Below are 72,089 nucleotides of genomic sequence, written 5' to 3'. Positions count from 1 at the left end.
GCATTGTGTAACCCTCAGGTTTTCAGTTTAACAATCCAAGTATCTTATGGTATTGATTTGCCTAATTAACCAACTCAAATACTTTTTTTTTTCCTGAAAATACGATGCAATCCCTAGATCCTGCAGCACATGAGGGAAAAAATATATACTTTTTCTTATCAGTCCCTCTTTTTTAAAAATGAGGAAGATTGAAGAAAAGGAAGAAGCCTATAATCTCAGAAATATGCTGGTTTAAAATACACAGAAAAATTTTAAAATGTCAGGACCTCCAGAAAAGAAGCCATGGCTCTCCTACTATTTAAATGACTCTCAGTGCTACACCTCTACATAACAATAACTTCCCTTAATACCATGTAGAGGTCAAAGTCTTTCAATATTCTCTCCTTTTCCTTTGGTTAGCATAAGATCCCTTTGCATTTTAATATAATAGTAATTGAAGCCATTTTTTTACCAGGTGCAACGCAGCCATGTATCTGTAAAGGGAACTTCTAAAGTGTTATTGTAATGTGGTCTCTAAACAGACCTCCTATAAGATAAAAATCAAATTTTTGATAATTAAAATAACAACATTCTCTAAATTAGGACTCCCCAAACAAAGCTAAGTATCAAAACATCCTGAGAATATCCTTCACAAATTGGGACTTTGCTGAATGCCTTATTTTTCCAGGTGTAAAGTTATTGTGGTTCAACAAGGCACTCCATGCTTAGTGACTTCAAAGAGAGGAATATGCTATATTGGATAATGGCAGGAAGAGACCGATGATTTACGTGCATGAAATTCATTCCAGGTTGGGCTACATATTCTCTTTATGTGCCTGTGCCTGCAATATCCTATATTGAGCTTTATCACTCATCTAACCACACTGCTTGGTAATGCTTGTTGTTTGTTCATCTTCTGAGTAGACTATGAATTCCTTGTTAATCACATAATGGGCATCTTTGTATCCTAATGCCCAGTAAACTGTCCAGAACTCAATGAATGTTTTCTCAATTACTTAACTATGGAACTTAACCACTACCACCATCACCACCTCTACTAAAGCAAAAGAAGTGGCACGCTCTTTCTCTTTCCTTGTGTCTTCCAGGACATATCCTGATTGTTAATTCAAATCTGATTTAAGGTCATGGAGCTTAGCAGGATTTTGATAGAATGAATATTTATTGAGATTTCCAAATAGCCCTTGCTTTTTATGTGTTATCACCTTTAATCCTTCCACAATGTAATTAATCAATGTAAGGCTCATTTGATAGATGATGAAACAAGTTCAAGACAAGTAGGAATAGGTAACACTAGCAGAGTTCAGATTTGAACCAAATCTGTTGAACTCTAAAGGCTGGGATTTCCCCAGTATTCTGTGCTGCATCTTTTAGGAAAAAAAAAAAAATCTCTCATTTTACAGACAGAAGAATTGAGGATTGAAAATACTTATGAATTGTCTAACTCTAGATGACTGAACAATGTTGTTCATTACTAAAATTCTAATTTCTGGATTGAAAATCCAATGGAATTTCTACTGAAAATAACTTAAGAATAATGTTTCCCATGGTCTCCACATGCTGTGTCTCACATCCTATCACAGGCCTTATAATAAGGCCCAAAGACTAGAATTTTCAGCGTGATAATCTGTTGTTTTTTTTGTGTGTGTGGCAGAGGAGATATTGATGGTAATAGTGATGATGCTGGCGATGGGAGGGTAGATGGTGGAAAATATTCATTCTCCCTGGTTCCTTTTAATGCAGCCCCATCTTTCCCAGGATTTAATATTTGCTCTGAAGGCAAAAGAATGATACAGTGGACGACGTTGGGGACTTGGGAGAAAGGGTGGGAGGGGATGAGGGATAAAAGACTACCAATTGGGAATAGTGTATACTGCTCAGGTGATTGGTGCACCAAAATTTCAGAAATCACCATTAAAGAACTTACTCATGTAACCAAACACCACCTGTTCCCCCAAATCCTATGGAAATAAAAACATACAAATTAAAAAAAATTGCATTGGCTCTGATTCTCATCTTAGTTAACAGAGTTCCAAATGGAACTTTGATATCTGTGGTCATTTCCAAGATGTACTGCTTGAGTTGTTTGTCTGTTTGTGAATGTATATGTGTGTTCTATGAGGGTATGTAAAAATAAGGGAAATCCTGAAAATAAGAAAGAGTTGTTGCAGAAAAGGGAGAGGGATTATATAAGGGAAAAAAAGCATAAGCATGGGAGTCACTATTTTAAGTTATATTGTTCTACAACAAAATTCTTTCTGGTAAGTCAAGGTATGAATTTAAATTCAGCTAACTCCTGTCATGTAAAGTTTCATGGTTTGCAATGTTTCATTAAACAGAAATCACCAGATGGAAAGAACTTTGGCTAAATCTATTATTTGAAATGCTAATGATTTTGATTTTCACTATTCAAAGGGACATCTTTAATCAACAGAGAAAATTAGTTCTGTTTCTGTAGATAGGAGGGAGAAGGCTTATTTTTAGTTCCTTTTATCATACAAAGATAAACTGAATTTATTCTTTTAAAATGAAGAGGTCTGCTCTTTCTCTCGAGCCTCAGTTTTCTAACAGTGAAATAAAGGGGTGAAGTTAGTCATTTCACCTCTGTGGTTAATTTTTGCCTTAAAAATTTCACAGGGTATAAGTACAATATTTAAAAAATGTGAGGAGTATAGCAATAGAAGTTAAGATTGTAGCTTTGGCATCAAACAAACCTGGATTCAAGTTCCAGTTCCACTCTCTCCTAGCTGATGGAATTTGACAAGTTATGTAATCTCTGTAAGGCTCAGGTTAGTGGTGTCATAATCCCAGCAGCGTTTAGGCAATTGCTCGAAGTAGGAAACCAATTCTTAACATGTCTTTCTTAAACCCACCTCTCTTCAACACCCAATCCAATCAAAACCCCTAGCAATTCTATATTTCAAATACATCTTGAATCTACCCTATGTTTGTTTTCTAAGGGTGCCATAACAAACTGCCTGAGTGAGTGGCTTAAGAAACAGAAATATATCCTCACAGCTTTGGAGGCTAGAAGTCTGAAGTCAAGGTATTAGTAGGCTTGGTTTCATTCTGCTGTCTTTCTTTGGCTCGCAGATAGCCACATTTTCCCTTTGTCTTCATGTGGTCTTCCTGCTGTGCCTCTGTGTCCTAATCTCCTCTTAAAACTAGACCAGTTATATTGAATTAAGACCCACTCCTATGACTTCATATGACTTCAGCACCTCTTGAGAGACCTTATCCCAATTATAACCACATTCTAAGAAACTGGGGGTTAGAACTTCAATGTACGAATTTTGGCCATGCTTTTGACCTCACTCTTTAACTGACTGACTTCTTTCTTCATATCTTGGTTAAAATTTTGTAAAAATGAATACTGGGCCAGGTGTTGTGGTTCATGCCTGTAATCCCAATCTTTTGGGAGACCAAGGTTGGTGGATTGCTTGAGCCCAGGAGTTTGAGACCAGCGTAGGCAACATAGTGAACCCATCTCTATTAAAAAAAAAAAAAAAAAAAAAAAATTGCCAGGTGTGGTGGTGCACACCTGCAGACCCAGCTACCCATAATGATGAGGCAGGAAGATAAAGCAGAAGGATTGCTTGAACCCAGGAGGTCAAGGCTACAATGAGCTTTGACTGTGCCACTGCATTCCAGCCTGGGCAACAGAGCAAGACCCACATTTTCAGACTCAGATCCTGATGCTGGTTGTTCACCTGGGTCATGACTGGAAATTGCCCTCCCCCTTGGACCTAGTGCTTAGCTGGTCCTTCCATAAGTTCCCCTCCTAGGCTCCTGCATTCCTTCCACTCCCAGTCAAGTTTCCAACTCAGACAAAACAGTGACATCTCTAGTCTGGTTGTGGTTCCAACATGAGTACTACTATGCTATTTTTAACGATATAGCCATTGTAAAACTGACTCACCAGTTTTCGTTACTTCCAAAAGGGAAAAAATCAATCAAACAAATAATGAAACAAATCTCATGATCAAATGATTTCAGTTTTGCCTCAGTTCTAAATTAACCCTTCAAGGCATCAAAGACTTTTAAATTTAATAATTATTATCTGTAATAAAAATATTTGGAGATCTAAATAGCAATTCTTTTATTCGTAAAACCTTATAATGCATAATAAAAAAAGTCTCAATATTTATTCTAAATAGTTTGAGATGCAAAAAGTGCCTTTTTATTTGTATAAATTTAGGAGGTACAAGTACAAGACTAAAAGTCTTGGCTTTTAGTGTGTATATCACCCCAATAATAATGTACATTATACTCATTAAGTAATTTCTCATTACCTCCATCCCCCACTTTATTGAAGAATTGGGGCTTTAAAAAAATGAGGACATTCACTTTTAGTGTCAATAAAATTTATACAATGCACTTCACTATGAAAGCAGTTAATAATCTCATCCCCAAAAAACTAAAGAAAATTATGCACTATTACCTCATTCACCTTCTTGTTTTTCCTACTTTTATTCATTATCTTTCTGCTTTTATTGATAAGTGAGTGGCTTCCAAATTTCCCTTGCTGTTCTCCTATCTTTCCAGAGCTCCGACTTATAGCTTATAGTTTATTTATAACTTCTCTCACATTACTGTCTTTCTTTTCATTCTAACAGTAGTCTTCCTACTTCAAGTCTTTTTAACCTTATTCATGGTTAAAGCAATCTGCATCCAATCTTGTTCTATCCCAAATTTTTCAGGTTGACCTGTGCCGCGGTCATATATAGCACCTCTTTTTTAGCTCTTAAATTATTTGGCAAAATAAAATCATAGTAGAAGAAATAAATAAATAATGCAAAAACACAGGGCAGAACCACATTCACTTGACTGCTCTAATGGGCATTAGTTCCTCAGTGGCTTTAGAGTTTACTTAGAGCGTTTTCCTTAAGAATGAGGCCAAATTATACAACTGATTTTTCTCTTTAGGTTAGGTAGTTTTCAATATGTAAGCAGTGCTTTGCACATAATAGTTGTGTTGAAGGAAAAGATATTAATCTGTTAGCATCCATAGGCTTTTGCTGCTATGTACTCCATAAGGAGGTTCTGTGTTGGCTACTAGGTTTTAATGAAAATTTTAAATAAGAGAGAAACGAAGAGCCTTCAGAGGCTATTGGCATTCATCTGGCAAGAGGTGAATGTTACCATTTCTTTAGTACTCACTAAAGAAAGAGACAAAAATGGGTTGAAGAAGATAAAGAACATTTGTGAACTGAGATTGAGACAATTTTCAGAAACTTGAAGTACAGAAAGAATCTTTAGCTTTTGATAAAATGCCTATGAGACATTGGGGATGGAATGCAAGGAGGGGTGAAAAAGAGAAATTCAAGAAGTTTAGTTGCATGCTGTGAATATAACCACTGTGACCTTTTAAGAGGAAGCAATACAGATGTGAAATTGCTTTCAATTATTTTTTGATACTGGATTGATAGTTCTTTGAATGTGATGCGAGGACAAGCTTGGGCATCAAATAGTCCTGGCATCATTTAGGTTTCACAATGATGATAATGTTCGAAAGCAGTTTGATTGCTATAGCAATAGTTAACACTCAGAAGCATGATTCCCAGCCTTTTCATGACTTTTCATGACTTTTATGAAATTTAAATGCACTGTATTTTCAGTTTTCCTAAAACATCACCATATACAATCTCAGATATATAATTATAATAATATATACATGAATTGCTTTTTGTAGGTAACAAAAACAGTGTGCATTCATAATTTTATTTATCCTTAAAATAATTAGGTAAAATACTTAGGGTAGATGTCATCTCCACTTTACAAATTAGAAAACATAAACTCATAAAAGTGAATTATGCTCGAGTTTATGAAAATATATAGGTAGAAATTGCCAAAGTGAAAACTAAAATTATATCTGAAAATTTTTATTTCAGAGTTCCTTAATAAATGATAGACTCCAAAATTCTTGTGCAAATAGATAGAAATACAGTTTTTCTTTTTTTTTTGGGGGGGGGGTTTATATGTGTGTTTAGCTTATGCTTTTTCTTAAAGTTTTCTTAAAGTTTCTTAAAGTTTTCTAATTTGATAGAGGACTCAGTAGGCTGTAAGCACTAACAAGCCACAAGACTTGAAAGGTAATTCCTATTGACAATCTCCTGTTGCTCACTATTCTTCTGAAAGGAAACTGCTTTTTAAAAAAACTTTTGCTTAGCTGAATCGCAGCCTTGTCACTTGTAAATTGTGTGGTCTTGGGCAAGTCATGTATGGTATTGATAACAGTATTATCTTGCTGGATATTTGTAAGGATATAATGTAACAGCATAGGGTGTTAGCTATCAATATATAATCTTCGCCTTCTTTCTTTTCTTTCTCCAGTCATCGCATCCCAACCTGTCGATACCTATCCATCTACCCTAGTCTTTTTTTTTTTTTTTTTTTTAGAGATGGAGTCATGCTCTGTTGCCCAAGCTGGAGTGCAGTGGTGCGATCTTGGCTCACTGCAACCTCTGCCTCCCGGATTCAAGGGATTCTTCTGCCTCAGCATCACCAGTAGCTGGGACTACAGGTGTGCACCACCATGCCCAGCTAATTTTTACATTTTTAGTACAGATGGGGTCTCATCATATTGGCCAGGCTGGTCTCGAACTCCTGACCTCGTGATCTGCCCACCTTGGCCTCCCAAAGTGCTGGGAATATAGGCATGAGCCACTGCACCTGTTTCATTTCAAACTCCAAAGGGCAAGCTACATTAAAATATCAACTTTTCCTTTCTTTTTAATTTCTTATGGGTAAACCAGTTAAATGTGACTCATTTTAAATAATAGTCCAAATTTCATATATACAGAACATTTGTGAAAAATATCAATTCAATATTACCAAAAATACCAACTTAATATGATAAGACAAAAAAAAAAAACTCAGTGGTGTAATCTAACTAGCTAATAGTGGTCTAAAATTCATAGTAATATGAAAAATGGCAGGTTTAGTTATGCTATTTTAAAGTTACCTTTACTTCAGTGTGTTTATATGATCTGAAAAATAAAAAGGGAAATATACAATTGTATTCTCACGTTGTACAAACTTTTTTAAAAAGTTTCATTGTTTTCTTCAACATTGTAAGTCATGATAAATTTCCCTGCAATTTCATTTTCTGAAAGAATATAGAGAAGAACACATTTTATATGTGGCAAAATACACAGTTAAATTCAATCATTTGATCAGAGATAATAACAAGGTTGTTAAGCATAAAGTAGCAGATATTATAATAAGTTATCAGGAGAACTTAATTTAAAAGTTTAAAGCAGCAAACAGTTTTTAGGTTATTCTGATTCCATGAAGCTTTAAAATGTTTACTGATCACTCATGATGTGCAAAACTGATTAAGTGAGGCAGGTGGTGAAAAAACCAGTTAAACAAAATTTCTCCCATTGAAGGTTAGAATCAGAAAACAGAGGATAGGATAAAATATATAGTACATTGTACATATGGCAGAAGATAATGCAATCCATAAAAAGGAGGCATGCAATAACTGTAAAGCAGCTCTTAAAAAGGGAGAGACCATATTCTGAAACAGGGTGGGAAACAGCGGCCCAGGACAGTCTGATGGAGACTGGGACATTTGAATTGGGACTGGAAGGAAGTACAATTTCAACAGAGTGGTAGAAACTCTTCAAAGAAGAGTAGCCTAAGACTAGAAGTAGACAAAGTCATGTTTAGACTAATAATGAAGTGTACTTTTGTTTAGTTTGAGGCAAGATTGGGTGAGAATATTTCTTGGAAGTAAAGTATGGAGGCCTCTAAAGCCATATTAAAAATTTTAACTTCATTTCATAACCAATAAGGAGCTGCATGATTGAGGCTCTGCTTATGAAAACGAATCTGTCAATTGCAATTAGAAGTACTTGAAAGGGAGAAAAGAAGTACTTGAAAGGGAGAAAAAATTAACAACTGCTCAAATATTCTGGTCTGAGATAAACATGTGTACACTGGAGTGTTAAGGAGGTAACAAAGGTGAGAACTATTGAAGAGGAAAAATTTACAGAAATTTCAATAATTCTGAAGTATAATATGCATGCCCCTAAGAGCCCATATCTTAAGTTTACTCTGAAGTATACATAAACTCACTTAATTTTCAAAAACTAACACCCCGATCAAGGAAACGAATATTACTAGTAGCCCCAAAAGACTCCTGCTTCTATTACTGCTTCCACCTATTATACTGACTTTTAGTAGCATAGACTATTTTCAATTGCTTTGATACTTTATATAAATAAAATTATCCATTGTATTCATTTTGTCTATCTTTCTTCACTCATCATCATCCTTGTGAATATTTGTGCGCATTTTTGTGTGCTGGCAGTCTCACTGCTGTACAGTATTATACTATGTAGGCAAACAATAATTAATTAACCCATTCAACTGTTTGTGGGCATTAGGGTAGTTTCCAGTTTGCAGTAATAACATATAATGCTGCTATGAGCTTTTGTGTTCATACATTTTGGTGAATATATCTAAAATTTCTATTGGATATATACCTCAGGATGGAATCAATGGGTCATGTACATATGCAGCTTTAGTAGGTAATGACAGTTGTCTAAAGTAATTAATCTCATCAGACATAAATGAGAGTTTCAGTTGCTTTGTATCCTTACAAATATTTTGCATTTTCTATTTTTAACATTTTAGTCTGTCTGGCAGGTGTATCGTAGCTTGTCTTGATGGGTTTCATTTGCATGTCTTAAATAATTTGTAAAATTACCATCTTTTGTGTTTTCTTTTTTTTCCATTTGTATATCCTCTTTTGAGAAGTGGTAAGAGCTTCTCAAATATTCCAGATATAATTCCTTTGTCAGCTACATATGTGGCAAATAACTTCTTTCACTCTACAAATTGCCATTTCACTCTTTTAATTTTGTCTTTTGATGAAGACAAGTTTTTAATTGTAATGTGGTTTAATGTATCAATTTTATTTTCTCCAATTCATGCAAAGGACATGCTTAGATGCCATAAAGTAAGTACAAATACCTTAACCATGAATCTTTTGTTCAGCTGACTAGAAACTTCTTAACTTTTTAAAGGAGAACGCTAACTTCTTCTTTTACATGACACACATTTACAGGATTTTACAAGTAAAGGAGAACATATAAAGGATTACTCTAAATTGCCTATTGTGGGTGAACTGGAGTTACCACTGACAAAATCAGATTAGTCAGTGAAATTCCTTAGGGGCAATTATGGCTTTGATTTTAGACACACTGAGTTTGAGGTATTTATGAAACATCTAAGCAGAAATCTCCAGTAGGCCTCAGAATTTAGTAGGAGGGTGATGGTCGGAACTGGGGAATTGTTTGGAATTACTGAGGGGAAGACTACAGACACAAGAATGTGACGGAGAACAGAATCTTAATATATGCCTTTAGCTAGTGATTGGATATTACAAATCCATATTTCAAATTGTCTGTTAGAAATTTTAACTAGAAATGTCGTTGCCTCATACTAGAGGCATTTAAAACCAAACTTATTATCCTTTATCCCCTGCTGCTTCCACTGTACTTCACATGTTCACTCCCATTGCACTTCACATTTCTGGTATCAGCCTTGATTATTCCAGCCACTCAGATGCCAAACTTGGGAGCCAACAGTGACTCCTTGTTCATTTTCATCCCTTTAGTTTGTCATAAAGGTCTGTGAGTTCTTCCACTCATTTCTTAATTTTATTCTCGTTGTCATTCCCTTGATTATTTTAATGATCTCTGATATGGGTATTTCAAATTCTGTACTCTTCTCTACTTGAATCCTTTTGTTGCAAAACATTTTTTGTGTGTGTTTGTTTGTTTTAGCTTCTGTTTACTGAGCCAGGCATTGCGCAAAGTGGTTACATAAATATGTCCTTTAATTTTCATAAAATCCTATTAGGAAATTGGGACTTAGGAGTTTAACTTTCTGATGGTCACACAGAGTCAGGATTCCAACTCAGATATATGAGAGTCTGAAGTCATCTAACTACTGTGCTCTCTTCTTTCACACAGTCACCACATCTGTAGTCCTAAAACCCTTTCACATGTTGCCTCTTCTACACCCCTTTTTCCCATGCAATAAAGTAGGAAAGGCCTCTGGCTTGTATGCAAAGCTCCCCATAATATGATTTCCATCCATTTCTTCAAACTGTTATCAGTCATCTGGCAAAACTGGTATGATCACTCTCTACTTAATATAATACACACTCTAGAGTCTCCATGCCTTATCTCATACCATATCCTTGGTTGTTACTCCACCTCATCCCTTGCAGCTGAAAATAAATGTAGTATACCTCTATAATGTAAACTGTAGTTACCTGAAACATTTATGTGTTTGTGTCTGTGTGCATGCTTTTCGAAAGTCTGTTGTCCAAATTTTATTTTCTCCGTAAAGAATGAAATTATTTTCATGGCACATCCCATTAGTATTCTCTGCACACACAATACTATAAATTCTCAAAGTCCCTTTAATACGTTTTTATTCTGTAGTGATGATTGTTAAGGCATGCTAATTCTTCAGTGGTTTCATTTTCACAATTTTGTATCATTAATGAAGACTGTTAAGGCCTTTGTGCCAGCTTAACTGCCTTTCTAGGTTAGATATATGTATCATTTTTGGATATAAAAATTTTCCAACTGACTTCAAGTCACTTGACAGTAATTTTATTCACCAGAAATCTTCAATTCTAATTTTGTTTGAAAGAATGTTAAATAAACTAATGCCTTATATCTGGTGTCTCTCTTTAGTCACTTTCCAGCTCATTGAATAGATTTGTCAAAATATATCTGGCTGTACGTTTTCTTGGTAAAACCTTAGTTTATTGTTCATGATTTAACAACCTAAATATCAATGGACCTGGTCTCCTAACAGTTGTTCCTTTATTTAAATTACATTACAAAATTTGTCACATGTTTTTAGAAAACTACACTTTCATTACCTTATTTTTCTTTTCTACTTAATCATTAAACTTCCTAAAACCTATAAGTTTTTTAAAAACCTTAAAAATCTGGTATTATTTCTTTAGAATTGTGTTTATTTTTTCCACTGTCGTAAAATCATAAAGTGGAAGCTCCTTTAGCAATCATCTGTTCCAATCTTTCAGCTCATAAATGAGAAAATGAAGACCTAGGGTAGTGCTATACTTAAAGTCATATAACTTGTTAGTGCAAGTACTGAGGATTTCTAAATTTCTGTCTAGTGCTTCTCCATTAAACACACTACTCTATTGTTTTTGTATGTATATTTAATAGGTTTTCTTAGAAATACGTAGTTTAAAACAGTCAACAACTACTTTAATACTGAGCTTTGATCCTCAGAAGCAACTGATTTAACTCCTGAAACTCTTTCTTTTGCTGTTTATATCTCTAGTTCCAAACAAATATATTACTTTTTCATATTTTTCAATTCAACTGCATTGTCTGTAGAATTTTTCCTCACACTACATGGTCATTCCTCAAGTCCCTATTCTCCCAATATTTTTACATCACAAATTTTGGTAATAATATTTCCTGTCTATATATAATGACTGTTTTTTGAAAGCTGGAATTCATAATTGCCTGATTTTAATTTGCTTAATTTAGTACATATCTATTACTAATTCTTCCCCTAAACTACTTTTGGTAGTCAAACAAATCAGGCAATTTCCCCCATGTACCTGTGTGATTCTGGGGTACAAATTTTTTTTTTTTTGAGACGGAGTTTCGCTCTGTCGCCCAGGCTGGAGTGCAGTGGCCGGATCTCAGCTCACTGCAAGCTCCGCCTCCCGGGTCTACGCCATTCTCCTGCCTCAGCCTCCCGAGTAGCTGGGACTACAGGCGCCCGCCACCTCGCCCGGCTAGTTTTTTGTATTTTTTTTAGTAGAGACGGGGTTTCAACGTTAGCCAGGTTGGTCTCAATCTCCTGACCTTGTGATCCGCCTGTCTCGGCCTCCCAAAGTGCTGGGATTACAGGCGTGAGCCACCGCGCCCGGCCAGTACATAATTTTTAAATAAACTTTTTAGAGAACAATTATGAAAATAGTATAAAGAGTTCCCATACACCCATACTCATTTTTCCTATTATTAGTGTGATACATTTGTCACAATTAATAAATCAATATTGATTCATTTTTTATTAAGTTCATACTTCATTCAGATTTCCTTTTTACATAATATCCTTTTTATTTTCAAGAATCCCACCCAGAATACAAATTACATTTAGTTTTTATAACTCCTTAAAGTACTCTTGGATGTGACAGTTTCACAGATATTTCTTGTTTTGGGTGAACCTGATAATAATGAGAAGTGTTGGGGAAATAATGTTAGAATGCCCCTGCTCTGGTCTGATGTTTCTCCCCCACAATTCATATGTTGAGACCAAATCCTTAGTGCAATAATATTAAGTGGTGGAGTCTCCCTCCAGGAGGTAATTAGGTCCTGAGGGCTCCACGCCATAAATGGGATCAGTGCCCTTGTAAAAGAGGCCTGACGAAGCATGCTTGTGCCTTTGTCATGTGAAGATGAAGCAAGAAGGCTCCATCTATGAAGCAGAGCAAGCCCTCACCAGACACCTGATCTACTGCTGCCTTGGTCTTGGACTTCTTATGAAAGGAGCTGGGCACATTCCTCAGCCCCCGGGCTCAAAACTCCCTGAGCCCAGTACAAACACCACCTGGAAAGTCTCCGATAAGGAGACAGCCGTTCAAGGTTACTAAAAGCGCGAGAGCCAAAAGAATTTCTTTGTTCCCCTGCAACTTTCGGGCTATAAAAAGCAAACGCTCGCATTGATCGGGGCCCTCTTGTATACTGTGTAAAGGAGGGACCAGGTTCGAACTTGTAGTAAAGATCCTTGCCGCTTGGCTTTGACTCTGGACTCTGGTGGTCTTCTTTGGGGAACAAACAGTCTGGGCATAACACTTAGCCTCCAACATTGTTAGAAATAAATTTCTGTTACATATAAAACACCCAATCTAAGGTATTTTGTGATATCAGCCTGAATGGACTAATATAGCCCCTCATTTGGGATTTGATACTTTTCTCATGATTAGATTGGAGTTATGGATTTGGGAGAGGAAGACCACAGAATAAAATTCTCATAACAGCATATCAAGAACACATACCATCAACATGATGAATCACTGTTGGTTATTGCCTTGATCACTTAGCTGAGCTAGTGTTTGTCAAGTTTCTCCACTCTAAGTTTATTCCATTTTTCCCCCTTTCTATACTGTCTCTTTTTAAAAGGGAGCTAATATTGTTCAGCCCACTCTTAAAAGGCCGAGAGTTACCATTTACTTCCTTGAGGGTAGATACCTACATAAATTATTTGGAATTCTTCTGGACAGGAGATTTATCTATTCTTCTCTGTTTATGTATATATTCAGTCATTTATGTCATTATGGATTAATGGATACTTACTTTACATTTTTGTTTGTACTTTAATGTTACTTTATTTTGTTGATCTAATGATTCTAGCTTTGGTCACTGGGAACTCTTTCTGTTGACTCCTGTGACTCTTTTACATGGAGACATAATGTCCATCATTGTGAGATTTTTTTCTTTTACCATTTTCTTACTTTCTGGCACTAGCATATGCTCCAAGGACATTTTGTGTATTTTCCATCCTAGTCTTAAGACCAGCCATTTCTGTAAGGAGTCTTTGTTCCCTTATTGGAGAATGGCATTAGAAATCAAGATTTGGACATGGGGCACGGCTGTTGCTTCTGCAGCATTATTGCTTCCAGGCTTTCTCAGCTGATGGAGCAAGGAAATATATGCATACTAATCTATTTATGCAAGTTACATTTTATATGCCACATGTGTTTACATTAAGCTAAAGATGAGTTCACATTGATATCTTCAGTATATTTCCATGTCTAGCCCTTTATGACAAGTATCATTCTAGCCTCCTTTCTTTGCTTATTTCTAACCTTCCATACCAAGAGTGAGAAACATGGCTCTCAATTAAGTAAATACATCCCCTGTGTATTTACTTAATTTCTCAATTCCAGTATATATCTTTAGTGGTTTCAGAATTGTTAACCCATAGCTCTGTGAGAAACGACCTTATCTACTAGAGTATAATGCTTATGTTTTGTCTTTATTCCTACAGACCATATTCATTTCCACATTCAGAACCATTTTCCCCACTGTAGTAATACAGTTAGATTCTTTTGTTGGTTCTGAGTTCCATTCTAAGATTCCTTGACCTCCTAAATGACTTTTAAACATTTTCATACACTAGAGTTAACTATTTGTACTGTAAAATTCTATGGGTTTTGACAAATGCATTGTGTCAGGCAGTCACCATTATAGTATCATACAAAATCTTTTTCAACACCCTAAAAACAATCCCTACATTTCACTATTCAGCTCTCCTCCTTCCAAACCCTTGGCAAACACTGATTGGTTTTCCAGTCCAAATTTTGCCTTTTTCAAAATGTAACATAATTGTTATCCTATAGCACATAGCCTTTTCAGACTGGCTGTTTTCATTTGGCAGCATGCATTTAAGATATATCTATATCTGTTTATACTTTGGTAGCTCATTCCTGTTTTAGTGCTGAAAAGCATTACATTATACGAATGTACTTGAATTTGTCTATTTACCTATGTAAAGACATCTTGGTTGTTTTCAGTTTGAAGCCATTATGAATAAAGCTGCTACAAACATTAGTATGTAGGATTTGTATGAACATAAGTTTTCAAAGCACTTGGGCAAATATCGAAGAGTGCAGTGGCTAGATTATGTGGCAAGACAATGTTTAGCTTTACAAGAAACCACCAGTCTTCCAAAATGTCTCCACCATTTTTTATTCCCACCAGGGATTAATGACAGTTTGAGTTGCTCTGCATACTTGCCATCATTTGATATTGTCAGTTTTTTTTGTATGCTAAACAGTCTAATAGGTGTATAGTAGTATCTCATTATTGTTTTAATTTGCATTTTAATACTGACACACGATGTTAAATGTCTATTTGTATGCTTACTTCCTGTCTGCATATCATCTCGATGACATGTTTGTTCAGAACTTTTGCTTCCTTTTCAATTGGGCTTTTTTGTTGTTGCTGTTTTAAAAGGTTTTTCTGGTGTATTTTGGATATAAGTCCTTTATCATATATTTGTGTTACACATATTTTCTCCCAGTCTATGAATTGTGTTATTGTTTTAACAGTGTCTTTTGCAGAGCAGGAATTTTTAATTTTAATAAGGTTTATTAGATTTTTATTTCACGGATCATTCTTTGGTGCTGTATCTAAAAACTCATCAACAAACCAAAGGTCAATAAGATTTTCTCCCATATTTCATCCTCCAGAAAATGTATTGTTTTGCATTTTAAATTTAGGTCTCTGTCTTCATCCATCTGCACTGCTATAACAAAATACCTGAGGCAGGGTAATTTAGAAAGAGGACAAATTTATTTCTCACAGTTCTGGAAGGGAAGTCCAAGATCAAGGCACCAGCAGGTTTGATGTCTGGTAAGGGTTCCATCTTGGCTTCCAAGAAGGTGCCTCACTGTTGCATCCTCAATGGGTGGCATGAACGGCAGGGCAAGAAAGGAGCAAACTCCCTCTGTCAAGCCCTTTTATAAGGGCACTTTATCCCATTTATGAGGGCAGAGACTTCATGACTCAGTTACCTCTTAAAGACTACACTTCTTAACTACTGTTGCATTAGGAATTAAGTTTCAACATAAATTTTGATGAAAGCATTCAAACTATAGCAGACTCTGATCCACTTTACATTTATTGTTGTGAAAGGCCTGTACATATCTGTTGTAGGAGTGTTTGCTTGTGTGGTTGGCTCATGTGGCAGCATTGAATCCTTCTCAATCTCTTTAAGTGGTGAAAAAGCTCAGATGTAGACGTTCTATTTTCTGTAATTTAAACTTTAGCACAGAAACATTTACTTGGGTATAACTCTAGACTTTTTTCAGGGCACATGTCTGTGCTAAAATTTAGAGGCATTGGACACTTAAAAAGTTTCTCTATAACTTTACAGAAAATTTCTGGCTTTCCCATACTAAGATTAGATACCTTGCAGAAAATGAAACAGAAAATTTGAAATATTCTATATTTTATTTTAAATTTTTCATTTTTCTTGAGCCATGTAAAATTATAAACCAATGTTTATAATTATTTGGGGTTTCATAAAAAAAGTTTATTGATCACAATTATTTTATAGTTAGTATTCTTAATGATAAAGTGAGATCTTCCTAGATTTATTTAAGATTCTATTTTCAATTTTTTTTAAAGCATTTCCAATTCCAGTTAACTTATGTAATTTTTTAAGTAGAAAAAAAGTTTTACTGAATACAGTTAAGATAGTTGGAAGCTGCGGTCATAATTTCCTCCCCAATTTAGAAAATGAAAGAGATATTGGGGATACATTTAAGAGTGAGCCAGGAAAAAAACTCAGACTCTCACTTCTACCATAGCATTTTCAGGTAAGAAATCACACAGAAAACTGCTATAATATTGGCAACATGGAGAGAGATTATCAGTGAGGGAGAAAAACAGTATTTTTTTTTAATCAATCAAGGGTAAGTCCCACATGTTCCCAAGTAACACTTTTCATCATACTCCTTTTAATAGCCAGAGGATGTACCTTTTAGTGCTGTGTACCAACTCAGCCCTTTAGTAAGTGTGGAGCCTACGAATGTCAAGTAAATAAAGCTGTCAGAATGGAATCAAAATCCTTTGAAAATATTCACCTTTGCAGTGATGTCATTCTAACTGTCCAATGCTTTTAACTTTTTAAAGTGTTTCTAAATATTAAGCATGCCAAGCTTTGAATTCTAAGATACAATATCTCAATAGATTCAAATCTTAGTGGATTGGACCTTGACCTGGATATAAAGCTTTCCCTTTTACTAAAACTGAATTTAGACATAAAAGCTTTTTTTCTCTTTCACTATGGAATAGGAAACTTGACTTACTTAGTATCTAGCATCAGCTACAACTTTAGGAAACATTTTCTTGCCAGGCTTTTGACACCCTTTATTAGTGTCTGCTGACTGGTAGAGAATATATATGAGGGAGAAATGCTCAGAAGATTCTAGCTTGTGGCAAATCTGATAGGAAACAAGTCAAATATAAATCATAGCATTGACAAGGAAGACAACTCTTATTAACATTTCTATTTATGCTTAATTTTTCAGCATGTTAAGAGAGGGAATATGAAGATGAAACTGTAACTGCTTGGTGGCAAAAAAATCTGTTTTCTGGCAATTTTTGAAAGCATCAACTAAAATAAGAAATTATTAAATATAGATATGTTATTTTATATCATACTTATGTAAGTATCAAATTTTGATTAAGGTCACCTTTAAATCCATAAAAGAAAAAAACGAATATAAATGGGTCAAGAAGAATAAGAAAATGATAGGGGAGACTCAAGAAAACAGTGGTTGTTATTATATAAAAGTAAGAGAAAAATCACTGAGTTAGGATTCAGGAAGACTGAATGTTTGTTTTAGCTCGGCTGCTACATGGCTATTTGATTTTAGGCAAAGCGGTCACTTCATCTCTTGGATTCAATTTCTTCATCTGTTACGTGGGGGTCGCAGTATCTGAGATCTTTTCCATCTTTCAGTTTCTCTAATTACATAAGAAGAAATAACACAGGTGAAAACATTTTGAAAAAATATAAAACTACACAAGAGCAAGGTGTTACTGTGATTGGTGAAACTTCTTGCCTAAAGACAACAGGGGCAGATTTCACAGCTGTCACTGACAAGTGGGGAGATTCTGCAGGTGGATCATGTAGACAGGTTGCTTCAGGCTGAGCCTTGCAGGAGTGAGGAACTTCACACCCAAATAACTGCTAAGAGGAACAGTGCCAGTGGTGGCCTCCATGCCTGGGAGCCTTTACAGCAATGTACACAGGACTAGGAGGGCAATGTTGCAAAACCTCATAATCTTGTAGCCCCTTCTTGAAAGCAGAAATATAATAGGACAATTTCCATAGCAGAATTTTACTTCTTTTAGCCTCCAAAAAGATCAGAGAACTCCCAGGCATCTCTACAGATTGGCCTTCTTCAACTGGCCTTTCTAGCCCTTTAAGAATCAGCATTCTCATGAACATAGGCTTTTTTATTCCTTAAGAAAAAAAGATGAACAAAACGTGATTAGTTGTTATTTACTAATGTTTACACATATACACATCATCTGAGAAGTCTCAGCTCCAAATGCAGTTGATAAGGGCTGGAGAAGTGACAAAATGAAGACTTGCTTCAAGTATCCCTAGGTCCTTCCTCCCTACTATCTGCACCCCCTTACCCCCCCCCCCCCCCAGTTATTTAAAGGATGTCATTTTTATTTATTTATATACTCATTAAATAGGTAATAATTTACATGATCATCAAAATGATATAAAAAATCTCCTTTTAAAAAGTTTGCCCTGTCTGAGGCAGAGCTTGCAGTGAGCTGAGATAGCGCCACTGCACTCCAGCCTGAGCGACAGAGTGAGACTCCGTCTCAAAAAAAAAAAAGTTTGCTCTGTCTATCCAATTTATCTCCTGCCCCTTGCAATGAGCCCTTTTAGTTGCTTCTGTATCTATTCAGTGTTTCCTTATGTATATCAACACAACTGTTTGCATGTCTTATTTCTCTTCTTTATCACACAAAAAAGTTGTGTGCCAAATACATTCTCGTGCTCCTTGTCCCCAAACGTTTCTAATATAGCCTGCCATTTATACACTTTGTAATGTAACGGTCACATGGTTCCATTTATAGTAAGCTGAAAAAGCTGAGTCTTATTCAGTGAAAGGTTATTGCCCTTCTGAGGAGGAAATTAAAACTATGTAGCAATTTTAATTTTAAAGTAAATTGTGGTGCTGTGGCATAGCTGTGACCCTAAGCAACAATCTCATCTCACAGTCTTAGAACATTCTGTTGGCATTTTATGTCCTTAGTAGCCCAAAGAAACCACATAAAAGTGCTTAAAAAAAGACTTGTTGAATCCAATTACATTTAGAAGAAACTTGGCTGTTTTGCTTTTGTTTCACTTTTGCTTTAGTTTAAAAACTGTGAGGATGAGGAAAGTAGCTTAGATTTTAAAACTTAGGTAATAAACAGATGGGGAGAAAACAGAAGTGTGAAAAACTGTCAATCTATCCATCCATTCATGCATGCAGCAAGAATTACTGAGCTCCTGCTATACTCCAGAAATGATTCCACACCCTGGGGATACAGTGGTAAAAGTGCCAAGCTCATAACAGCTTGATGCCTATATTCTAGGCTCTAGCATATTCTATTACCCTATACAAAGGCACTATGATCTGCTACCAAAATTATTGCTCTGCCTTCTATCTTATCTCCTCGTTTCTGTCTATCCACCCTTTGGTCTACACTCATAACAGCAGCCAGACATGTTCTGTTAAAAACAAAGGCCAGATGATGGCATCCCTACTCAAAATCCCCCGATAGTTTCTCATCCCTTTTGAGTAAAAGCCAACGTTCTTATAAGGCCTACAAGATCTAGCTCTCTTACTGATCAGTGAAACTACATGATAATACATTTAGATATAAAACATTATAAAGACTGTGAAAAATGTAGAGTAATATATAGCAGCATTTCTCTTTCCGCTGAGCAATAGTAAGTACTTAGTGTGTGCAGATTACTGACGCTACCTCTTTAGAGTCCAGGTATGAGAACAGTTATGACTGAGAACTAAGTACAGGCATTGACTTAAGTAACCATAGATTTCCTTTCGTAAAAGCATTGACATATTTAATGGAAGTGGTAGATAAACATTCATTATTTCTGCTGTACCATTGTCCTATCTATCCATTAAGAAAATACGCAAGAAAGCACAACAGAAAAAAAAAAAAAAAAAGGGTTGAAAATAGTAGATTTAGGCAAGGCTGAATTGAACATCTTTAATTCTTTCCCTTGGAATTTCTCAGAGTTCAGAGACAGGCTCAATAATAAAACAATTCAATGCCTTAAATCAAATATAAATCAATGCTTTTAAAAGTATGTTTTATTTTGCAAATGAGGGAATAGATCCCGACTTTATGCTTCCCAAAACACCGAAAAGAGGATTAAAAAGGTGGTTGGCTACATTTCTTTCCAGAGTCAGATATTAAGTGTTACAGATAATTTTCAGCCAACTGACAGGAACATTTTAAAACTATAATAGTTTTATATCCTTCCATGTAACTTTTAGCAAAGCAGATTATACTGCTAGGATTTCCAGACAATATACTAAAAACAAAACCACTCTCAATTCCTTGAAAGAAAATAGTTCATACTGAATTCCGAACTTTAAATGCAAGTAGTATGGTTATACCATAGACACTCAAAAAATCTATTGAATGAATTAATAAACAAATAAATACAAATAAGTCTTTCTTGCATATTTATTAGTAGAAAGAAAACAAAGAACCAGGATCATCTAGGAGATTTACCTATATTTGGGATAGGAACCTCCCTTCCTCTGGAATTCCTTGGAGTGACACGCATTTAAGTTGTGCTTTAGATCCCATGAAGCAGCTTGGGGGTGCAGAAAGAGAAGGCTGGTGGTGATCAGAGACTCCTGAGCTCATACCATGGCATCCTGTTTGCTGGCTGACAAAGTGATCTTGTGTGTGTTAGTTCTGTCGTTCCATTTTACTATCTATAAAATTATCCTAACACTACATCCCTTACAGAAACATCGTGAGGATTAAAGGAGGTAATGTCTGTACAGATCTCATGGTCTTTGCATTTAAGTTCTCTTTCACTGAAATACTCTTTTCTCAACACATTGCTTGGCTGTTTCCTTCTTTTTATACTTTTTCCATAGGTTATTGGGATACAGGTGGTATTTGGTTACATGAGTATGTTCTTTAGTGATGATTTGTGAGATTTTAGTGCACCTATCATCCAAGCAGCATACATTGCACCCTATTTGTAGTCTTTTATCCCTTGCCCCTCTACCACTCTTCCCCCCAAGTCCCCAAAGTCCATTGTATCATTCTTATGCCTTTGTGTCCTCATAGCTTAGCTCCCACATATCAGTGAGAACATACAATGCTTGGTTTTCCATTCCTTAGCTTAGAACAATAGTCTCCAATTTCACCTAGGTTGCTGCAAATGCTGTTAATTCATTCTTCTTTTTCTCTGGGTAGATAGCCAGTAGTGGGATTGCTGGATCAAATGGTAGTTCTAATTTTAGTTCTTTGTGGAATCTCCCCACTGTTTTCCATGGTGGCTGTACTAGTTTACATTCCCACCAGCAGTGTAGAAGTGTTCCCTGATCACCCCATCCACACCAACAACTACTGTTTTATTTTTTATTTTATTTTATTTTTTGATTATGTCCATTCTTGCAGGAGTAAGGAGGTATTGTGTTGTGGTTTTGATTTGCATTCCCCTGATAATTCGTGACGTGCAGGAGTTTTTCGTATGTTTGTTGGCCATTTGTATATCTTCTTTAAGAATTGTCTATTCAGGTCCTTAGCCCACTTTTTGGTGGGATTGTTTGCTTTTTTTCTTACTGATTTGTTTGAGTTCATTGTAGATTCTGGATATTAGTCCTTTGTCTGATGTATAAATTGTGAAGATTTTCTCCCACTCTGTGGGTTGCCTGTTTACTCTGCTGACTGTTCTTTTTGCTGTACAAAAGCTCTTTAGTTTAATTAAGTCCCAGCTATTTATCTTTGTTTTTATCGCATTTGCTTTTGGGTTCTTGGTCATGAAATCCTTGCCTAGGCCAATGTCTAGAAGGGTCTTTCCAATGTTATCTTCTAGAATTTTTATAGTTTCAGGTCTTAGATTTAAGCCCTTAATCCATCTTGAGTTGCTTTTTGTATAAGGTGAGAGCTGAGGATCCAGTTTCATTCTCCTTCTTGTAGCTAGCCAATTATCCCAGCATCATTTGTTGAAAAGGGTGTCCTTTCCCCACTTACTGTTTTGGTTTGGTTTGTTGAAGATCAGCTGGCTGTAAGTATTTGGGTTTATTTGTGGGTTCACTATTCTATTCCATTGGTCTATGTGCCTATTTTTGTACCAGTACTATGCTGTTTTGGTGACTATGGCCTTGTAGTATAGTTTGAAATCAGGTAGTGTGATGCATCCAGATTTGTTCTTTTTGCTTAGTCTTGCTTTGGCTATGTGGGCTCCTTTTGGTTCCATGTGAATTTTGGAATTGTTTTTTCTAACTTTGCAAAGAATGATGGTGGTATTTAGATGGGGATTACATTGAATTTGTAGATTGCCTTTGGCAATATGCTCATTTTCACAATATTGATTCTACCCATCCATGAGCATGGGGTGTGTTTTCATTTGTTTGTGCTATCTATGATTTCTTTAAGCAGTGTTTTGAGTTTTCCTTGTAGAAGCCTTTCACCTCCTTTGTTAGGTATATTTCTAAGTATTTTTATTTTTATTTTTGCAGCTATTTTAAAAGGAGTTGAGTTCTTGATTTGATTCCTACTTGGTCACTGATGGTGTATAGAAGAATTACTGATTTGTGTACAATAATCTTGTATCCAGAAACTTTGCTGAATTCTTTCATCAGTTCTAGGGGCTTTCTGGAGGAGTCTTTAGGCTTTTCAAGGTAAGCAATCATATCATCAGCAAACAGTGACAGTTTGACTTCCTCTTTACTGATTTTGATGCCCTTTATTTCTTTTTCTTGTCTGATTGCTGTGGTTAGGACTTCTAGTACTATGCTGATGAAGAGTGGTCTGAAAGTAGGCATTGTTGTCTTGTTTCATTTCTCAGAGGGAATGTTTTCAACTTTTCCCCATTCAGTATTATGTTGGCTGTGGGTTTGTCATAGATGGCTTTAATTACATTGAGGTATGTCCCTCATATGCCAGTTTTGCTGAGAGTTTTAATCATAAAGCAATATTACATTTTGTCAAATGCTTTTTCTGCATCTATTGAGATGATTATGTGATTTTTGTTTTAAATTCTGTTTATGTGGTATATCACATTTATTGACTTGAGTACGTTAAACCATTTCTGCATCCCTGATATAAAATCCACTTGATCATGGTGGATTCTGTTTTTGATATGTTGCTGGATTCGGTTAGCTAGTATTTTATTAAGGATTTTAGCATTTATCTTCATCAGCGATATTGGTCCATAGTTTTCTTTTTTGGTTATGTCATTTCATGATTTTGGTATTAGGGTGATGCTGGCTTCATAGAATGAATTAGGGAAGGTTACTTCTTTATCTTGTGGAATAGTGTCAAAAGGATTGGTACCACTTCTTTCAATGTCTGGTAGAATTCTGCTGTGAATCCATCTGGTCCTGGACTTTTTTTTGTTGCTAATTTTTAAATTACCATTTCAATCTCACTCCTTGTTATTGATCTGTTCAGGGTATCTAATTCTTCCTGACTTAAGCTGGAAGGGTTGTTTTTTCAGGAATTTATCCATTTCTTCTAGTTTTTCTAGTTTATGTGCATAAAGGTGTTCATAGCAGCCTTGAATGATCTTTTGTATTCTGGTGGTGTCAGTTGTAATAGTTGTTTCCTTTCTTAATGAGGTTATTTGGATTTTCTCTCTTCTTTTCTTGGTTAATCTTGCTAATGGTCTATCAATTTTATTTATTTTTTCAAGGAATCAGCTTTTTGTTTCATTTATCTTTTTATTTTTTTTATGTTTCAATTTCATGTAGTTCTGCTCTGATCTTTGTTATTCATTGTGCTATTTGTTGCCTGTGTATCTTGGGTGTTTTGTTTTTTGTTTTTGCTTTTTAACTTGTATTTTTGTTGTATAGGTCCTGTGTGATTTATGCTTTAAAGAGTTCTCTTTTGATGTGTTTCCAGGATTTGTTTCAAGATTTAGAGCTCCTTGTAGCAGTTTTTGTAGTGGTGGCTTGGTAGTGGCGAATTCTCTCAACATTTGTTTGTCTGAAAAAGACTGTAACTTTCCTTCATGTGATGCTTAGTTTTGCTGGATGCAAAATTTCTGGCTGATAATTGTTTTGTTTGAGGGGGCTAAAGATAGGGCCCTAATCCCTTCTAGCTTGTAGTGTTTCTGCTGAAAAATCTGCTGTTAATCTGATAGGTTTTCCCTTATAAGTTACCTGGTGTTTCTGTCTCACAGCTCTCAAGATTCTTTCCCTGATCTTAACTTTGGATAACCTGATGACAACGTGCCTAGGTGAAGAACTTTTTGTGATCAATTTCCCAGGTATTCTTTGTGCTTCTTGTATTTGCATGTCTAGGTCTCTAGTAAGGCTGGAAAAGTTTTCCTCAATTATTCCCCCAAACACGGTTTCCAAACTTTTAGATTTCTCGTCTTCCTCAGGAACACTGATTATTCTTAGGTTTGGTCATTTAGCATAATCCCAGACTTTGAGGCTTTGTTCATATTTTCTTATTCCTTTTTCTTTGTTTTTGTTGGATGGGTTGATTTTAAGACCTTGTGTTTGAGCTATGAATTTCTTTCTTCTACTTCTTCATTTCTATTGCTGAGACTTTCCAGAGAGCATTTTGCATTTCTATAAGTGTGCCTGTTTCCTGAAGTTTTGATTGTTTTTTTTTTCTTATGCTATCTATTTCCTTGACTACGTCTCCCTTCAATTCTTGTATTGGTTTTGGATTTCCTTGCATTGGGCTTTGCCTTTCTCTGATGCCTCCTTGAGTAGCTTCATAACTAACCTCCTGAAGTCTTTTTCAGATATTTCAAGGATTTCTTCTTGGTTTGATCCATTGCTGGTGAGCTAGTGTGATTTTTTGGTGATGTTAAAGAACCTTGTTTTGTCATATTACCAGAGCTGGTTTTCTGGTTCCTTCTCCTTTGGGTATTTTCTGTCAGAGGGAAGTTCTAGAGGGAAGTTATGGTTTTTTCCTTGATGTAGTACTCTACTCCTTTTCCAATGCATGTGGCTTCCTGAGAGCCAAGCTACAGTGATTGTTATCTCTCTTCTGGATCTAGCCACCCAGCAAGTCTACCAGGCTCCAGGGTAGTACTAGGGGTTGTCTGCACAGAGTCCTGTGACGTGAACCATCTATGGGTCTGTCAGCCATTAATACCAGCACCTGTTCCGGTGGAGGTGGCAGGGGGGTGAAATGGACTTGTGAGGAGTTCTTAGCTTTGGTGGATTAATGATTTATTTTTGTGTTGTTTGGCCTCCTGCCAGGAAGTAGCCCTTTCCAGAAAGCATTAGCTGTGGTAGTATGGAGATGAACAAGTGCTGGGCAGGGACCTAGAACTCCCAAGAGTATATGCTTTTTGTCTTCAGCTATCAGGTAGGGTAGGGAAGGCCCATCAGGTGGGGGCAGGACTAGGTATATCTAAGCTCAGAGTCTCTGTGGGTGGGTCTTCCTGTGACTGGTGTTTGGGATGGGGGAGAGGTTCCCAGGTCAATGCAGCTGTGTACCTAGGAGGATTATGGCTGCCTCTGCTGAGTCATGCAGGTTGTCAGGGAAGTGGTGGGAAGCTGGCAGTCACAGGCCTCACACAGCTCCCATGCAATCCGAAGGGCTGGTCTCACTCCCACTGTGCCTCCACCTAGCAGCACTGAGTCTGTTTCCAGGCAGTGAGTAAGCAGGGCTTGAGACCTTTCCCCAGGCTACCCACCTCCCAGCTGTGAAAGAAAGGCTTTACTTCTTCCCCCTGCCTGTGAAGTCTGTATGCCAGATTCATGCCCTCCCCTGCTGGGGTGATCAGACCCAACACTAGGCTGTGGGGGTTACAAAGTCCGGTAGTCAAAGGAATGAGACAAGACAAGTTAAGAATACATAGGGTGGGTCCAGGGGGCCAATGCTAGTATGGAGGCTGCAAAGGCCTCGAGCTCTGGGAGCCCACACTGTTTATTGGCAATCAAACAAAGAAGCAGGTGGTGAGGATATGCAGATGTAGGGGTAGACAAGTGAGGATGTAAGGACGTGGGGGTAGAAAGGTAGTGGTACATCAAGTGTAGTTGTGATGGTTTAGCATATGCTCTGCTGCTTGACATAATGGAGAGCAGGTTCTTTTAACTCAAGATACAATCGATCCTGGGAGAGCAAGAAGCAAGCAGCCAGCAAGTCTGGACACATCCCAGAGGCCACGAGGGGTTTTATGCCCTGAGCCCTGGATTCTGTCCAAGCCATGAGGGGTTTTATGCCCTGGACTTTGATTGTGGTGTGGCAGGGCAGCCTTCCACCCTTTGGCACAGAGCTTGGTGTTCCACAGGCCATGAGGGGTTTTAGACCCTGGACCCAGGATGTGTTCCAAGACTCTTTTACATTATATCATACAAGCAAGCCCTGCTTCAGCCCTTCTACCAACGTCCCCCAAATTCTGGCCAGGAGGCTTCTCACCTGGTTCAAATTGTTACAAAGTTCTGCTGGAGACTTCCCTGTGGCATTTTCCCTGCACCTCTGGCCATCCTCCTGAAGAATCCCTGTAGTTCCAGGCAGGAATGGCCTGCTTGGGGATCCAGTGAGCTCCCAGAGCCTTTCCTGCTGCTTCCTCTAACCCTGTATTTTGCTCGGCTCTCTAAATTGACTCAGCTCCAGGTAAGGTCAGAAACTTCTCCTGCAAACTAGACCTTCAGTTTCCCCATGGGGGCATATGTTTGGGAGTGGAGGATCTCCCTTTCCCACTTCTGCAGTTTGGGCACTCACAGTATTTGGGGTGTCTCCCAGGTTCTTCAGGAACAGTCTGCTTCCTTCAGAGGGTCTGTGGGTCCTCTTGGGATTCCTGGTTTGTTCTTGTCATCATTCCAGAGCTAAAATTCCATGATAAGAGCCTCCACACACTGCTGCTCCATCTCTCTGAGTCAGAGCTGCAATCTAGTCCTGCCTCCTGTCTGCCATGACAAACTTTGGTCAAGCAGCTGTTTCCTTCAGGTTTTGACATAAATAATCTCCTTCTAAGAAATACCTTCACCTATCTCTCAGGGTCCCCCTCTTGACTTATCTCTATTATATCACCCTTTTAACATTTTCTTCATAGCACTTACTAGTATCTGAAATTACAGTCAGGTGCCACATAATGAGGGCTGCATGTATGACAGTGGTCCCATAAGATTATAATACAGTATTTTTACTGTACATTTTCTATGTTTAAATATATAAATACTTACCATTGTGTTACAGTTGCCTACAATGTTTGGTACAGTAACATGCTGTAAAGGTTTGTAGCCTAGGATCCATAGGCTACAACATATAGCCTAGGTGTGTAGTAGGATACACCATCTAGGTTTGTGTAGGTACAATATGATGTTCACAAACACATGAAATCACCTAACAATGCATTTCTCAAAATGTATCCCCATTGTTAAGTGACACATGACTGAATACTCTTTCCTTGATTATGATCTGTCTCTTGTACTAGAATGTAACCTCTTTGAAACCAGGAACCTTGTCTACCTAGTTTACCACTTCATCCCCAGTCTTGAAAAGTAAATGTGCTGTATGAATAAATAATAATTTCTAGCTCAGAGGTGTTATTCAATACATGTCAATTTACCCTATTTTCCTAGGGCATGGCCAATATTTAAAATAGTTCAGAACATATTACAAGTGATCAATATTTATTGATATTGATCATTGATTATTGATACTTATTGATACGGAAAAACATAGGAAAAAATTCTGTACTGCAAGAACTTCTAGATTCAGTCCTGAAAACATGTCCTTTAGTACATTTACTTTGATTTGCACAAACTATACGTGTGGCTATTTTGCTTGCAAAATATGTTCTCATCTGAATGTGAACCCACATGGCACTTCCAACCACCAACTCTATATAAATTTGGATGATAAAGTCTCTGGAGGTTTAAGATAAGTAATATCTTCAGCCAAAAACTCAGCTCAGAATGGTTAGTTTTCTTCTTTGTCTTTGTTTATCATGTCTTACGAGTGATGACTAGTTTCAAAAAGACTTTTATTTTACTTTGTGTGAAGGGCAGTAGTCAGAAAAAAAAAAAAAGGAATTGATCCTGGACTTAAAGAAACAGCCCCAGAGGTGAGAGAGTCATTAACCTGCATAGCCTCTTTCCAGCCTCCTCACATATAACAATAGCTTTCAGAACAAGAAACTTGTATATTCTATGCAGCTCAAATAAAATTAAGAATATGAATATCAGTTGACAAAGAGTAAAAAATAATTGGGAGTTGACAGGAAAATAAACTCTCATTTATGAAAATGTAGCTTATTCCACAACACCAGATTTCAAGAGATACAGAATCCTGTTACTCCACAATTCAATTTGTCCCACAGTAAGAAACTTTAATTTATAAATTACTATAAGTCATTTCACTGCATATAAGTGTTTTATTAACATCCAATAGTATAAAGTATTTGTGGTATTTCTTTTAAAAATTACAGTAAAATATTCTTTATAAAGTAGATAACTAATGCCCACATAAAGAATGAGAAATAATGCAAACCTCAAACATGGCTAATCATAATGAAGGTGGAATGAATCCAATATAAAATTTTTTGGACAGGTCTTTACTTTACATGATCATTTATTCTCCAGCCAAAATTACATTTAGTCCTTTAATTTTTCCAGCTATCCAAATAAACCTTAGGTTAATTGTTTTCCAACTCTATGAGTCCTGAATTGCACACTGTCAAAAAATGTACCTATAAATGCATTTCAAATTTACTATCTTTTCAAAGAGGATTAGGTTTTAGTTTTTTAAAACTGTTTTAGAACATGAATTGCTATTTCCTTGGAGGGGCCTATGTAGAAATTTAGGAAACCTCCAAACCATGGCAGGTTCACAAGTGCATTGTCCCTGGTGTAGATTTCCTTATATTGAATCCTGGTTCTGCCATTTACTAGCTGTGTGACTGGAAAAGTTATTTCATTATTTAGTTCTTCTATATCTTCATCTGTAAAATGGGTATAATATGGAATTATACCTACTTTATATGATTATCTGTAATAGTTCCTGTGAGGATTACATTACTTAATCATGGAAACTTCATAGAACAGTATCTGTCATGTAGTATTTTACTTGTATTTAATGATAACAAAGGCTTTTTTGGCTCTGGAACCAGAGTAATCAAAAGTAATGAAAGAAAGAAACTCAGTTTTAATCCTTCTTTCCTTAATGACTGCTAGCTGATATGAGCATAGGGATCCTGTTGGTCATTATTCCTGACTGAATGGAAAAGCCTGCCTGTAGTAGGAGAGGAGAAGCCAACAAGCAAAGAGAAATAAAGACAAGGAAAAACATTCAGAGGGCCAGTTCTAGTCCTGAGGCTCTAGGAAGGGCTTAGAACTTTATAGCTGTTTCTCTAATTCCCCAATAAATTCCTTTTCATTTTATTTTGTTTGTACTTAAGTTGGGGTTATTTTTCTGTTACTTAGAAGTAACAGGTCATCACTGGAACATGGGACTAAGTTAGTGACATGTGGATGAAACAGGCAGAAAGATCACACCCTTACTTGAGGCTTATCAGGCTCTTGGACCTCAGTCTAACTCCAGAGTCCATTTCACCCGGTCCTTTCCTCAGGACCTTTGACATTGGGAGGGACAGAAAGACGGCACAGGATGAAATCGGCACAGGATGAAATCAGGAAAGTGAAGTAGGAAGGGAAGAAACCATAGAAAAAGGAACAGGTTGTCTATGGCTCTGGGATGAATAATTTTTTCCCCCAAAGTGGGACTTCAGAATTCTAACAATAATTCCAAATAGGAGACTCCACAATATTCAAAACACAGAAAAATCATTTAAATAAAGGCAGACCCACACAGGGACTATTTTGGATTCTTACTTAGTCATAAAAACAACTATTTACTAAGAAGTTCGGTATGTTAATCATTTAAAGTGCCCTGCGAGGAAAATTTAAGATTCTGGTGACAGCTGCAATCTATTCTTTTGTATCAAAGTTCAAGACTTATGGCTGAGATTATTCTTTTATTCTTGCAGGACTTTGAATCACATAATTTAATGATCCATAACACCATCTGAGGCCAATGCCTAAAAGTATCAGAGTTCTCAACTGATGAACCAAAAAAAAGTACACGAACTAATAAGAAAAAGTTGAGAATGAGTAAGTTTATGTATTATAAAGTACATAACATCATGAAGGTGAGCTAAATGTCCGGTTCTCAAACTGTGGCAGCATAAGAGAGCAGAAATGCCTGCTGTCTAAGCTACCAACTGCTGTCTAGTATCAATTCTAATTACAATAATGAATACTTTAAAAAAGACAGAAAGTAGGAATCCATGAATCAGTTTCCCCAAAATCCATCTGTGGCTGACTTAAAAAGCAACTACAAATTCTTCCAAATTCATCCAAGCCCTTTGGTGGTACCCTTCCATGGTGACTGGACTTGGCTATGTGATTTACTTTGTCCAATGAAACAATGGCAAACATAAAACATGCGGCAACTTGAAAGCTACTTGTATATTGTGGTTTGCCCTTTCTTGATCCTCTTGGGACCACTGACAAGGCCACCATGTTAAAATTTCCAGGCTAGCAAGGTGGACCCATATAGTCCAGGCATCCCAACAACCCCAGTCAATAGGTGGTCACACTCCTTTGTTTTGACATGCAAAATGGTTTAGCTGAACTTGTAGATGTAACTGAGACCAGCAAAAAATCACACAGTTCAGTTAAGTCCAAATTTCTGAACAGAGTTATGAATTAAATAGTTGTTGCTTTATTTGTATAATACATTTCTATAAATATTGTACTATTTGTAAATAGTTGCTTAAACTATAATAATTATTGCTATTCAGTTTGTAATTATAAATTTGTTGATATTCACTTGATGTTGTGATCTATAAGAGCAAAAGCAAGATACTGATTTTGAATGTAAAATTCTATAGACTTGCTTAGTAAGGATAATAAACTGCTATACCAAATCATGTATGAATAAATCAGTGCAAATTAAATCATATTTTTGAGAAACACAAGAACTATTTCATTATGTATAAGATTTCTCTATTTTTAATTGGCAAGGTGGATAACATAAATGAACACTGTCAGCCACAGATAAGTGACTATATTTGTTTTCAGGGTCAGACAGTACTGTGGGTAGATGGCATCCAATAATGGTCTTGCTTATTTATGTGGATAAAAAAGTATCCCTTCCTTGATATAAGCCAAAAAAAACACAAAAAACAAAAACAAACAAAAAAAAAAACCCAGCAAAAAATCACAATTACATCAAGCAATGTAATTATGAAAACAAATGAGAAAAAAATAAATGGTAGCTTTTTAAGATTATTTGATATGCCTAGATTTGGAAAGATCTAGGTAAAAATTTAGGTATGATGGTTCACAATTTAAAAAGCATCAATATGACATCAAACATTAAATTCAAACTAAACCTCAGTGACTCAGAGCTCCAACATCTTCAGAGAGCGCTTTGGAACTCACTGCCTGAAGAATTTATCGATATAACTGCAAGACAAAGGATATTGTTTTGAATAGGGTAAATGGCAAAAGAGAAGTGAGCCACAACTACAACTGCTCATGTTGCAAAGAGAAATGCCTATTTATCTTTAGCTTTGATTTCTTTTCATGTCTTAATTTTTCTGTACATATTAATATGTGATAATATTTTAATTTTAAATAGCATCAGACAGGCATTCACTGGTGATATTTGTCAAATGTTTTATATCAATGCAAATCACCACCACTATAATTCTAATTATCAAAAATGCAAAGTAGAGAATTTTCTTTGTACAGCTGGCATACACACACACACGTACACATTTGGGCATGTGCATATAAATATATTTCTAAGAAATGTTTATTTAGAACATTACATTATTCATTTAGGACATTAGTTATTTTTAAATGTTAAATGGTTCTAAATAAGAAGTATATATACATTTCTAAATAAATATTCTGACATATTTATGTAAAAGGAATATATAATATATTACATATTAAAATCATTAATAATACAAATATAAGTAAATTAATACAAATAATTGCAAAAAAGCATTAACAATACAAAGATTTAATAATACAAATATTGCAAAAATTGAATAAATTGATATGGTTTGGTCATGTTAGTAATGATAGAAAATCTACACATTGGTGAGCAGAGATTGCGCCACAGCACTCCAGCCTGGGAGACAGAAAGAAACTCCGTCTCAAAAAAAAAAAAAAAGAAAGAAAAAAGAAAAGAAAGTCTACACGTTGATTGGTTGATCTAAATCTTGACTCTCTTCTCTTCTAATCCATAGCCTCCCCAGTATTTTTCTTTTAGGAAGGCATTCTAGTGGAAAAATATATTGGCCTTTGAGCATTAAAGTAGTTGCATCTCAGATAAAAGAACAGACAGTAAGTACTCCATCGAGTGTCGCTAGACTAAAATTTAGTAGACTTAAATCTGACTAGAGTTTTGTATTTAAATAATATAAAAGTATTCTAGTTTGGTCCCCTTGGGCATCTAGTTATTCATATTCATTAAGTCAGTCAAAAGCTCTTTCTTGAACATTTGCTATGTTTATATGCTGGCTGTTTGTGAATGTGACAGACACAGTCCTTGGATTCATGAAGCTTATAGTTTAGTAAGAGATACCAATAAGTAAGTTAGCAACTTGAATGGTGTGATGATGCTATAAGTACACAAAAAAAATTCAGTTATGAGGAGGACTGCAATGTCATGAAAGCTTCCTGACATTATATATCCCTTTATATCTTAGCTTTTCATCTCATATTAAGTTATGCATACTGCTACAGCAACGTGCAAATGAAGAGCTTTGGGTAGTTGGCAAATAACCATTGGTTTTTCCAGTTATTATATTTTTATGGGAGCCATAAGAAAAAATAGGGAAAATAAAACCACACATATATACTTGTATTTATTACATTAAAATCTTTCTGGTTTTTATAAAAATGGCATATTGCTATACTGGCTATATCAATGGTTACTGTTCTTGTTCATACCTCCTTATCATGAGAGCAGCTAGAATTGTTTCTAAATAAAGCTGAAGCAACATGAGAATTACATTTTTAATGTAACCTATTCTGCTATGGTGGCCATAACTAAGGACCCTCAACTGGCATCTGAGTCAAAGGAAAATATTTATGGGTTACATTGAGTGAGTCCTAGCATGGCTCAGATGGAAGCCTATTGTGTGTGTTGTGAGTGGGAACCAGAGTAAGCCAATTAGAATCTCTGTGGGTTTGAGTGTGGGGAAGGAGACAGAAGATGAAAAAGAAGGTAGATATTTTGAACTCAAGTTTTATTCTAAGTCTCATTTCTTCATGAGGCTTTGCTATACATTCCAATGCTAAAAGTTCTGGGACCCACCGGGGAGAGACTATGTAGATGGAAGCAAAATATCCTCTCCTAACTCATGTTTCTCTACTCTCAATGACTTTCCTTATTTCTTCCTTGCATTGGTAAAATGCCCAACTAATGAAATTCTAAATAATGTACCAAATGTAACATTTATTTTAGAACATCAAATGGAACATTTAGAACATTTTAGAACATCACTGTTTTGGAAAGACAAGGTCATTAACTGTAATAATTAGCAAGTATACAAAAAAGTGACCAAAATCTGTGTCTTTTCAAGTTACAGAAGGAACTGACATTTTAAAGGATGTAAAAAGCCACTTTAAAACATTCCTGCAGATAGCAACAATGGATGATTCAATTATCTAACACTATTTAACATCATACAAAAATTATGATAAAAGTTAATGAAACCATTTGGTATATTTCCTCAGTCATATTAAATAAATCATGCATAACCCTTACACTGTGTGCAATTAACAGCTATTTAACAATTTTTGTATGTATTTTCCTTTCTCATTTGATCTAATAGGTTCACCTTCCTAGGTTCACACAGCATGTTAATGGCAGAGCCAGGACTTGAATCCAGGTATTCTGACTGTAGCTCAAGTGTTCTGTATTTATAGCTGCCTTGCTATTTTAGACAAAGACAGTCTATCAAAATTTAGTGTGTAGCAGAAAGTTGGTTGGTTTTTATTTTGTTCAATGTATTTCTCCTTTATTTATTAGAGAAAAGTTATTTCAATAATTACAAAATAGTTATCAATTTGAATATTTTAAAGGTTTTGATCTTGGTTAACTTACTCTTATCAAATATTAAGCCCAAATTACAAAACCGTTAAAAAATATGAAGGCCAAATTCTATTAGAATTTTTTTCTTAGATGCCTGCTAATTATTGCTCATAATAAGCTAGTTTTCTTCCAAAAACTACACTATTATTTCGATTTGATGAAAATTTGTTCCTGATGGAGGAAAACTGGATTTGGAAGATAGAAAAATTAAGTTAATCAATCCTCTGACATTGTAATGATAAACATTTAACTCAGAATTTTCTGGAAAAAAAAAATGGCAGAGTATATCTAGATTCAGTGATTACATTTTAAAAATCAAATTCTACAGGCCCTCTTAAAATTTTGTATTATTTATCTTTGAGACTGGAGGAAAATTCCCATTGATATCTTGTGTGAAGTTCACAGAATTTTTCATATATTAATGAAGGAAAAAATTAACACAAGGAAAGATGCAGTATAATACCAAACATTATAAAACAAAAAGATCCATCATCTATCAGTTTAGCTACAATTCAAAACATCGTGCCAGGGTGTGTCAAGTTGTATTCTATGTAAACTCAAAACCATTTGGAGATTTGGAGAAACTTCCAAATTGCATTGCTTTCAGAAAGCTAAAATCCATGACTATTTAACACAATTTACCTTCTGTGTCACTCACGTTATATAACAAATAGAATCACTTTGCTTTCATTCCTTATCAAGTAACCTGCTCTATAGCACAGCTGTCAGAGAATGGCAGGCTGCTTTTCTAATGGCCTGATTAAGGGAAACAAGAATTTCCCATACGGAAGCTTTTGGAAGCCTTTTATTACTCTCTCTGTATTACTATATTTTTATTACTATATATATATAAAACAAATTCTACATTTATTAAAACTGTAAATTCCAGGTTTGACTGGTATTCCAGTTGGAAAGAAAGAGAAAATATCAAGGTTTCTGTACATATTCCTTTTTTTTTTTTGAGATGGAGTCTCTGTCGCCCTGGCTGGAGTGCAGGAGCTATCTCGGCTCACTGCAAGTTCCGCCTCGGTTCACGGTATTCTCCTGCCTCAGACTCCCAGGCTGGGACTACAGGCACCGGCCACTTCGCCCGCTGGGTTTTTATGGAGCTTTTTAGTAGAGACGGGTTTCACCGTGTTAGCCAGGATGGTCTCGATCTCCTGACCTCGCGGATCTCACCACCGCCTCCCAAAGTGCTGGGATTACAGGTGTGAGCCACCGCGCCTGGCCCTACATATTCTTAATTATAGGGAATGGAATGCAGCTATGATTATCTACTTCAAGCTTCTACTAACTACATGTTTTCAAAATGCTCAATGACAAAAACAAGTAAATATATTTGCTTAAAGCTAAAAATGTTCAAAGAATGCATTTTTTGTAAAACAATGAAAAAAATCACTAGCATCTGTGACATTATGAAGGTAAGTAAAATGGTACAAAGTTCCTGTCAGACTAATAACTGGAAAAGATGTCCAAGAGTGCCACCTTGAGGGATAATTTAGGACAATGCAATTTGAAAACAAAATTGGCATAAAGGGTTTCAATGTTGCCCATCACAGTTCCCAACTAAAGAGCATCACTGTAAATTTATAAAAATTTATAAATTTTTATGTGAAGAGATAAGCGTGGTCTTTCAACTCAGATCCTATTATATTCTTCTGTCTTTTCAAATACAGTATTCCACATGTATTTCATTCCAATGTGCCTCCTGGATGAGATATTTTAATGGAGAAAGGTATTCTTAGAGTCATTGGTATGTGAAGAAAGGATTCCTCTCTTTTTTCTACGTTTTCTGGTGGTTCCTTTCTCTGACTTCAGTCTTCCTACTTACTCTCTTCCTTCTTTTCCTAGCAATACCCCTAAAGTTCTCATGCTTACAATCCCCAGAAATACTTGTGCTTATGTGCACACAGGCAGTGTGTGGGGTATGTGTGGGGGATATGGTTGGAGAGCTGAGGGAACAGAATATGACATTCTCATATGCTCTTAAAATATTAATGACCAATTAGCTTTAATGTGTTACTTTTCCTTGCATTACTGCATTTTATGATACATTTCCCTGCATTTCAAAGAACAAAATTTATGACCAAGACACAGATTTCTAGATGTGGCTAAAAACTACTGACTTAGATCAAGATCATCCCCTCCCATGGCTCTCCACAGCCCAGGGCCTGTTTATACCTCTGAAACCTTACAATGTATCTGGCCCAAAGACCCAATGTACACATTATACACACACACACACACACACACACACAGTGAAGATTCTAGGTCAAGCTAGGTTTCTTCATCTAAATTTGATTTCTTCACTAGACCTTTGGAGAGTGATAGGGTTGCAAGGAAAATATAAAAATTACATAGAACAGTACTCACTGAGAAAGACTGATAGTGTACCTGTTACAGCTCATGAAACGTTTCTCCTAACACTGCATCTCTCCTCCTGGCTTCAAACCCTTTCAGGCCAAATATTTTAGGGAGGTCTCCCAAACTCCTCATGTTTCTGATGGAGAGCAACCTTCTCTCTGGCTTCTGCATCACTTACAACAGGATCTACAGAAGAGTGGAGGGCCTGTCTCACAGAGCCATTCTTCTGGTTTTAACTGAAACCTGGCTATCATCTCTAAATAACTATTTTTCTCTCCACACCCATTTATCTGTGGGTCTGTGTGTGGGGCATGTGATTTCCTTGCTCCTCACTGTATAAAGCAGAGCACTGTTCTTACTTTCTTCCTAAAAATAACCTCAGTTCTTTGGATGCACAGGTCATCAGATGATGCAAGTTTAGCAGGAATCAGTATAGCACCCTGGTTAAGAGGGCATGTTCTGGAGCCACACTTCTTGTTTGTAAACTGTTTCAATTCCCTATGACTTATTTTCCTTGTCAGTAAAAATGGGGATCATAATAGCATTTGCCTTAGGGCATCTCTATGAGGCTTAAATAAATTCATGTTCAATATTTAGACTGGTGCCTGTCACACAGCACTTCAAAAGTGTTGGCCACCGTCACCACCTGCTTCTCAACTATATGGTAGTTTACTGTGTAATTTGTTTGCATCACATTATTCTGCCTGAAATGCTTTCTGCAGTGTCTCCACAGGTTTCCATACGAATAATTTCCAATGTGAATTTCTCCATGAAGTATGTCTTTGTCCCTTCAGCCAGATGTGATTTCTATTCTCATGTAAACACCCTAGCTCTTATATTTCTCCTCAGTGATAATCATATTGTACTTTGCATTAGTTAGCCCCCATTAGGTGAGTTCATCTTGTCTGGAATAGATCACTTTTTTGTTTCTTGATACCATTTTTTTCACACAAGGTACCCTCAAGTTGTCTTTGCATTTAATAACAAATACTATGACAGACTTTGTTAAAGGACCATATTAGAAGTTGATACGGTTTGGCTGTGTCCCCAACCAAATCTCATCTTGAATTTTAGCTCCCATAATTCCCAGGTGTCATGGGAGGGACTCAGTGGGAGGTAACTGAATCATATGGGCGGGTCTTCCCATACTGTTCTCCTGGTAGTGAATAAGTCTCACGAGAGCCAATTGTTTTATAAATGGGAGCTGTCCTGCATAAGCATTCTCTTTGCCTGCCACCATGTAAAATGTGACTTTGCTCCTCCTTCACCTTCTGCCATGATTGTGAGGCCTCCTCAGCCATGTGGAACTATGCGTCGATTAAACCTCTTTCCTTTATAAATTACCCAGTCTCGGGTGTGTCTTTGCTCGCAGCATGAGAATGGGCTAATACAGAAGTCCATATTCCAAAAACTTACTCTTCCCACCTAAACTATTTTCAGGAACCCTCCCTTTTAGTTTCTCAAAACCAAAAGTAACACCCACAGCTTCCTTATCTAATAAACAGAAAGACTACACATAACACATGTTAACTACAATCAAGACAAGGTTCCTAGGCAGGTCATGGCAGAGGAGCTTTTATTATATTAGCTTTCCAGTAGACTGACTCATTTAAAAAGGGAAAAAAATCTTTTTGGAAACACTGAAGAGGAAACAAAAGAAGGCAGGAACTGGATGGACTCAGTTGAAACATCTCATTGGGTGAGAACCATGTTTATATGGTTTTTCCCCCAGAGGGCACTCCCTAGTTAGAAAGGTGCAATATGATTGGTTTGAGGTGTGAGAGGACGGAATTCAGGACTGCTAGAGTAGCTGTAAATTAGGAGAAATCTCAGAAAAGAGGGAGTCGCAGAAGAAGGGAATTCTAAAATTTGTGTATAAGTCCTGGGTTGACCTCCGAGCTGCATATGATGGGAGAAACTCTAAGACACCCAATGGAAGGTAAGAGCTAGAAGTCTGCGAACACAGAGACCACTTTCTTTTTTTCACCACAAGACCCAAAGTCTGGGGCTTGAACCCTGCCAAGTTACATGTGTTTGGTAAATACTCTTAGCTTCCTACAGACCTAGCCTAACAAAGAAACCCAACTCCCACAAGTTCAAGGTGATCAGCCAGTAATTTAACTGCTTTCTATTATTATGAGAATAAAAGGAAGATTATACAGACACCCAGGCTAGTTATGAGCACATAGCACAGGCATTTAAAAAGATATGGTTCTATTTTAAAATGACTAATAAAGCTTAGGATTAGGGATGTGGTAGACAGGGGAAAATGGCTAACAGGACAGTGTGAGGGAAATACAAAGCTTTTAACACTTGGTTTAGGATAAGAAAATGTGTTAAATAGATACAATACATTTTAAAACATTATCAAACATGAATTTATTTACAAACGAAATAAAAACATGCTATTTGAACAAACTTTTTTATAAAGAATAAGTTGACAGAAAAGCAGTTTTACACAACATGAACTCACAAATGACTTTTAGAAGTCAAATAAACATTTCCATTTTAGAGAACAGTATCTAATAAAATATATAACTTAAAAGCATATGGAACACATATTCATACATTCTTAAAAATGAAATTGTTATTCCACCGAGAATTTGTCAAAAATCTAAAGTATGTCACGTTTAACCAACGATTTGCTTCCAAATAGGAGTCTCTTTTGAGAAGTTAAATATTAATTTTCAAACAACTATTTCTCCGTTTGGTAACTGGAATCATTCTTATTAAAACAAAGGTCTTTATGTCAATGTATATTAATATGGCTGAAGGCTCCAGCCCTGAGTTATTTTGTTTTTTACTTCCTTAAATTCGTATTTACAACATATATCAATTTGAGGGATGATGACAAAAACAGAAACAGAAGATACAATGGTAGAGGAGAGTCTGTCTCCCTGTGGAAGAGGCAAAATTACTGTGGACTTCATTTTCCTGACCTATAAAATTAGGAAGTATAATCACATTATTTGTAACAATTTTTCTTTCTAAAATGCCATGGATTTGAAGGTAGACTTCATGCCTTTCTCCTTCATATCAATAGAGTTAAGAATATTGATTTTGGAGTCAGGCTGCCTGGTTATGAATCCCAGCTCAGACAGTTATTTTGTAATCTTGGAAAAAATACTTCACCTCTCTCTACTAAGTTTCCCCATGTGTACACTACCGATCTCATAGAGTTGTTATGAGACTAGCATGGGTAAATCACTTTAAAACAGTGGCTCATACAATGTTACACGAGTTTTCAAATGAGACATCATCACTCATTGTTTGTGGGAAAAGATTCTGACTATGTCATATGAATGAAGTATGCCACATGAAAAGATCATATCATATGGGAAGATATATTAGGTTAAATCATCTAATATGTGATTACAAAACACAAAAGTGAGGGTTTTTTTTTTTTTACATTTACCTTAGCTTCATACAACTCAGGAAACATCTGAATAACATTATGATAAATAGATATAAATGATTATAAATCTTTGTGGTTAAATACAACAAAACACTATAAAAGAGTTTAATTCAGACGAATAAAAGTTTAATTACATTTGGAAATGTAGCACAATATCTCCACCTAGTGGACACCACCTTAACAATTTTTACAGATAGTGCGCAGCCTTTTTTTTTTTTTTTTTTTAAATCACTGGGGGAAAGCTTTTCAAATAGAAGTACATTACTTTCACTAATGTAGAGGGATAAAAAATAGAAAATAAGTTAAATACTATATTACCAGTGCTCCAAAACATCATCACTAAAATACCTTTTACTAAGTTGTATAACTCAAATGTTTTTCTAAAACAGGGTAATATAAATAGTAGTTTTGGTTTAGAAACTTAAAATATACCAAAGACAGCAATAAGTCATCAGAAATACTTGACCATGACACAGCAATTAATTTTTAAAAATTAGCTGTAACAAAATTAAGAATTTAAAAATCACAGAGCTTTAAAGATGTCAGATATCTTTAAAAGACATTTTACCTACTTGCTATCTAACTCTCCTGAAGCATCTTTAATAAATAAAAATCTTATCTCCAATGAATGAGAATTTTACTTTTTTTCTGGGCTTGTTTTCCTAAAAACACTAAACAATTAGAAAAGGTATGCTTTTCATGATTTGCGATCTAATTTTTGACCTCTGATTTACAGTTCAGGCAATACAGAATTAAGTTCAATCTTTCAAATAATTATTCTTCAAGAGAGCTTATCAAGTGATAGAATCTCCACTTATCCAAATTAAACATCCCACATACTTTTAGCCATTTTTCTTACAACAAAATTATAAGGAGTTAGTTATCATGTTGTTCATGCTCTTTTGAACAGTTTGTAGCATTTTAAAAAATGACTATATCCAGTATAAAAATAAGCCATGAATGGTCTGGAAACTGCAGAGAGCAAACATGGATGATCACCTCTCTCTCCATATACTGCTTCGTTTAATTAAAAAAAATAGTTAAAAAAAACTTCTCATAGTGAGGCAGAATATGATGGTCAAAAACTCACAGGCTTGGGAGTCATACCAATCTATGTTCATTTAGTGACAGTGTGGACTTTGGGCAAATCACCTGACCTGCCTGCCCTTCAGTTTCTTCAGCAGTCAAATAGAAATCAATATCTACCTCATAGAAATATAAACGTAGCATCAAATGAGACAATATTTGTAAGTCAGCTAGTATAATGCCTAAAACATTACAGGTGTTCAATGATTGCTGGCAACCATCGTTATTACTTTTCCTCCCTTTTTCATCTTGTATATGCCATATACACACATATATGGTTCACCTAAGCTGAATTAAGTTTCACTGTGAAAAACCAATACATTTAATATTTTTCTTGTTGGAAACTGGCACAGTGGCTCATGGTGAATTCTAGCACTTTGGGAGGCCAAGGTGCGAGGATCACTTGAGGCAGGTGTTCGAGACCAGCCCACACATCATAGTGACACCCTGTCTCGATTCTTATATAAAAAAAGAAATTATATGTATATACACACATATACATTTGTATATATAAATACATATGTATGTATTTTCTTTTCCTTGTTAGAAAAATACTGTATCTTCTTTTGGCCTGATGGTGATAGGCTGAGATAAAATTTAATTAATATTAAATTCATCAAAAATTTCTCTCTTAAAAAAGCACAATATACAGATATTATATTGTGACAAAATTTCTCACCCTAGAAATAATTTTTCAAATCTCAAATATTAAATATTAGTGTTGACTCATGGATATATGTTAAAAATATATCCTCAATCTCTATTTTCATTATAATTTTCTCAGTTGCACAAGTTTTTATATATTGGAAACGTCAGTTGTCAACATTAAATACACAAAAATACCCTATATAAAAAATAATTAACAGCTATTCCTAGAGTGGTAGAATGTTGCCCAACTAAAAAAAACAAAGTATTTGTAATTAGTTGAAATGTCTTTTACCTTTAAATTCTTTAACCTGTTACTGGTTGAAGGTTACTGATTTTTCTTAAATAAAAAGCAATTATTTTGAAATTATACCCTATTAAAGAAACTTTCCCTTTAAGGTCTTATAACCTCTTAATGGTTGAAAGTTATTTATTTTTCTTATTTTAAATAAACAGTAATTATGTTGAAATCATATCCTATCAAAGAAACAACATATTTACAAGTAAATACATGTATAAGCATTAAACACTAGCAGGGGTCTCCAATCTTGTGGCTTCCCTGGGCCACACTGGAAGAACTGTCTTGGGCCACACATAAAATACACCAACACTAATGATAGCTGATGAGCTTAAAAAAATAAAATAAAATAAAATAAAATAAAATAAAATTCACATAAAATCTCATTATGTTTTAAGAAAGTTTACAAATTTGTGTTGGGGCCGCCTTCAAAAACGTCCTGGGCTGCATGTGGCCTGTGGGTTGAACAAGCTTGCACTAAAGCAAATAAAATTTTTTAACACTGGGTCAGAAAATTATGCAGAAAAATGTTTAGGATGACTCTTATTATGAAACACTATTTACTTCCTAAAATTAGCCATGGTTATATATGATATTTTTTCTATTCACTTCACTCTATACTAAAAACTTCATTCAGTATATATTTACTCAATATTTATCATATGACATATTATATGAGTATATGGCAGGATGAATCCTTTTTAATATAAGGTTATATACATACCAATCAGACACTGACTAGAGTTAGGACAAATACTATTGTCATCTGAAATGAGGACTAAAGACTAAACCACTTGCCTTATTGATACCAGAGCCACAATCAAATATAAAAATCTTAACCCCCATGTTAAATGTTTTTTTTTTTACAAGCCCATTGGATCCTAAGTCATATTTAAATTTCCATTTAAAATTTTTCAAATTTATATCACAATTCTTACTTGCCTCACTTTTTAATGAAATTCCAATTACTTCAAAGATAATAAATGCTTGCTAATTAATAAACACAAAATGTATTTCTTCATATGAATAAATATTTTATTTAAAAGTGAGTCTAAAATAACAGTCCACTATTTAGGTGGTATAAATAAAAATGGTAGATCCTTTCCTCTCTCCTCTCTTCCAAAAATTCTAAGGAAAATAATATCAAGCCAAGTGGCAATTAAGTTCAAACTAGAAATGCATTTCATTAAGCCATGTATTTATTATAAATAAATTACATTAGGCTATTTATAAAAGGTATTTTATGACTGGCTATGCACATTTCAGAAATAACTCTAAGAAGACAAAGAAAAGGCAACACAGCTAAAATAATTTATCTTGCCAAAATGAGATGCTATGTTTAAACTGAGAGATACTATCTTTCCAAACATTTAAATACAGTCAGACGCAGTTCAAAAGATTTCTGATTATCCATTAATGGAAAACATAAACGTAACAAAATTCACAGCATACCTGAATCTTACTAATGCTACCTAAAGATAACATATCTCTAGAATTTCACAGACGATAGAATCAGTTCAAAATGACGTATTACTGAACCTATAATGATTTATGGACTAGATCTTTTTACGACACTTTTCAAAATAGACATACTCACAGATTTTCGTAATGGTTAATGCTCCACATACCCTTGAGCAGGGCAGTTTTTTTCATAATCACCTTATTTTAATAAATTCAGCTAAGTCTAATGTTTAAAAATTCATGAAAAAAAAATCTACTCAATAACTCTTGAAAACACAAATATAACTAAGAATGTTTCTAAAAGCAAGGATCTAAACACTTAAGAATGGTCTTGTCAATTGTTTCAAGTGAATGACTTTGAGTTTGGTATCATTTCTTGAACAACTAAAGGCAAAATGGTCTGTTGTGCCAAGTTTTTATATAATCATTTTATCTGTTACCTACTTTGGAAAATTCACCAGCAAATGGCCATCTTTGAACTGCCTAGAAAATTTAACCAAGACATTTATCTTAAATTCAAAAGTATTGATAAGCATTCTTATTTTAAAATAATAAATAGTTGAAAATAGCACCTTTTAATACATGGCAATCTTTTCTTAAAATGCCAAGTACTGTATTTTATGTATTTTATAAAAAATGTGGAAGATTAATTTGTTTCTCTCTGAATGTAGATTTTCAACAAAACATCTCTTAAAACAGCAGGGACTCAACACTTAAAAATGAACTAGAACAGCTGGGCACAGTGGCTCACGCCTGTAATCCCAGCACTTTGGGAGGCTGAGGCGGGTGGATCACCTGAGGTCAGGAGTTTGAGACCAGCCTGGCTAGCATGGTGAAACCCCGTCTCAACTAAAAATAGAAAAAATTAGCCGGGCGAGGTGGCGGGCTCCTGTAATCCCAGCTACTTGGGAGGCTGAGGCAGGAGAATCGCTTGAACCCGGGAAGCGGAGGTTTCAGTGAGCCAAGATCACGCCATTGCACTCCAGCCTGGGGGACAAGAGCGAGACTTCCCCTCAAAAAAAAAAAAAAAAAAAAAAAAAAAAATCTAGAACAGTGATCCCTTCAAAGAGCAGTCTTCTTTAATTACAGGGTAGAATATTTTCTTCAATTTTGCCAGACTAGATCAGAGTGGAAGCTTCTCCTCTCAGAAGTATTCCTAAATACAAAATCCTTGCATTAATATTATCAGACAAAAAGTTATTTTCCCTAAATTACACATTCCTTTTCAATTTTGACTTCCTGGATTTAGTTCTCCATTATAGTAAATTAATGACAAAAGTATAATTTCTTTGAGTGTCCTCTCTCATCTAATTTTTAAAAAGTCTGGATTAAACACGTTTTTCTATAATCACTGTTATAACTAATGCCAATCTATTTTCTGGGTGCTAGAGTATAACCCAAAAATAGTCTGTATTTATCATTCAAATTATATTTGTAATTTTCACCTGCACACAATTTTATATTTGTAAATGTAGAATCATTACTTGAAATTCAGAGAAGCAAAATTTGACATTGAGGGGAAAGTAATTTGTTCACTTATAGCTACTTTCAAAGTTTAGAAACATAAAATTATGTTAAAAGATGAGTTCTATTCATAGTTCTAAGTTTACATGTCAAAGTTAACATGCCCAAATAATACTTTCCTGTAATGGAATGACAACCCAAAAAATACACTCAAAATAATAAACACAAAATTCAAAAAGTAACACAAAATAATCCTACCCCGGCAGTTGTTCCCTAATCTACAAAATAAGGTCAGACCAAATGATTTCTCAACTTTCTTTCAATGCTGACTTTTTTTTTTTAAATAGATAATGGAATCAAACACTAGTCACCTTTAGCTGTATATTACCTCAGAAGTCACTTATTTTTTAACCTCTCAGTAAAGATACTGAGAGTTATTTAAAAGGTAAGATATTATCTCTTGATCCAACAATCCCACTTCTGGGCATTTATCCAGAAGATTTGAAATCCGTATGTCAAAGAGAAGTCTGCACTCCACGTTCATTGCAGACAAGTCACAATAACCAAGTTATTCAATCAACCTTAAGTGTTCATCAGTGAATGAATGGATAAAGAAAATATGGCATATATACACAATAAAATACTATTCAGCCTTTAAAAAGGTAGAAATTGTGTCATTTGCAACAATATGGATGAACCTGGAGGACATTATGGTAAGTGAAGTAAGCCAAGCACAGAAACACAAATACCACATGATCTCACTTATTTGTGTAATCTAAAACAACTAAACTCAAAGAAGTAGAGAGAAGAATGATGGGTACTAGAGGCCAGGGATGTGGGAATAGGGAGATTATAATCAAAAGATACAAAGCCTCAATTAGACAGAAGGAATATGTTTGACTTTTTTAAGATCTATTATACAACACGGTGAATACAGCTAATAATTAAGCACTGTACATTTCAATACTGTTGAGAGTAAATTTCAAATGTTTTCATCACATGTCAAATATTAGCTTTATTTACTCATCCCACATTATATTCAAAAATCATAACGCCACTTTGTACCTCATAAGTGTATACAACCATAATTTGATATATAACAAAAAAAAAATTTAAAAAGGTAGTCTCCTAATAATCATTATGAGGATTATCCTAAAATGTCCTTTGGTAACTGTCATGGACTGAAAAGTATCCCAGGAAGAGACATGTCCACTCAGAACATGTGAATAAGAACTTACTTGGAACATGGGTCTTTGTAAACATAATTAAGGGGCTCCAGACACAATCATTGTAGATCAGGGTGGGCCCTACATTCAAAGACACTGTCCTCAAAAGGTAATGAAGAGAAAACAGAGGGAAAGGCTGTGTGAGCACAGAGGCAGACTGGAGTGAAGACTGCTGTCTGCAATACTTGGATAAGATTTGTCTATAAGCCAAAGACTCCAAGAATTTCAGACAGCCACAAGATATTAGGAAACAGACATGGAACGGAGTCTTCCTTAGAGCCTCCAGAAGGAACCAACTCTGCTGACACTTTGATTTTAGATTTCTGGCCTCCAGACTGTGAGGAAAATTGTTGTAAGCAATCAAGTTTGTGGTCATTTGTTATGGCAGCCCTGGGAAGCTAATACAATATGTATTTCAGAAAGGAAATCCCTCTTTTAAAGGATTATAATCAACAAAATTTGTCTTTGGCCATCATACATTTCATATTAGGAATTAGTGAAAGAGCTTCATCATTTCTAGATTGTAAACAATAACCAACAATTTGATGCCTAGACAGACATATATGAGTCTCTACTTTATCATTTACTATTTATGCATTTCTATTTTGACTTAGAATTAAAATTATATTTACTGAAATGTTAAGCAACTTTTCAATCAAGAATATCACCTGACCATTTGTAAATATTTGCTAATACATTGTTATTAGGTTGGTGCAAAAGTAATTGTGGTTTTTGCCACTGAAAGTAATGGCAAAACCACAATTACTTTTGTACTAACCTAATAGTTCTCTCTGAAGAGAATAAATTAGTTCCAGTAATATGAAGCATACCCAGTTTTAATAAACTTGTACATACAAAACATTCCCAAGCTTCTTGAGGGGCCAACATTATGAGAGCAATATGAGATATCTGAAAACAATTTTCCCATTATTCAGGCTTTTGAAGCAGGTCTTAAGCTTTCTCAGTTCTTTGCCACTTGATTTCTTACATATGTTATATATATATATATATAAAATATATGTTATATATATATTAGTGTGTGTATATATATACACACTAATGTAATTTGAGGACCACCACTGCTCCTAAAAGAAATTCCATGATTTCTACCTATTCAGTTATTCTTTGTAGAAATGGTCTAATTATTAAGTCCATTTTTACAGTTCAAAATATCACTGATATTACCACATAAATCTTTGAATGTCCTGACTGTTTGGCCACTGAAAAGTCTTGTTCAGAAAGAGGTAAAAAGTTATGAAATTAACAATTGCATAGCAACTCAGTTCACAAACGAGTCTGGATGTGGGAGGCAGAGGTATGTTAAGCCTATAAATGACATAAGGTAAAATGAAGTAACGAAATTCCAGCAGTTTCTGAGGAACTATAACAATGAACAAGCATATGAAAAACATTAAATTCCAAAAAACTGACTTTGATTTCAATGAGTCAGCTATACTCCAACCAGCAAATATATAGGCTGGAACTAACAAATATTTCACAATTTCGTATCTTTGAAAAACTCTTTTCCACACATAGAAAGTATAATGTCTATTGTCTGCTAGCAAGTATTTATGAGCATAAGTGAATTTCCAAACTAAAAACACAGAGACTAAGGTAACCACAAAAAACAGAATTCTACGTTTCCAAACTAAGGAAAGAAATGTCTTAATTTTGCCAGGAGACAGGAGATGAGGAAAGGAAAAGAAGAGAGTAAATGAAAAAAAGTAGAATAGTTGAGGAAAATGAAGACAGGCTTCATGACTACTCCGATCGCCAATAACAATTCCACCATTAACTACTACAAAAGCACAAAACAGAAATCCCAGAAGGATGTAGGGCCAAGTCAGACGGAAAAGCACATTCAAGTTTTTAAAGGACATGGAATAAGCCAAAAGAAACTGAAGAATTTTTCTGAATGTTGCAAATGGTCCTTTAATAGGTGGAAGTCTGTCTTCCTTCTTTTGTAGCTCAGTTTTCCAAGCCTCAGTTAACTTTTGTGCAATGACATTTCCTGCACAGAAGACAGCCCAGATGATATTCGTTTGCCGAAACATGAAGCCACAAAATCCAAGGAAGGCTGAAGTTTTATGATTTCCATAAAGACACATCAAATACGCAAAAAGAGTAAAAAACATAGATCCTGCTTCTGTATAATAAAGGAAGTTAAAAAAATAAAGTGTTGGAAATACTGCTAGTGTTAATGTTGACAAGACTCTCTGGATACTTGAGGCAGCCTTGGAGGAAGAAAAAACACAGATAAAATTATTTTCATGATAAAAAATGCTATTTCTGTTTACCGAATGAAGAGATTTATTTAAAAACTACTCAACTACTCAAACCTTATTTAAATAATATTAATATTAATCTTATCTCTGGCTTTGCAAAAACACAATATACATTTATAAGAATACTTTCTGGTACTTTTTATTTATACCTATAAGTTTGGAGAACATGTGTGTGCCAAAGCTTCTGTAGCTTAACACATTTTGAATCAGGCAATGATTAATTAAGGAGTTACTGAGTGCAAGATACTGACCAAGTTCTATGGGGACTATGGAGATAAACAGGACACAGTGCTGGCTCCATTTCCCTGAGCTTATGTTTTAGTGCCTTCAATAAGGATTCACTTAGCCATAATCACCACTTTCCTTTAAGGAAATCCTTCATAACTCTACACAAGGGAGAATGTAAACATGCATATGGTATTTTTACTACTATACCCAGACTTACTTTTTCAAGATGAAATTTTCATGATGAAGTAACAGGTATTTTTCTGAAAAGTGAGCCAGTCTAAAGTTCTTTATCCTCTTTTGGCCTTTCTGACATGTTATTTCAGAATTTGAAAGTGTTCTTATGTTCTTGAATTGTATACTCTACTTAATCAAAATCACCAAATCAGATCATGCCATTTCCTTGACTAAAATTAAGGTCTCTCCATTACATGCTTAAGTTCAAAGTCCTCTCGGTGACATATAAAGGCATTCATGACCTTTTTCTCTAGTCTTACATCCCTCTACTTTCTAATCCTGTAATTCCAAGACCAATTCCCTGCACCTCATTGTTCAATGCCTTTCTTCCTTTGCTTATGCTGTTTGTCTCCTCAGGATTAATTCCCCACCCTACAGCCCTATCCGTTCATCAAGACTCAGCTCTGGTACCATCTTCTCTGTGTGGACTTACTGAATGCCACCTAGTCCCCTCCCTCCCAGAAAAGCAATAAGTGTTCCCCTGCTCCTTCTCTGTATCCTCATAGCATCTTATTTGTACCACTCTATCATAACTGGCTCTACTAAAATCATCTCTTATGGTTAAAAATAATCATTAGAGTTAATATTTACTGAGCCCTTACTATGGATCTGGCACTATTTGAAGCATCTTCCACTTATTAAGTTTCTTTGTTCCTTTATAACAGTTCTATAAGGCAGATTCTATTATTATTCTTATTTAATAGATGAAGATATGGAGCCACTAAGCGTTAACCTGCCCATGGTGGTAACAAAACTGCTAAGTGGCAGGGAGAGAATTCTAACCCAGGCAATCTACCTCCAGGGCCTGCACTGTTATCACATCAAAAGTCCTCAGGTAAAGTGTGTTTTCCCTAATGAATATATACGTTTTACAAGAAAAAGACTGCCTCATTTATCTCTGTTGTCCCAGTGCCTAGCACATGGAATAAGCTTAGTAAGTACTTATTGAACTGGTTTGACTCACTTAACAAATATTTACTTTAGATTTTACAAATAAGCTATTCAAGTGTTTAAATACAAATTTATTCTAAAATGGAGACGGAGGATTTATGTTTACCTTTACATAATATACAAAAATACAAAGTTACAAAGTGTTAAAGATATTTTTCACCAAATCTCATAAAACTAATTCATTGTAATTGTGGACCTGACTACACATAAACTTGTAATTAAGTATTTTGAAACATACCTTGTTTCTGGGTTGCACCTTGCGGAAAAGCAAATATAGTAAATAGAAGTTGCCAACACTGAAGAGAAGATTAACAAATCTGAGCATCCCAATGGAGCAGACAACATGTTCGGACCATCCAAAGATCCAAATGGCAGGTTTGACCACTCCAACTGACACCAGGTACAAGCCAGGTAATGTAGTAATCATGGGATCCCACTTTAAAATGAAAGGAAATGAAGTAAAAGCAAGAGGTAATACGAACAAGACAGACACAAACATGTCAAGCCCACATCTCATCTCTAGCAACAATCAGAAATTTTGAGAAGTTATTCTGACAACATTAAGTAAGTCCTTGGCAAAACAGGATTCGTTTTTCTTATTTTTTGCCCCCGGACCAGCTTAGTGATTGTTCAGATAGCAGCAACCAACAGACAACAACAACTTAAAATCTATTTCTATTTTCCAAGAAATGTTCTTTAAAAAGTCTTTATTTTGGTAAATAAGCTGCAAATGCTCCAGTTTTTAAAAGCATGGAAACACTGGTTGGGACTCTAAGTTTAGGAAAACATTTGGTCCACAGGCTCCATGATGACAGCTAACATAAACGGGGACTGAAATTGTGCCAAACCCTCTGTATTAACGTTACAATATGCCTTATAGTAAAGATTACTGTCATTCTGCAGATAGGTAGCCTGAATTTCTGAAACTCAGAACACCTCCAAGATCACAAAAGTAGTAAATCACAGCACCATGATTTAAGATCAGATCTTTCTCTAAAACAGACTTTATATTTCTAGCCAGTACCCTATATTGTGTCACCAGAAAAGCAGGCGATATTTATTTTGATATTTATATGTACATACTTGCACAGCCAAATATATATTCAAAAATGATGTGACTGGACTGGTTGCCAGTTTATCCAGTTAACAGATAGTTCACTAAAAATACTCAGGGAAGGAATTTCTGATTATAAATGGTCACTTTTTGGTAGCTGAAGATCTCTCCAGTCCATACTATCCCACCCCTAAAATGCATAGTGAGGTGCTTGACAGGTGAGCTAAAGGTAAGTTTTCTGGTATTTCCAAGGAGCACCGCAATGCCTTTACTCCCGAGACAAGGAAAGACAAAGTGGGATAGACATCGTCAGCTGCCAACAGGAGCGCTCAGTTCCCCATTAAGTATTCTCCCAGATCATTCCTTCCTGGGAGACAGATCTACTGTTTATTCATTCATTTAATGAATATTTCACAGATCTCAAAGACAGGAACAAAATTCTATACCCAGTTTCTTTCATGTTCTGGGGCTGGTGGGGTGGAACGGGACGAGTTAAATCTAAGGATGGGAGAAGGAGCTGGGGACGCTGGGACCTCTCAGGCCTCTCCTGGGGTGGGGACAGGTTGGAGACCCCACCTGGGAAAGGGAGAAATGGCCCTCACAGTAGCGTTGCGCCTGAGGCAGGTGGAAGATCTCATCCATGTAGGGCTCTCGCAGCGCCCGGCTGAAGGCGGAGAAGAGGAGGCAAGACACTAAAAAGGTACAGCTCAAGGCAGCCGAGAAATAGTAACCCTCTAGCTGCGCCATTCCTGCTCCCACAGCCGCTGCCGAAGAACCGACTCCTGGAAACTTCTGAGCACGGAAACCCGAGCTGGAAACTTGGGCTCGAAATGGGCGCGCTAGACGGGACTAGTCAGACGGGGCCGCATACCGGAAGGCAAAGGATGCTGGGAAAGCGCGGATCCGGAAAGATCGGGTCGCTGTTTCCCGGAGTGACGGGTTTAGATAACGGACCGGATGATTACCCTGTCAATCACATTGCCCGGGCGCACAGAGTGTTAAAACTTCCGGAAAGGGCGGGTCTCGGAATTTGCCTAAGCTGGGGGTGCGTGACTTGCTGCTTTGAAAAAAAAAAAAAAAAAGCCGATTCTCAGCTTGGAGCTTTTTTCCTGCTCATTTCCATCACTTACCAGAAGGTGGCGACGTTTCCCCACGTCTCCAATTCCAAGCCCTAAAATTTACACATTTCCCCCCCGCCGTTACTTCTGTTCTTTTTATTAAACCCTCAATTCCACGACTTTTCATTCCATCAACTTTGGAGTGTAGGAAGGGGGCGTTGGTTGTGATAGCAAAGACTGAGACTTTCAGATTAAAACTTGAAGAACCAGAGACCCGTCAATGCCGAATGAACTTAAGTGAGAGGAGTGTTTGTTCGTTTGTTTGTTTAGGTTAAAAGAGAACTCTTTCAAAATGTGGATGCCCTCACAGGATTTAGTTAAACTGACGTTCCTAAGGCACTCTCATAGCCATATCTCAGTACCCTGTGGGATTTGGAAAAAAAAAAAAAAAATATATATATATATATATATATACACACACACACACACACATATATATATTTTTTTAGAATTTGGAATGTTTTAGAATTCTCTGTGCCTGTAATATCTGTAAGGCAGTGTTCTGTTTTTCCTACTAAATCATAAGCGTGAACATCTTAGTGGGATTATACATCCTTTACGTTTGTAGTCCCCCAATGGCTTTCACACAGTAGGCACTTCAATTTGTGGACTTTTATAGGCTATATAGACATCATCAAATTCCTGTATTCTGGGATTAAGTGTTGGGGGCAGGAGATGAGGTAAATAATTTGAAGAATGCCGAAGATAAATTATGTGTTGTAATTTTGTCTTGAGCATGGTTGGCCATGTTTTGCAGAAAAACTGTCTCTCAGGTAACCTCAGTCACGTTGCCTTTGGCAGGAATATATCAGAATTGAGTCAGGATTTAAGGTTGCTAACCTCAGAGTTCTCAATTGAGCTCTTTTTCTGGGTCAAAACTAATTCAGTCTTTCTGAACTTAAGAAAGTTTCTTAAATTAAGCTGACTGCCTTTCCATTCTGTCTCTGCCTGTTTCCTCAATGATAAGAGGAGGTAGTGGTGAATGAGGGCTAGGATGGGAACATTTACATTACTGGAATAAAATCATGTCAGGATCTACTCTGATGTGATGCCTAGCTTTGTTTTAACCATTATCTCCCATTTTATTATTGAGTCCATGCTGTACTTACTGTTGAAGTCACTTATAACACATCTCCAGATGATTCGGTCTTCAAGAGGTTGATGTGATCTACAAGTAATTAGCCCCTGACCTGTTGACCTGCTAAATCGTGTTATATATACACTCTGCAGCTTACTGACCCACCCTAGAAAAGTGGGTAGTTTTTAAAGGGAGTATAACAAGACTAGACATTTATGCTATCCATTTTAGACATTTATGCTATCCATTTTTCTTCATAACAATTGCCACCAATAGTTTATGTTAAACATTTGACTCCTATACATGCTGCACACATCCCTTTACATAAAAAGGAAAGTTTCAAGGAAATATGGGGTTTTAGAATTGCTAGGAATCTTTGTTAATAATCTACTTGAATTCATTTTATAAAAGAAGCTGTTTTTTTAAAAAATGAAGGATTTACTTAAAATTACATAAAAAATTAGTGTCAGAATCAAGTGTAGGAATTAGAACATCAGACCAAGAGTAATACAATAACTTCATAGCCTTATAGTTTAAAATAATCTACAATGCATACTGTACTGAATGTGTCACTGGTCCCAATAACTTTACATTTACATTCCACTCTCCTCTGTTTCCATACACCAAGTTGAAATATGAGTTTCATCTTTTTTAAAAAAAGTTGATCTTACAGACTAATTACATGAAAATTTGCTGGGGGATCATTGTGAAAAACTAGATTCTAGAGTGCCATCTCAAATCACTAATAATCTTCATATTTGGAAACCATTGATGTAAAACATATTACCTAAGAATGCTAAGAAGCTCCATGGGCCCAGTAGAGGTCTTCTTAGCGTACTTCACTCATTTGTTAGTGAATTACTTTTACTATCTGCAAATCAATGAAGTTGTTGTCGCTTTTCTACTCTTAGATTACGACATCTTTGATAATTTTGAAATGCTTTCCAAAGCTCTGCTCCTAAATCAAGACCTATTAAAATAGCTACCTCTGCGGTTTTAATGAAATAGATTACATTTTATTAGACTTATCATTTAAAACTAGCTCAGCATTAATTTCAACTTATATTTTCCATTCAGAATTCCAAATCCCATTTTCTGTAGATATTTATTTTGTGAAAAAGAGTCATTAGGATGAGCAATCCCATTATCATTGAACATCAACTATTTATTTGTGCTACTTGAATTATGATAAGTTATGGCAGAAAAATGGGCAATTTCTGTTGGGGTTCTAAGGATAGGTGGTTTTAGCAAGAAATAAATCTTTTTTGGTTTATAAGCCATTAAGATTTTGACTTTATTTCTCCTGTATAACCTAACTTACTTTGATCAATTAAGACATTCTTAATTTGATGAACTCACATAACATTGCATATACTTAACTGTTTGAAACAGCCGTATCTGAACAGTGAATTTCCCCAAAGGCCGTAACTGTAATAACTTTGAAGTATTAGTCCACAAAACATGCTGTCTCTTATTGCACCCCTTTTCACTTGTTGCTGAATGAAAACATTGGCCACTTGCTAATCATAGTGATGGTTTACTCATTTCTAGGTGACAATTCGTTCGTTCTAGCTACAGCAGAGTACTGCACCCTGGGCCAAAAATCACAGATGATAACCTCTAAAATGCAACTCTACCCTTGAGGTCAATCTTAACATATCAATCTAAAATCTAAATTTTAAAATTAATGAATCAATTAAAAAAACACACACAGTTTAGTACAAAAGCATTAGCAAGTATTTTAGCTCTACTGAAAATGTCTTGAAGACATGTGTAGGGGGCTGGTTAAACATAAGTAACACACACACAGAGAGACTCTTCTAAAAGACAATAATATTTATTTGGGATTGAGCATTACAGTAAGAATACAATGAACATAGGGAGGTAAAAGAAGACAAGGGATTTTAAAAGAAAAATGAAGAGGGTTACAAGACAATTATCCTTGGTTATAAGGACTGGTAACAAGGGCGGCACCAGTTTGAAGTTGCACAGGCAGTTGCTGGGCAAATGTCCTCGCAGAAGTAATTTTTTGTGAGATTGTGGCAGCCTTTGTGCAAAGTTGTGATTTGTGCAGTCTTTTGTTGTAGTTCTTGTTATCAAGCATACATGAATATAAACCCTCCCTTTCTGATCTTCCTTAGCTCCATTTTTCAGGGTTTTTATGCAAGTGGCCCCATTTTGATTCTGATAGCTTTCATAGAACAAATCTTTCTGATTTGTGACAGACTTTCCAGTTTTACCCTTGAAAGCCTCAGGCCAGGTAAATTCTGTAGTCTCAGACAAAGAGAGATGGTTGGTGATATGGTTTGGCTGTGCCCCAACCCAAAATCTCACCTTGAATTATAATCCCCATAATCTCCATGATCCTCACGTATCAACGGAGAGACCAGATGGAGGTAATTGAATCCTTGGGGCAGTTTCCCCCATGCTGTTCTCATGATAGTGAGTGAGTTCTCATCTGATGATATTACAAGTGTTTAATAGTTCCTCCTGCATTCATTCTCCTTCCTGCCATCTTGTAAAGAAGGTGCCTTGCTTCTCTTCACCTTCAGCCATGATTGTAAGTTTCCTAGGCCTCCCCAGCCATGCTGAACTGTGAGTCAGTTAAACCTCTTTCCTTTATGAATTACCTAGTCTCCAGCAGTTCTTTATAGCAGTGTGGAAGAGGACTAATACACTTGGTCATTTAGAAAGATATACCATACAACCCAAAGCAAAATTTCCTAAATATTTTTTATAACAGTAGTTCTTAAAGTGTGGCCCCTGTACCACAGCATTAGCATCACCTGGGAACCTGTTAGAAGTGCACATAATTAAGTCTTGCCTTAGACCTACTGAAAAAAAAATTCTGATAGCAGAGGGAGCCAAGTAATACGTGTTTTAACATTCATTTTGTAATCAGTTATGATTCCCTTAGATTCCCAGGTGGACCTGATGGACATGAAAGTTTGAGAATACTGCTGTCCTCTACATTTCCCTTGCTTTTCTGATCACTCATGCTGCTGTGTCCCCTGGCTTCTCCGATTCTTCATCTCCAGGTTTCACCCTACCAAGAAACAAAGTTCATTGCCAATGAACATATGTTCCTCCTCAGCAGCTGAAGAGGAGCTTAAATACTTACAATTTAATGATTTTTAGTTACATATATTTATATTCAGATGGATGTCTTCTCTTTCAAAAAACTGTGTGAAGGGGAACTGTGCTTTTTGCTAAAATAAGTAGCTGAAACACCATAGTCCTACAGCCATTGCTGCCAGTTCGGTAAGAAACATTCCAGGGAAAGAAACTTCATTAATTCCTTTTCCTTTAAACTACATAAAATTTAAGAGAATCATAAATTGATTATTAAATGAATTGGGCTACAATACCGATGAAATTACAGTACTATTAAATCAACCAAAGTAAAAAGTTAGAAGAGAAGACATTGAATTAATTTTACTTCTTAAATAATTTTACAGTTTAAGAGACACAGTACTATGATCTTACTAATTTTAAAATTTCATACATTAGAGTGAGATTTATGATACAATTGTTATTACTGAAAAGAGAGTGTATGTGAAATATCGAGGAGGGTTTCTGGTTAATTCCCTTTTGGCTTTAGAAGCAGAGTAAAACAAGTGGGCATCCTTAGGCTGGGCATTAGGTACCCTGCACTGGCGAAACGTTTGGCTACATTCAAAATACTACTCTTTCAATATGTGCATGTTCTCAATTTAGTGAGAATGGAGATCACCTGACTTTTCATTAATTAAATTTAAATACAAAAACCCTCATAGAGATTTTCTTTTCACCAGACAAAGCAGAAACATTGAATTGGTAGTTTCTGATCTCCTGTGGTTCCTGTTCTTTCTAAATTTACTTTCGTTTTTGCTTCGTTTCGGGTTGGTTTTCTGAATGAGGAAACAAACTATATTAAATGATTTACATTTATTTACTATAATAAAATGAAACATTACACTGTTTTTTACTGCCTCCAAATGTTAGTTTCCGTAACTGCCAAATTTCAATGACTGCAAAAATGTGTGAGAAAGGTCTCTGCATTTAAAAATGTGCTTTTTATAAAAACCTGTTTCCACTAGAGGGTGCTGACAACTTCAACAGAATCAGGACCAATTTGTTACTTTTGCTACCAGTTAGGTTCTAGTTTGTTTACTGATTCCAGTTGTGTTTTAGTTTATGTTTACTGATTGTAGTCATGCTTACTGATCAGCACTCAAATATCTGCCCAATGAGACTGCCACTCAAGATGGCTATGTTTGTAATTTTTAAAAGTTCATTATTTACAATATTAATAATTCATTACTGCTATTTTTGACGAAATGTCTTACAATAGTCATGTCATCATGCAAAAAAATATAGGGAGCAGGTGAGAAAACAGACTCTGATGGAGACACAGGCACACATGGGGTGATTGGCTGCCTCTGTGGAATGAACAACACACTGCACAGTTTTCTGGGCCCTTCAGTCATGTGAAGAAAAAGTCTTAGTTCTCTGAGGAAGGTGAGATCCTTCCACCGCAGGAAGCAGCCAAAGATCCTGGAGGACAGGGAGAAGTAAAAATCTTTTGCCCTCAATGGAGTGGCAGGAAGGTCTTCAGGCCTCCATCCCTCAGTAATTCAAAGCAGAGGTATGGTGCTCCTAGTGGAGAGGCAGTGGACACTCCCTGGCTTTAAAACTGTCCCACATGCAAGGCACAGTTTGACTCCTATAGTGGGGAAGAACTGGAACAACTTGAAAGCCCTCCATTCCCCCACTCAGGTAGGGCCTCAAGCAGGATGTATCTACCACTGAAGATGGGCCAGGAGCACTGAACCTACCTACTCACCTCCCACTATGAAGCTGACTGCCACTGAGTGACAAGAATTCAACTGCTGTGTTGGGGAATGGGACAAAGCATGGGGAGAAAATCCCTCTGAGGTGCAGACTTGCAAAGAGTGTTGAAAGTTGAGGATGGAGCAGGAATACTGAGAGGTAGACTTTTGTCATTCAGGGCTCAGCACATAACACAAGATAAAAACAGATCTCCACTAGAATTTGAAGTTAGTGTGTATGTGTGTGTGTGTGTGTGTCTTGATTATATTACCTAAGCACACATTTTGTACAGTATATACTTAGGATTGTAATGAGTGTCTCATAAATCTGTGCATTTTCTAGTTTAAATATTAACAATAGGTCTTCCAAAGTGATTGTACCAATTTATACTTCAAGCAGTATATGAGCGTTTTTCTTCTTTCTTATCTTTGTCAGCACTAGGATTGTTAGTTTTTTATGTTACCCATTCTGGTGCATATGTTATGGCATCTCATTGTAGTTTTAATTCGTATTTAATGACTAATGAAGATAAGCATGTCTTCATATGCTTATTGGTCATTTGAATATTCTCATTTATAAAGTTTTTATTCAAATCAATTGTCCAGTTTTCTGTCAAGTTGTTTGTGTTTTATTTTTTGATTTATAGAAGTTATTATATTCTTGATATAAGCATTTTGTTGTTTGGATGTTTCGAAAATGTCTTCTCTTACTACTCTCTGTGACTTTTTTTTTGTTTTTTAAAAACGACTAAACTTAGCCATTCAGATTCATCAGCCCTTTCCTTTATGTTCTACTTATGAAGTTTCTATACTTCATAGAACTTTTCTGAAGTCAGGAAAATACTATCCTATAGTATTTTATATAATTTCTATTGCTTGCTTTTCATGTGTAGATCTATAATTCACTGCCATGAGATTCTAGTGTATTGGGTGAAGTATGGTCTAGTTATTTTTTTCATAAACAATCATCTTAGCAATATCTATTAAAGACCAATTTATGGCCGGGCGCGGTGGCTCACACCTGTAATCCCAGCACTTTGAGAGGCCGAGGCGAGCGGATCATGAGGTTGGGAGATCGAGACCATCCTGGCTAACACGGTGAAACCCTGTCTCTACTAAAAATACAAAAAATTAGCTGGGCGTGGTGGCAGGCGCCTGTAGTCCCAGCTACTTGGGAGGTTGAAGCAGGAGAATGGCGAACCTGGGAGGTGGAGCTTGCAGTGAGCCGAGATTGCACCACTGCACTCCAGCCTGGGCTACAGAACAAAACTCCATCTCAAAAAAAATTTAAAAAATCGATTTATCACCACTGCTCTAAAGTGCCACTTACAGCAAATCAAGAAATCAAGAGTTAATATTTGTATGAGTCTGTTCCTAAACCTTCTATTTCTTTGCTATATTTGCCTGTCATAGTTATGATATTGAACTGTTTTACTGAATATTTAAAATAGAGCATGAAAACTGGTAAAGCATGTCTTTTCACTATTTTCTTCTTCTTTAAGTGTATCCTGGATATTCTTGGCCTATTGCATATCCATTTATATTTTATTAATTCCCACCAAAATGCTAGTTGCTATGTTAGTACTGTAGTGAATCCATAGAAAAATTTGGAAGGAGAATTGAAATTTTTACCATAAAGTGTATTACAGTTCCTCTTTGTGTTTTGGCTATTGATTATTTGTCAGTCATCTTTTCTTAGTTCAGAATATCAGTCAGGGTCTTGTATTTAAATGATTAGTATACATTTTTTAAAAATCTGATACACTGGGAGGACATGGCAGAATATTGTATATGAGTGGGGATGCAATTACATTATATCCTCGTACTTCATACTATGAAGTCATTTGAATCCAAAACTGTGAAACCCCTGAAAGACAACCTAGGCAGTAAAATCCTGGACATGGGAATGGACAAAGACTCCATGACAAGAACACCAAAAGCAATTGCAACTAAAGCAAAAATTGACAAGTGGGATCAAATTAAACTTAAGAGCTTCTTCACAGGCAAAGAAACTATCAAGAGATTAAACACACAGCCTACAGAATGTGAGAAAATATTTACAAACTATGCATCTGACAAAGGTCTACTATTCAACATCTGTGAGGAATGTAAACAAATTTACAAGACAAAAACAACCCCATTAAAAAGTGAACGAAGGACATGAACAGACACTTTTCAAAAGAAGACATACATGTGGCCAAGAATTATATAAAAAAATCTCAACATCCCTGATCATTAGAGAAATATAAATCAAAACCACATCCATCTCACACTAGTAAGAATGACTATTATTAAAAAGTAAAAAAATAACAGTTGCTGGTGAGGTTGTGGAGAACATGGAACACTTACATGCTGTTGGTGAGAGTGTAAATTAGTTCAACTATTGTGGAAAGCAGTATGGTGATTCCTCAAAGATCTAACAGCAGAGCTACCATTTGACCCAGCAATCCCATTACTGGGTATATATCAGAGGAACACAAATTATTCTACCATAAAGACACGTGCACACGTATATTCATTGCAGCACTATTCACAATATCAAAGACATGGAATCAACCTGAAGGCTCATCAACGACATAGTGGATAAAGAAAATATGGTACCTATATACCATGGAATACTATGCAGCCACAAAAAGAACAATATCATGGGAACATGGATGAAGCTTGAGGCTGTTATCTTTAGCAAACTAACGCAGGAAGAGAAAACCAAATACTGCATGTTCTCACTTATAAGGGGGAACCAAATTATAAGAACTTATGAACACAAAGGAAAAAACAACAGACACTTGTGTCTACTCGATGGGGGAGGATTTGAGGAGGGATGGGAGCAGAAAAGATGACTATTGGGTACTGGGCTTAATACCTGAGTGATGAATAATAACTACAGTGACATCTCATTGTAGTTTTAATTTGTATTTATCTAATGATGAATGAAAATAAGCATGTTTTCCCATGTTTATTGGTCATTTTAATATTCTCATTTATAAAACTTTAATTCAAGTCAATTGTCCACTTTTTCATTAAGAAATTCCTGTGACAACCAATCCCCGTGACATGTGCTTACCTATGTAACAAACCTTCACATGTACTCCCAAATGTAAAATAAAAGTTAAAATAATGATAAATAAAAATAAGAAAAAGTCAAGAAATGGCAACATATGCTTGTTATTTCAATTTACGAGGGTAACTGTCAAATTATTGAAAATAGTTAAATATTGGGAAAACAAATCAAAGTTTGGCAAAGACAGTGACCCTTATTTAGAACAATTATAAGCTTATTGCACTTATTTAACCTTTGGAAGAAACACAGATGTTCATTTAAAGGTGTGTTTTGTGGACTGGTGCCTGTTCAGATCCCTGTTTTACTATTTTTGAACATAAATACAGAAATTAAGAATACGCTTTTAGAAATTTTTATAGCAGTATGGCAGAGTAATTTTATTTTTGTAGAATTAATACTAAAAATGAGCTCATATTTTATGTCTGTTTTTTCTTTCACTTTTCTAACAATTCATTTTTGTTATATTTCTTAGAATTATTAGTCCATGATAAGTTGAAAATTTAGAATAAAACTAGTTATTTACCCTGTGTAGTTTGAGAAATGTTCCATTACCTTATGACAAATGAAAATTTAACTTACAAAATAAAATAAAATAAACCACTTTGTACTATGTCCAGAAGATGTGTAAGGTGGTGTTTTTGACCTGGTAACTTAAAATTTAATGAAATAGATATTTAGCATAGTGTTTTTATTTGGCCCACATCATTTAGTATAATGCTCAACACTCAACCTAAATTTAGCCCTTTCTTTCATTTTTGAGAATTCAGTGCTCTGTGAGTGCCAAGAGGGTTATTTATGAAGCTAGCATAAACTAATTTGGCTTTTTGCTATGTGCCAGAACTTTTAATTTTTTTCATGATTATGGGTATTCTCCATTGGTAGAGCACTCTACTTTTCCACCTCTGCAAACACATTATCAGATAGCTCATTGCAGTGAAAGCAAATCTTAGCCAAATGCCTCAGAAAAATTGACATGTATTAGTTATAATGAGGCAGAAGCAGCCAATACATCAGTTTGCAGGTTGGAGTTCCTTCTGTCTGCTCTCTGGTATCCTGGCCAACACTTTTATGTATGTCTCATTTCTAAGCAGATGTGATGATAGTCTTACACTACACATGGCAAACCTTGTAGTCAGCTCTTGAACTGAGATTTTTTATTTCTCTATCTCTCTCTCTCTCTCTCACTTTTTTTTTTTTTTTTTGAAGTTGAGAGAAATTAAATCAATACTTTTGGCTTTCTACTGCCATGAATCCTATTATGCCATTCCCAACTACTTCCTTAACTTAAACAGCAGTAATACTGGCAATCAAAAACTTGTTTCATAAAACTTATATTAATTACTAGAACTTAAGATGTCTATACAGATTTTTATTCAACTTACCTGTTCATAAACCTCTTATTTCTCAATCTGATAAAAAATATAACAGCTTTACTGAAAATATTACATACTTTCATTAATGGAAAATAAGTAATTATCACAAATGCATTTGGGTCAAATGCTTGTGCAGTTTGTAATCACCTTATGTTCAATGCCACCGACCTAGGCAAAAAGCTGCATATGTAAGAATTTCTGTGGAAGGCTATTTATTTTTTAACTTGATTATTCATAACACTGCTATTAATTATCTTTCACTGTATAATATTAATATATAATTATATTAATATATTTCAAATAATATATTTTAATATACAATTAATAAGTAATATTCTTTGCAGAACATTACTACCTCAAACAGTAGAAATCAACTGTGTATTACATTCAAGCAGAAATGTTAAAAGTCACCGAACAATTAACTCCTGCACTATTTCCTCTGCCATAAGAATGTCAGGTACTAAATAGGGACTGTATCTCTAGCCTTTGTTCTGAGATGAAAATTCATGGAGTCATAGCAGCCAACCCACAGGTGCCTACGGTACTATGAATGAGAAATATATGTTTGATGTTATTGCTACTGTAAAGCCACTTAATATAGTGCATTTATTATGTTGCTAACATTATTCGTCTTGTAGATATTTGATAGCAAGTAACATACTCGGTTCTTAACACAGTATCAAACATTCAGTAGTCCTTAATAACTACTGAACTATTCATTACTCATTGATAACACTTGAATAAATGAAAGAACTGAAAGCTATCCTAGGATATAATGTCACCTAAGTTTGGGAAGAAGAAAAGTAGTTAACGTCATTGAGGACTACTTGAGGAGATGGGAATAGATTGGGTCCTAGGAAACTAGGAACATCGTGAAGCCATTAGCCCAACTCTGTGCATTGTCGTTTGCCTAAGAATCTGTAATTAATTTAGTCTAGAAAACAGTTTGGTGGAGCTTGAGTAATGAGCCTTTGGCTTGACATGCTCCTAGTAAATATTTAATAAATATCTGTTGATCATAATGCCATTTAAAATAACATATCATAAAAATATATCCTGGCTTATAAAAATAAAGAAATAAATCAGAACCTAGGGATACTTCATCAAAGATTATAACATTTCTTTGATTAGCAAGTGAGTAATGTGAAAATTCCATGTTATTAAATCAAGGTCACAACAACACAAATTTACTTGGTTCATTTATTTAAAGAATTCGTTTCAGTTTTATTTATGATGTTTCTAAGTATGCTCACAAATGTATTGCCTTAATGTATAAGGATAAATCTGAAATAGACTCATGAAAATGATAACATTAATAGCATAGGTATTAATACCTGCTTTTCTCTTTTAGCAACTTCAATTCACCATGTATTTGAATGAATCCAGAAGTTTACATCCAGAAGAGTTAAAGTGGTTATAAAATCAGTCTCTTTGGAACTGCTACCATTTATGTTTTTCAAGATTGCAGGCAGGTACCATTTCAATTATTTGACACATGGAATTTTGGAAGAATAGTAAACCGTAGCACATCTTTTATGTGGGTCTTAGAAAACTTTTCTGGATTCTACAATTGTTTGAAGGCCAAAGAACTTGTCAGTACAAACTGTACCAATTACTATTAGTGTAAGAAGGCTCTGTGACTACATTTTGGTCCTTTATATGATCTCCTGAATTTTATATTGACCTGCTAGTGAAGAATATTCTGATGCATTGCAATATTGACTTACTAAGAGATTACTACAAATATAAAAGAGAGACCAAACTTTGTTTACTTTATTGCTATCAGAAATCAATTTATAGCATTTCATTAAAGAAAAATACTCCATGTGAATCTTTGTTATTGACACATAGTCATTCAATAAAATAGGTGATTGATATATTAACTATAGAAGATTTAAACATTTAAAATTTAAAACTTTGTCTGACAAATTTCTGAGAAAATTGATATACCTGAAAAAATACTCATAAACCAGATGCTTTATCCCTAGTGTTAGAGAAAGCTTCACAAAGATGCTCAGGTTTAAAATTTAAGATAATATAATTTAGTTAGGTGTCAGAAAAAAAGAGATGTGGGTAGGAGGGGGGAGCATTCCATTTAGAGATATCAGCACAATAAAGAGTAAAAAGGTATGAAAATGTGAAAGATTTGAAGAAGTGCATTCAAATTTATTTTCAGAAGAAAATTAAAAAGTGGAGAAATAGACAATTTTTAAATCCCCATAGCAGCCAGTCATCTGCTCTAAATATATCACTTTTTTCAAGGACATCAATACTACTCCAGGTTCCAAGATAAGTGAAAAGCATACTAGCTCTTTAAGAGTCACTGTTTTTCAAGAATATTTATCTATTACATATTTTATGATCCATAGTCATGCCCGTTAATCCCTTCTTTCAAGGTAATTCACATTAAACTAGGTAGCCAAAATGAATGTGGTTAGGTGAAATATTTTTATACACTCTTTTACAAGTACTTGTAGCCTGAATAAGAAAAACTGAATCTTTCCAAAGATGAGGACTGAGACTACTTCTAAATCAACACTTTATTCTGGTTTTGAACATAAAACTATGCTAATGGAAAGCATTGTTTTCCGGCATGAATTAAGTTATTGTGGTCTATATTTCCTGATGGAGAGAGTAGGTTCCTGGCAAAATTATGTTACATTTGCATTTTGATAGCATACAGTTTTAGGCTGTTCCCTTCAAATTCAGAGAAATACAAATATATTATATTAGAATATTCTCAAGAGAAATATAAGTATTCCATTATATTTTACCAGGCACATTAATGGGACTTCCAATACAATCTATAATTTTTGTAAATCAAACAGCCAAGTAATGAAATATGTTATTTTCCAGAAAGTAGGATACATACATCTATTTCATCATTGATAAGCTTATTTCATTTCTCTAGCATGTAAATCATTAATCTCTTAGAGTTGTGTTCATTATAAGAGGATTTTTAAATACCAACATGTGAAGCTTATATAAGATGAAGGTAAAATATTTAGATTGTTATCAATATAGTCTTAAGAGTAAAAGGTTTAATAAACAAACATGGATTTACAACACAAACAGCATGGGGATAATTTTTCAAATTACATAATGATTTCATTGTTTGAAAACAAAACAAGAACTACAACACCAAAAAGAGTAAGGGTTCCTTTCCTGAGCAAATGCCCTAGTTTAGTAAAAGAAAGATTTCATTGTTAAAATTAGAATTTGTATATAAATTTGTAGAAACATATATATTCTCTACAGTGAAGTTAGTAGATATGTAAAGACATTAATTAGTACCAATAATGACATGTATATTGTACCTTTGATGTTGTCTTAGTTTCCATAAAATCTGTTATTTTGACAGTGTTCATTTAGCATGATTAATAAATCAAAATACTTTAACCTAATAATTGATGGTCATTTTTCATAGAACAACAATAATTAAAATTTGATTTGTTTACTTATGATAAACATGGTGAAATAATTAGCTATGTGAAAAGCATTTATTTTAAATTATTTTAATTTATTTTAAATTATTTAAACTATTTAAATGATACATGAATTAAATTCATGTATCTTTTGATAAACAAAAGATCTACACATTTTATCTCTATTGCTAGTACGTTTATTCCATCACAGAACTTCTTAGTTTGAAAACATAATTTATATACACAGTTTGCCTTTTAAACTGGAAATTCAATCTTTCAACAAGTGTGTATTAAGCCCTAAGAACTAGGGATAAAAGCAGTTAATACAGTAGAAATAACTCCTTTTCTCATGGCCAACCATCTACTATAGTGTTTCCTTTTTTTTTTTTTTTTTTTTTAAAGGTCCAAGTTCTTTTTTTTATTATACTTTAAGTTCTAGGGTACATGTGCATAATGTGCAGGTTTGTTACATATGTATACTTGTGCCATGTTGGTGTGCTGCACCCATCAACTCGTCAGCACCCATCAACTCATCATTTACATCAGGTACATCCCCACTCCCCGTGATAGGCCCCAGTGTGTGATGTTCCCCTTCCCGAGTCCAAGTGATCTCATTGTTCAGTTCCCACCTATGAATGAGAACATGCGGTGTTTGGTTTTCTGTTCTTGCGATAGTTTGCTGAGAATGATGGTTTCCAGCTGCATCCATGTCCCTACAAAGGACACAAACTCATCCTTTTTTATGGCTGCATAGTATTCTTGGTGTATTCCTGCATAGTATTCCATGGTGTATATGTGCCACATTTTCTTAATCCAGTCTGTCACTGATGGACATTTGGGTTGATTCCAAGTCTTTGCTATTGTGAATAGTGCTGCAATAAACATACGTGTGCATGTGTCTTTATAGCAGCATGATTTATAATCCTTTGGGTATATACCCAGTAATGGAATGGCTGGGTCATATGGTACTTCTAGTTCTAGATCCTTGAGGAATTGCCATACTGTTTTCCATAATGGTCGAACTAGTTTACAATCCCACCAACAGTGTAAAAGTGTTCCTATTTCTCCATATCCTCTCCAGCACCTGTTGTTTCCTGACTTTTTAATGATCGCCATTCTAACTGGTGTGAGATGATATCTCATTGTGGTTTTGATTTGCATTTCTCTCATGGCCAGTGATGATGAGCATTTTTTCATATGTGTATTGGCTGTATGAATGTCCTCTTTTGAGAAATGTCTATTCATATCTTTTGCCCACTTTTTGATGGAGTTGTTTGTTTTTTTCTTGTAAATTTGTTTGAGTTCTTTGTAGGTTCTGGATATTAGCCCTTTGTCAGATGAGTAGATTGCAAAATTTTTCTCCCATTCTGTAGGTTGCCTCTTCACTCTGATGGTAGTTTCTTTTGCTGTGCAGAAGCTCTTTAGTTTAATTAGATCCCTCATTTGTCAATTTTGGCTTTTGTTGCCATTGCTTTTGGTGTTTTACACATGAAGTCCTTGCCCATGCCTATGTCCTGAATGGTACTACCTAGGTTTTCCTCTAGGGTTTTTATGGTATTAGGTCTAACATTTAAGTCTCTAATCCATCTTGAATTAATTTTCGTATAAGGAGTAAGGAAAGGATCCAGTTTCAGCTTTCTACTTATGGCTAGCCAATTATCCCAGCACCATTTATTAAATAGGGAATCCTTTCCCCATTTCTTGTTTTTCTGAGGTTTATCAAAGATCAGATGACTGTAGATGTGCGGTATTATTTCTGAGGACTCTGTTCTGTTCCATTAGTCTATATCTCTGTTTTGGTACCAGTACCATGCTGTTTTGGTTACTGTAGCCTTGTAATATAGTTTGAAGTCAAGTAGTGTGATGCCTCCAGCTTTGTTCTTTTGACTTAGGATTGTCTTGGAGATGCAGGCTCTTTTTTGGTTCCGTAGGAACTTTAAAGCAGTTTTTTACACTTCTGTGAAGAAACTCATTGGCAGCTTGATGGGATGGCATTGAATCTATAAATTACCTTGGGCAGTATGGCCGTTTTCATGATATTGATTCTTCCTATCCATGAGCATAGTATGTTCTTCCATTTGTTTGTGTCCTCTTTGATTTCACTGAGCAGTGTTTTGTAGTTCTCCTTGAAGAGGTCCTTTACATCCCTCGTAAGTTGGATTCATAGGAATTTTATTCTCTTTGAAGCTATTGTGAATGGGAGTTCATTCCTGATTTGGCTCTCTGTTTGTCTGTTACTGGTGTATAAGAATGCTTGTGATTTTTGCACATTAATTTTGTATCCTGAGACCTTGCTGAAGTTGCTTATCAGCTTAAGGAGATTTTGGGCTGAGATGATGGGGTTTTTTAAATATACAATCATATCATCTGCAAACAGGGACAATTTGACATCATCTTTTCCTAAGTTAATACACTTTATTTCTTTCTCTTGCCTGATTGCCCTGGCCAGAACTTCCAACACTATGTTGAATAGGAGTGGTGCAAGAGGGCATCCCTGTCCTGTGCCAGTTTTCAAACGGAATGCTTCCAGTTTTTGCCCATTCAGTATGATATTGGCTGTGGGTTTGTCGTAAATAGCTCTTATGATTTTGAGATACCTTCCATCAATACCGAATTTATTGAGCTTTTTTAGCATGAAGGGCTGTTGAATTTTGTCAAAGGCCTTTTGTGCATCTGTTGAGATAATCATGTGGTTTTTGTCTTTGGTTCTATTTTTATGCTGGATTATGTTTATTGATTTGCGTATGTTGAACCAGCCTTGCATCCCAGGGATGAAGCCCACTTGATCATGGTGGATAAGGTTTTTGATGTGCTGCTGGATCCGGTTTGCCAGTATTTTATTGAGGATATTTGCATCGATGTTCATCAGGGATATTGGTCTAAAATTCTCTTTTTTTGTTGTGTCTCTGCCAGGCTTTGGTATCAGGATGATGTTGGCCTCATAAAATGAGTTAGGGAGGATTCCCTCTTTTTCTATTGATTGGAATAGTTTCAGAAGGAATGGTACCAGCTCCTCCTTGTACCTCTGGTAGAATTCGGCTGTGAATCCATCTGGTCCTGGACTTTTTTTTGGTTGGTAGGCTATTAATTATTGCCTCAATTTCAGAGCCTGCTATTGGTCTATTCAGGGATTCACCTTCTTCCTGGTTTAGTCTTGGGAGAGTGTAAGTGTCCAGGAAATTATCCATTTCTTCTAGATTTTCTAGTTTATTTGCGTAGAGGTGTTTATAGTATTCTCTGATGGTAGTTTGTATTTCTGTGGCGTCAGTGGTGATATCCCCTTTATCATTTTTTATTGCATCTATTTGATTCTTCTCTCTTTTCTTCTTTATTAGTCTTGTTAGCGGTCTATCAATTTTGTTAATCTTTTCAAAAAACCAACTCCTGGATTCATTGATTTTTTGGAGGGATTTTTGTGTCTCTATCTCCTTCAGTTCTACTCTGATCTTAGTTATTTCTTGCCTTCTGCTAGCTTTTGAATGTGTTTGCTCTTGCTTCTCTAGTTCTTTAATTGTGATGTTAAGAGTGTCAATTTTAGATCTTTCCAACTTTCTCTTGTAGGCATTTAGTGCTATAAATTTCCCTCTACACACTGCTTTAAATGTGTCCCAGAGATTCTGGTATGTTATATCTTTGTTCTCATTGGTTTCAAAGAACATCTTTATTTCTGCCTTCATTTCGTTGTGTACCCAGTAGTCATTCAGGAGCAGGTTATTCAGTTTCCATGTATTTGAGCTGTTTTGATTGATTTTCTTAGTCCTGAGTTCTAGTTTGATTGCACTGTGGTCTGAGAGACAGTTTGTTATAATTTCTGTTCTTCTACATTTGCTGAGGAGTGCTTTACTTCCAATTATGTGGTCAATTTTGGAATAAGTGTGATGTGGTGCTGAGAAGAATGTATATTCTGTTGATTTGGAGTGAAGAGTTCTGTAGATGTCTATTAGGTCTGCTTGCTGCAGAGATGAGTTCAATTCCTGGATATCCTTGTTAACTTTCTGTCTCGTTGATCTGTCTAATGTTGACAGTGGAGTGTTGAAGTCTCCCATTATTATTGTATGGGAGTCTAAGTCTCTTTGTAAGTCTCTAAGGACTTGCTTTATGAATGTGGGTGCTCCTGTATTGGGTGCATATATATTTAGGAGAGTTAGCTCTTCCTGTTGAATTGATCCCTTTACCATTATGTAATGGCCTTCTTTGTCTCTTTTGATCTTTGATGGTTTAAAGTCTGTTTTATCAGAGACTAGTATTGCAACCCCTGCTTTTTTTTTGTTCTCCATTTATTTGATAAATCTTCCTCCATCCCTTTATTTTGAGCCTATGTATGTCTCTGCATGTGAGATGGGTCTCCTGAATACAGCAGACTGATAGGTCTTGACTCTTTATCCAGTTTGCCAGTCTGTGTCTTTTAATTGGAGCATTTAGTCCATTTACATTTAAGGTTAATATTGTTATGTGTGAACTTGATCCTGCCATTATGATATTAACTGGTTATTTTTCTCGTTAGTTGATGCAGTCTTCCTAGCCTCGATGGTCTTTACATTTTGGCATGTTTTTGCAATGGCTGGTACTGGTTGTTCCTTTCCATGTTGAGTGCTTCCTTCAGGGTCTCTTGTAAGGCAGGCGTAGTGGTGACAAAATCTCTAAGCATTTGCTTATCTGTGAAGGATTTTATTTCTCCTTCACTTATAAAACTTAATTTGTCTGGATATGAAATTCTGGGCTGAAAATTCCTTTCTTTAAGAATGCTGAATATTGGCCCCCACTCTCTTCTGGCTTGTAGAGTTTCTGCCGAGAGATCTGCTGTGAGTCTGATGGGCTTCCCTTTGTGGGTAACCCGACCTTTCTCTCTGGCTGCCCTTAAGATTTTTTCCTTCATTTCAACTTTGGTGAATCTGGCAATTATGTGTCTTGGAGTTGCTCTTCTCGAGGAGTATCTTTGTGGCATTCTCTGTATTTCCTGGATTTGAATGTTGGCCTGCCCTACTAGGTTGGGGAAGTTCTCCTGGATGATATCCTGCAGAGTGTTTTCCAACTTGGTTCCATTTTCCCCCTCACTTTCAGGCACCCCAATCAGACGTAGATTTGGTCTTTTTACATAATCCCATACTTCTTGCAGGCTTTGTTCATTTCTTTTTCTTCTTTTTTCTTTAGATTTCTCTTCTCACTTCATTTCATTCATTTGATCCTCAATCGCTGATACTCTTTCTTCCAGTTGATGGAGTCGGTTACTGAAGCTTGTGCATTTGTCACTTATTCCTCGTGTCATGGTTTTCATCTCTGTCCGTTCGTTTATGACCTTCTCTGCATTAATTATTCTGGTTATCAATTCTTCCACTCTTTTTTCAAGCTTTTTAGTTTCTTTGCGCTGGGTACGTAATTCCTCCTTTAGCTCTGAGAAGTTTGATGGACTGAAGCCTTCTTCTCTCATCTCGTCAAAGTCATTCTCTGTCCAGCTTTGATCCGTTGCTGGTGATGAGCTGTGTTCCTTTGGAGGGGGAGATGCGCTCTGATTTTTTGAATTTCCAGCTTTTCTGCCCTGCTTTTTCCCCATCTTTGTGGTTTTATCTGCCTCTGGTCTTTGATGATGGTGACATATTGATGGGGTTTTGGTGTGGGTGTCCTTTCTGTTTGTTAGTTTTCCTTCTAACAGTCAGGACTCTCAGTTGTAGGTCTGTTGGAGATTGCCTGAGGTCTACTCCAGACCCTGTTTGCCTGGGTGTCAGCAGCAGAGGCTGCAGAAGATAGAACACTGCTGAACAGCGAGTATACCTGTCTGATTCTTCCTTTGGAAGCTTCCTCTCAGGAGTGTACTCCACCGTGTGAGGTGTGGGGTGTCAGTCTGCCCCTAGTGGAGGATGTCTCCCAGTTAGGCTACTCAGGGGTCAGGGACCCACTTGAGCAGACAGTCTGTCCCTTCTCAGATCTCAACCTCCGTGTTGGGAGATCTGCCGCTCTCTTCAAAGCTGTCAGACAGAGTTGCTTGTGTCTGCAGAGGTTTCTGCTGCTGCTGTTGTTGTTGTTGTTGTTGTTGTTGTTTAGCTGTGCCCTGTTCCCAGAGTTGGAGTCTACAGAGACTGGCAGGCCTCCTTGAGCTGCTGTGAGCTCCACCCAGTTCGATCTTCCCAGGGCTTTGTTTACCTACTTAAGCCTCAGCAATTGCGGGCGCCCCTCCACCAGCCTCACTGCTGCCTTGTGGTTAGATCACAGACTGCTGTGCTAGCAATAAGGAAGGCTCCGTGAGTGTGGGATCCTCCCGGCCAGGTGTGGGATATAATCTCCTGGTGTGCCCATTTGCTTAAAGCGCTGTATTGGGGTAGGAGTTACCCGATTTTCCTGGTGTTGTGTGTCTCTGTTCCCCTGGCTAGGAAAAGGGATTCCCTTCCCCCTTGCACTTCCCAGGTGAGGCGATGCCTCCCCCTGCTTCAGTTCTTGCTGGTCAGGCTGCAACAGCTGACCAGCACCGATTGTCCGGCACTCCCCAGTGAGATGAACCCAGTACCTCAGTTGATAATGCAGAAATCACCTGTCTTCTGTGTCACTCGCGCTGGGAGCTGGAGACTGGAGCTGTTCCTATTCGGCCATCTTCTACTATAGTGTTTCCTAAGCAGCA

General features: G+C 35.9%; 1 protein-coding gene across 2 annotated transcripts; it reads right to left on the bottom strand.

Moving 5' to 3' along the window:
* Positions 1 to 38,620: 38,620 nt before the first annotated feature.
* Positions 38,621 to 51,496, bottom strand: LOC101022253 (dol-P-Glc:Glc(2)Man(9)GlcNAc(2)-PP-Dol alpha-1,2-glucosyltransferase). Of its 2 annotated transcripts, none has more exons than XM_003906195.5 (3): positions 51,190 to 51,496; positions 49,798 to 49,995; positions 38,621 to 48,095 (listed from the first exon to the last, which is right to left on the bottom strand). In XM_003906195.5, exons 1-3 carry the CDS (start codon positions 51,358 to 51,360, stop codon positions 47,043 to 47,045), a joined length of 1,422 nt encoding a protein of 473 aa, XP_003906244.2. In that variant the 5' UTR covers positions 51,361 to 51,496; the 3' UTR covers positions 38,621 to 47,042. The 2 variants fall into 2 exon arrangements, with proteins under 2 accessions (XP_003906244.2, XP_009178772.2); XM_009180508.4 differs by having other exon boundaries at positions 51,216 to 51,496.
* Positions 51,497 to 72,089: the final 20,593 nt, after the last annotated feature.

The sequence above is a fragment of the Papio anubis genome, chromosome 9, assembly GCF_008728515.1.
Source record: "Papio anubis isolate 15944 chromosome 9, Panubis1.0, whole genome shotgun sequence".
NCBI classification, from domain to species: domain Eukaryota; kingdom Metazoa; phylum Chordata; class Mammalia; order Primates; family Cercopithecidae; genus Papio; species Papio anubis.
Note: the sequence above shows the minus strand (reverse complement) of the source record. Positions and strands in the feature narration are given on the sequence as shown.

Coding starts and splice junctions, on each gene's coding strand:
- LOC101022253 (XM_003906195.5), bottom strand. CDS start 51,360: ATGGCGCAGCTAGAGGGTTACTATTTCTCGGCTGCCTTGAGCTGTACC. Junction 49,996..51,189: donor GCCATTTCTCCCTTTCCCAG/GTGGGGTCTCCA, acceptor TTCATTTTAAAG/TGGGATCCCATGATTACTAC. Junction 48,096..49,797: donor AGGTGCAACCCAGAAACAAG/GTATGTTTCAAA, acceptor TCTTCCTCCAAG/GCTGCCTCAAGTATCCAGAG.